Below are 72089 nucleotides of genomic sequence, written 5' to 3' on the forward strand. Positions count from 1 at the left end.
AGGTTCACTTGGAAGTATACTTTTAATGCATAGAGACAAATTATATGCTTCGTCTGATTTTCTTCATCTTACGAATGATATATATTTTTCACATTTCATCTGATATAGTATATCTTTGTAGATATTTAACTTTGCTTAAAAGAAAATCTTCTGTTTGTTATCATTAAAACTTGAGGGATCCAAGATCATTTTTTGACTTAAAAACTTTCATTACAACTATTACTATTACTATGTTAGTATGTTGTGGACTTGTGGTTACTATGCTAGTGAGTTGTGGAGATCTTATAGTTCTTAAGGTTCCTCTGTTTTAAAGATGTGATAATAACCGTGGTATGTTTTTGTTTTCAATTTTGTCCAATATACCATGATTCTAAAATATGTATAATTGTGGATTGTTATTTTATCTTGATAACTTGTTGTAAGGCTATCTTAAATAGTCTAGTTTTCTTTCTAGATTAAATAAGAGTGCTCCACAATTCATCAATGACAATATACTATCAATCTCTAAACTTACAATATACTATCAATCTCTAAACTTTTCCAATTTTAACATCAGGTATCAAAGCTCCATCATAGAGCCTTATCCAAATCTAAAACTACAATTATCATTGTGAGAGAACAAAAACATGACATATGAGAATAACTTTGTGTAACTTGCCATTCCTAGGCTTGATGGGCACTATGATCACTAGAGCATGCTTATGGAGAATTTCTTGTGTTCCAAGGAGTATTGGCACATGGTGGAAATAGGGATTCCTGTAGCAGTAGAAGGAGAAGAATCTAGTGATTCACAAAAGAAGACACTAGAAAAGCTGAAGTTGAAAGACTTGAAGGCTAAGAACTATTTGTTTCAAGCCACTGATTGTTTAGTCTTGGAAACAATTTTGAAAAAGGACACTACAAAGGACACATGTGATTCTTTTAAATATATAGAAACATCAAGCAAAAACCTATGTGAAGCATGCTTAATTGTAGGCACTATGTAAGGAGTATGAAGTACTACAAATGAAGGTTGGAGAAATTGTCAATGACTATTTTGGAAGGACACTTACTATAGCAAATAAAATTAGGCTTCATGGAGAAAAAATGGAGGATGTGGTTATCATTGAGAAAATGTTGAGGTCTATGACTTCAAAATATGATTATATTGTTTGCTCGATTGAGTAGTCAAATGACTTGGATACTCTATCTATTGATGAACTTTAGAGTAGTCTCCTTGTGCAAGAATAAAGAATTAGTCAGCATGTTATGGAGGAACAAGCTCTACAAGTAACTTACAAAGTTCAACAAGGAGGAAGAGGTGGTGGTTGTGGCTCGTATTGTGGAAGAGGACAAGGAAGATTTGGGTTTCACAAAGCTACCCTAGAATGTTACAACTGTCACGAGTTAGGACATTTTCAATGGGAATGTCCTAAGAAAATTATGGAATTAAAGGATGATTTTGTGGAAACAAAGGAAGAAGTGTTGCTAATGGAACAAGTGGGTTTTGAGAAAGTTGAGACGAAGTATGTTTGGTTTCTTGATTCTAGGTCAAGCAATCATATGTGTGGTAGAAAGAAAGCATTTATTGAGATAGAAATCATATGTGTGGCCCGAGTCTCAATGTACAAGGCAAAGACTTAGAGTTTTCTTTGTACCAGAGCTAAAGAATAATTTGTTAAGCCTTGGTCAATTATAAGAGGAAGAACTTAGAGTGCTCATACAAAATGGAAAATGTAAGATTTTCCATCCTGATAATGAGCTATTTTTTGAAACTGAAATGACATACAATAGGATGTTTGCCTTGGTTGCTCAGTATATTCCAAAGGAGCGAAATTGTCTCTCCATGACAACCATAGATCAAGCAAATTGTTGGCATAATTGATATGGGCACTTAAGTTGGAATAGACCGTAAGTACTACAACAAAAGAATTTTTTTGAAAGGATGTCAAACATCAAAACCTATGACAAAGTGTGTGAAGTTTGTCTTGTGGGTAAGCAACATCGACACTCTTTTCCAAGAGAGACTATATCAAGAGCTTTTAGCATATTACAATTAATACATGTTGGCATATGTGGCCCAATAAGCCCAATCTCAAACAGTAAAAAAAGATACCTTCTAACCTTTATTGATGATTTTAGTAGAAGAATTAGGGTTTATTTTCTTATGGAAAAATCATAAGCATTTGATATGTTCAAAATGTATAAAGCTAGAATATAGAAGGAAGTAGGGACATTTATAAAAGTCTAGAGAACAAATCGAGTTGAGTTTACATCACATGAATTCACAAGTTTCTACAATAAAGATGGCATTCATAGACAATTACAAATGCCTACACTCCTTAACAAAACAACGTTGCCGAAAGAAAGAATAAAACTATCATGAACATGGTTAGGTGCATGTTGTTAGAGAAGCAAATTCCAAAGAGATCTTGGCCAGAAGCATTGAATTTGGTAATGCATGTGTTGAATCAAAGTCCAACCTTTGCGGTGAAAAACAAAACACCTGAAGAAGCTTGGAATGGGCAAAAGCCATCGGTGAAACACTTTAGAGTCTTTGGATCCTTATGTCATGTGCATGTACCTGATAGGAAAATAGTCAAGCTTGATGATAAAAACCTCAATGCATATTGTTGGGGATAAATGAAGAATCCAAAGCTTATAGTTGTTTAATCCCATTTCATAGAAAATTATTAGAAGTTAAGATGTGGTTTTTGAGGAAGATCAATAGTGGGATTGGGATGATAGTCATGAGCAGGCTATATTAACTAATCTTCAAAATGAAATAAATGAAGAAACAATTATAGTAGATGAAAGGGATAAAGAAGAATCCACCACCAATGAAGATACAAGACATAATGAATATTATAATAATGACTCGTTAGAAGTAAGGGATACTACAAATGAATGTAGTGTAATTCAAGAGAGTAAAACTCTAAGAGCACCAATTTAGATGATAAATTATGTATCCAGTGAAGGTCTCTTAGATGGAGAAAGAATGAACCTAGCTTATCTAATTTTGACTTGTAATGGTGATCCCATTACTTATGATGATGTTGTCAAGAGTGAGAAATGGAGACAAGCAATGGATCATGAGATAGAAGCCATAATAAATAATGATATGTGGGAACAAACTGATTTGCCAACGAGAGGAAAAACTATTGGAGTAAAGTGGATTTTCAAGACAAAAACTAAATGAACAAAGGGAGGTGGACAAGTGTAAGGCTTGACTTGTTGCTAAGGGATATAGTCAACAATATGTAGTATATTTTTCTAAAATTTTTCCACCAATGGCTCAATTGGGTACAATATGGGTGATTATTTCCCTTTCTGCACAAATGGGTTGGAAGATCTACCAACTTGACATCAAATAATCTTTTCTACAAGGAGATATTAAGGAAGAAGTTTTTGTTAACTAGCCACTTGGTTATGAACAGAAATGGAATCAATCCAAGGTGTATCATCTCAAAAGGGTACAATATGGGCTCAAACAGGCTTCGCAAGCATGGCATAGTCAAATAGAGTCATATTTCATCAAAAAAAAAAGTTTCAATAAATGTCCTCATGAGCATACATTATTTATGAAGACAATCAGTGGAGGTAAAATTCTAATTGTATGTCTTTATGTTCATGATTTTATATTCATTAGGAATGACAAGATGTTGTTTGAGCAATTTAAAAGGTCTATGATGATTGAGTTTAATATGATTGCTCTTAGAAAAATGAGATTCTTCATTGGCATTGAAGTAATGCAAACTGACAATGGAATTTTTATTAGCCAAAGAAAGTATCTAGGAGAAATGTTAGAGAGATTTAACATGGCTCAATGCAATTCACACTACAAGAAAAAGTATCATTAATGACTATTAATTAGTGGCAATAAGATAATTGCCTGCATAACATTATTAGCTAAAAATTTTAGTGACCAATAAAAATTAGCCGGTAAAACTTTATTTATAGTGACAACTTTTAAAAATTATCGTTAATATTAATTTTCATTTAGATTTTTTTTTTTACAAAACCTCACTCCCGGTGCCTCACTTTTCAGTTTTCACCGTCTCGTCTCATGTCACTTTCACTCTCACTCTCACTCTGGCTTCTCACTATCTCATCTCACTCTCACTCTCATTCTCGCACGATTTCAACCTCTAGTCATGGCTTCTTCTATCTTTTGCGCATAGCTTCAATGGCTGCGTCAACTCATTCTCCTTTTGGATCCTCATGTGGTAATATCTCTTGTGATTTTGTCTTCAATTTCAATTTTAAGGTTTGTTTTGCATGATTCGTTTCTTTTTTTCCATTTCAAACTCTTTCTCTATCTCCATTTCTCTGTTACGGAATGATTGTTTCGATTTTAAAATTTTCATGCAAATGCCTCAAAGTTATGCAGAGATAATAATGAATGATAAGGATAATAATAATTAAGCTTTCATCTGAAATGGTTAGAGTAAAAAATACCAATAATAATTATATGGATAGAAAGGAAGAAGATGAATGGAATATAGACAAAGGGAAGACAGAGAGGAAGATAGGAAAGAAAAAGGGTCAGTAAACTCGTTTTGTAGGCACTGTACTGTAGCTGCTGCTAGCTAACATTTCTTTATTAATGTTTGCATTTTAATGGTCACTAATGCATGTCCTATTTTGTAGTAACAAATAAAGGAGATGCCAAAAATTTCTTCCAAATGATTGTTGTTTTTTATTTATGTCTTCCTATGTCTTGGTATGGATCAACAAAATCACGTGATATTCGTTGAAGATTAATCTTTTTTATATACATAAGCAATAATAAGAAATTTAAGTATTTATCAATTCTGTTAGTTATTTACAAATTATGTTACCCGTTGTCAATTTATATGTATATATAAGTGGAATTGAGATATTGGAATCATTTGATGATTGATTTTTATAATAACAGGACACTTTTGTGCATCAAAGTACTAGATTATGAGTTACTTTTCTAATATTTTTCTGATATTTTCAAAGTGAATTTGCTTATAATAACAGGACACTTTGGTGCTTTGATAATTAGCAGTGTGGATGTCTGTTTGAAGCCTTCTTTCCCACTGGCCTCTTGACATTGGCTGAGAAACTGAAACCCCTGTGTAGTTATCATCTTCTCCTCTTGGTCTGTGAAGTTACCCTTTTTTTATTCCTGGCCTAAGGTAATTAGTCCATCTAAGTCTACAACTCTTACTGCACCTTGACAACCCTGAAAATCAAACCCAAAAGAGAGTACCATTTTTCAGATCACATCTGAAAAAATAAAATGAATCAATGATGAGATGTAATTAACCATATGCACATTCAACTTACACAATTAAAAGCTGTCATTAGAAGCTAATTCAAACTGGTCATAAAATTTGAATTGGGTAGAATTGGATGAATTAGATATAAAATCTACATATTTTAATCAATTAAACTAGTTAGTTGAGTCTTCAAAATTCTAAAAACAATATGATAAAATTAACTCTTTTTTTTTATTATAAGATTCTGATTATTTCAAGCAGCTCCTTTATTCACTGTATAAATATCTCTGTTCTGATTTAATAAATTTGGGTTTTATCTTTTCATTCTCTAAAGTATACATAGGCAGAATTTGTGTCCAGTAGACAATAGTTAAATTATTTTTATGTTCTGATTTAATATTATGCAATATACTATTTATTCCCTGCTCGCCATATTTTAAATTATTTTTATGTTCTCAACCTTTTTGTTTGGATTTGCAGAATCACAATCAACTAAAATTCCAATTGCGATAGTAATTTGATTTATTATAATATGTAGAGGTTAACAAAAAAAATATGGTTCAAGATGACAATGATTTGTAGAATCACAATCAACCATAATGGACACTAGGCAATGAACGTAACAGAGCTATATGTATTTATTAGCCCATCCAGTAGGGCTGACAATGATTGCTTGAATCAAAAGATGTTTCTGTGAGTGCAATCGTGTATATTTTTCATCATAACAGAACTTGGATTTTCAAGTGTAAGGTAGAAAGTAACGTAAGTCCCCAACTTAACAGTAGAAAAATTCCTGTTTGAGCTAAAATCATAAAAAGAAATCATTTGCGCACCTTTTCCTATCTTGGTGTCAATATTTGGTTTAATGTAGAACAATTAAATTTAAAAAAATAATAAAAAAAAATGAAAAAAATCAAATACCTTAAGGTCGATTACTTGAACCGGCACTTTTAGAAGGTAAAATAGAGCTAGAAAATCGCCTGCACTCATGTCCATGTCAAACACAATAGGTTTCCCCAGTGTTTTATTTTGAAAATTTGGCTTGTAAGTCCATGTTGAATATGGCCACTATGCACCCCACCTTTTTCTAGATTGAATTTAGGAACTTTTCGGTTGTCAAAGAAAGGGTTAGAGCCATCAGATACGCCATAAGGTTTGTTTGAAGTAATTACAGTTATGTTCATATACTCCATTTCAGCAAATTCATTTTCTCTTTTAAAGTATAACGTGGTATTGAGCCTAATCCATTTCTTATACACATGTTATTCCTTTGTTGTAATACTGCATTTGATTTGATTTGATAGTACATTAAATGTTATATTGTTAACAGGAAATTGATGAACCTGCATTGAAGGAGGACATTTGTTTATTTTGTGCTTTGCAGGATTCAATTGCAATTGATGAAGACCTTTTAGACATTTTAGCAAATAGCTCTAAATCATAAGAGACCTTTGTTGTAATTTCTTTGGATCATGACATCATTGACTATTCATTTTGTCTTTTCAATGGTTTCCTTGGTATCTCAAGGACATGATAAACTCATAAATTTTGCATTACTCTAATAAATGGGTATTTGGTGTTATTGCAAATATGGAGTACTCATATAAAAAATTTATTATTCTCATTATTTTTATGAGAAATGATGGATGAGAATATTAGTAAAGAAAGTAATTTTTTTTTAAAAAAAATTCAATGGATGAAAAATTGAATTTGATTCCCTCATCAATTTCAATGCATGGACTAAAAATAATTTTATTTAATTGAATTTAACTAATTGAATATTAATATGCTATCAAAATAAATTATTTTATCTAATGAGATTCAATTGTATTTCTATACAATTTTTTTTACATATATGAAAATCTATTATTCAATGAAATTACTTTTAGTGGTCATTAAAATTGTCACTAGGATTGTCATTAAAATTTTTTATTTTTTCCAACCATTTAAAAAGTCTTTACTAGCACTCACTTTAAATGCCACTAATAGTTTTACCGACTCTACATACAACGGCCATAATCTAATTGCCAGTAAAAATATTAATGGTCATTTGTATGGTCGCTAAATAACATAAAAATTGCCACAAAAAAGCATTTTTGGTGTTGTGTCAGTACATAATCTTGTAATGCTTAGTTTTAAGCTTACTCGTGATGTAAAAGGAATGGGCGTTGACAATAATGTTTATAAGCAAATGATTAGGAGTCTACTGTGGTTAACTTCTAACTATCCTGATCTTATGTTCGTTGTAAGCTTGATTAATAGATACATGGAGCATCTTGCTGAGTCTCATTTGTTGGCAGATAAAAGGATTTTAAGGTGCGTGAAAGGCACAATTGGTTTTGGGATATTCTACAAGAAGGGAGGAAATGAAGAACTCATTGGATGCATAAATAGCGACTATGTTGGGGATCTAAATGATAGAAAAAAAAAATACTTTAGGCTACATTTTCATAATAAGCTCAGGAGCAGATTCATGGTCCTCGAAGAAGCAACTGATGGTGTCTCTTTCAACTATGCTAAAACAAAGTTTATTGTTGTAGCTTCAAGTGCATGTCAAGCGGTGTGGTTAAAAAGAATTTTGAAAAGTTTAAATTTGAGGCAAAATGATCCAACAATTGTTTTTTTACGATAATATTTCAGCCATTAAACTTTTAAAGAATCTAGTAATGCATGGTTATAAAAAACACATAGATGTTTATTTTTATTTTCTTCGATATCTTGTTAAGGATGGAATAGTGGAGTTGTTGCAATGCTCTACTCACGAGCAAATTGAGGACACTATGACAAAGTTGTTGAAACTTGAAGTGTTCTTGAAGTTGCAAGAGTTAATGGGTGTTTGCAAATATCCTTGAACAAACTGATCATCAATATTTTTTCAATTTAAGGGAGGATGTTGAAGTTGTAGAGGTCCATAATTGTTAAGGTTCCTCTACTTTAGGGTCGTAATAATAACTGTGATATTTTTCCATTTTCAATTTAGTTAAATATACCATGATTCAAGGATATATATAATCGTAGGTTATTATTTTACCATCCTAATTGGTTGTAAGGCTATCTTAAATAGTTCGGTTTTCTTTCTCAATTGAATAAGAGTACTCCATAGTTCATGAGTGTCAATATACTATCAATCTCTAAAAATTTCCAATTCTAACAGCTAGTGTGTTCAATTTAATAAATTTGAGTTGTAGATTAAAATGATCAATAAAGATCTCACCACGTGTCTTACATTGTTTCCCCTTCTCTTCATGGTTCCTCCACTCTCTCATTTTCAATTTCATCAAACCTATGCTTTTACTTAATGAAGAATGAACAAAAAGAAATATCCAATAACTTCATAAGACTTGGTAGTTGAATTCATAACCGAAGCATAAAATTCCTCGTACCAATTAGGTCTTGGTGGGTGACACACGAAAATAAAAATAAAAAAGAGTTAATTTCCCCTCCAAAGCATAATTTCTTTGCTGGAATTTGATATCAAAACGCAAGCTTTTGCCTAGTCTATTATCTGGGCCAGTGGCAAAGAAGTAATTACTTGTGAGTGGCTTCATTGATGAAGCAAACTCAAGTTTTGAGTGATAAGAGACCTGTTTATGATCTCTAAGGTGGAATATAGAGATCAGTGAAAAGAGAAGGAAAAATAATATAAGACACGTGGCAGGATCTTTATCATTCATTCTAATCTATGACTCAAATTTATTAAATCAGACATTTTTAATGGATAATCCATCACCGTTATGAACTTGTGGTTAGAATGTTAACAAATAAATCGTCAAACACTAAAATTTGGCCTTCGCTTGTAAAAAAATATATATTTAAATTTGACTTATTTATTTAATCAAATGTAATTGAAAGTTTGAATTTGTCTTTTTTTTTAAAAAAAATTGATCAGTTAGTTTATTTAGCTCATCTTTAACTTCACTACAAACCAAAAGTTTATTATATATAATAACTAAAATTTATAATCTTGTAAACAAACAAAAAAAAAATTATAATAAATTATATATAAAAATTAATGCTATATTTATATATATATTATTTGAAATTTGTATAAATAAATATTTTTAAATGAATAAATCATATTTTATATTTATTATAAACAATTTGTATTGTGATTAAGATTATTTAATTATTGACAATTTATTCTAAAAATATAAATATTTAATTTATAAATAAATATGGTAAATATAAACTAAAATAAATTAAAAGAATCTCTAAAATATTCTCTCATTTAAGAAAAATGTCTAAAAATATTCTCATTAAAGAGAAACTCTGAACACAATCTCGTGCTTGATAACTATTCATGTTTAATATATTATTTTTTATTATAAACTTTTTCTTAAATTATTTTTAACTTTATCAATAAAGCATTTCACAAATATCTCATCACTAAATAATTATTTATGTAATAGAAAAATGTGCTTAACACATTATAGGTAAAATTAAATTATTTTAGACTTATATTTTTATAATTTAGTAAATAAAAATATCATTACTTATTGACTATTATAAGAAAGAAGCTTCAAAATTAATTTTAAGTTTTTTTTTTTAAGAAGTAACATTTTTTTTTTTATTTTAGAGAGACAAAATTGAATTTACTAAAATATCAAACTTGACATAAGATATGTCAAAGTTTAGTCCAAGGGTAGATACATGACATCAATATAATTAAGGAAACTTTTGTTTCATGAACTAAAAGTAGATTCTCAAGAATGATACGAATTTTGAAAAAATATTCCTAAATGTTAATCGTTCTCGAAAATGTTGTCCTATCCCGTTTGTACATTTCTATTCTCATATCGAGATCGTGGTAAGGTAATACTTCATGAGAATATTGGAAACTAGCTACATTCTAATATACTTTGTAATTTCTTTTTTTAATTACTTTTAATTTAAATTATTTCAAATTTTAAAAAAAAATATTACAAAAAATATTAGAACATAACCATACATGTTTTTTTTTTTAAAATATACCTAGGAATAACATCTCAATTCAAACATTCTCAAAATTGTGACTTTCAAGAATAGAATGTAATACCTTGAAACAAATGTGTCTTAATAGAGTTTTGTTCTTGTAATAGAAGGGTGAGAATGTGATATTCTCATGAAAATATTGTAAGTTATTTTTTATAATCCTTATAGCCTCCATTTTTATTTAAATTATTTTAAATTTTAAAAATATTCCTAGAAATAGTAAAATGAACTAAATATCTTTCCTTATATTTTTAAGAATAACATTATGGGTTATATTATTTCTAGGAAAAATTCTTGGTATAATACAATATTATTATATGAAACAATCTCGTCCTAAGTTTATGCATAATAGATCCACGACATTACCTAAAAAAACAAAAGTTAATTAAGATAAATATATATATATATATATATATATATATATATATATATATATATATATATATATATGTGTGTGTGTGTGTGTGTATGTATATATATAAGGAAGGATTTGTACATTATTTCAATAATAAGTCTATCTAAACTTACTTCATTCAATAACTCGTGCTTTATATTAAATCTAAGCAATTTAACCGTTAAATTAAAGTTTTTAATACATAAATAAAGTCTACAAATTTTTAAAAAATTTGATACTTCATTTCATTAATTTAAATTGATGGATAATCAGAAAATCATTTTATACATTGATTTGAATTAATGAAATAAAGTATCAAATAGTTTTCAAATTTTTTAAAAAATTTGCAGATTTGATCTATGCATTAAAAAATTTAAATTCAACGGTTAGATTGTTAAAATTTGATGTAAAACATGAATTATTGAATGAAATAAGTTTAGGAGCCTTTAATATAGTACCTTTAAAGCTTGGAACCAACTCATTTACATATTTAAACCTAAATTTAAATTTAAGTTTTTTTATTTAATTAAACAAACAAGTTTAAATGAGTAATTGAGACTAAACTCAAATAATTCATGAATAACTTGTCTCACTTACAACCTATTTATGATCAAGCTCACATGCACTCTAATCGTAAACAATAATTTTTATTTATTAGTTGTACCCATCATTAATTTAATAATTTTTAATGCCTAAAAATTTAAATTTCGATAACTAACATTAAGTTAATTGAAGTATAATTGAGTTCTATTTTTTGTAAGGAAGTTAATTATTTGAATTTAAGTATTATGATTTTTTTTAAAAAATGATAATAAAGAAGATTTTACAATAAAAGACTAAAATTTCTGTTAGAATTTAGCATCAATAGATTTAATAGATCTATTATATCTTCCACATATAGCGATAGACACTTGTTTCTTAAAATGTCAGAAAAAAATCAGCTTAATCTCTTAAAATTACAGTTAAAACTATATTAGTCTTAAAGTTAGTGAATCTCTTTAAAAAAGGTCAATATAATCGATAATATTTACACTCGTATTTTAAGGTTTCATCTTAAACTAATCTAATTTAATTAAGAGATAAGCAAAATCTAATTAGGATTGTTTCCGTCAAATATCTATAGTTATATAATTTTAAAAGAAGTAGTGTGTAATTTTCATAGTATCAATGAATAATATGTCTCAAGTTAAATTTATATGGAGAATAAATTTAAAATCTTGTTATTAATTTTTTAAAATAATTATTACATTTATTTATTTTTTTTAATTTTTCTATTCATGCGACTAATGGCTGTATGGTTATAGCTGGCAGATATAACTGACTTGAATCATGATGCTAACTATGATGATTTGCAATGGCCAAATAAGAAAACAAGGCGTTTTCATTGTGTCCCAAGGCAGCTATGATGAAGGGATAATAGTTTGTAAATGAAAAGAGTTTTTTTTTTTCTTTCTTAATGCAAATATCACTTTAATTTATTAGCTGAAAATAATAGCATACACATAAGATGCATTAGTGCAGAAAATATTTTTAAAATTAATTATTTTTTACTTTTAAAATCGATTAATTTTAAAGAATCGATTTTATAAGACTGAATTTTTAAAATTAGGTAACACTTGATTTTAAAATTTTAAAAACTTTGAAAATTGGTTATTACATAACTAATTTTAAAATTGACAAGAAAAAGTTTGAGGTTTGCATAAAAGGTGATCATTAATAGCTTGAATGTAGATAAAATCATTCTCTTATTATGTTGGAACAGTACCTTCAATGTCAATACAATAAAATTTTAGCTCACGGGAGTTATTGTGATTTAAAAAATCAAGAGAGAATTGAGTCAAGTTTGGTAATAAAAACACCAATTTTCTCCACACAAAGACGATTGTTAAAAGAATGAAAAATAAGGTGATAAGAATGGATCTTAATGGTATCTAGGGTACTATTGAGGATACTATTAAAAAGAAATCAATGATTTCCTCAAGAAACTCTTCTAGACACCTTCTATTTGTGATCCTACTTCTTTGGCTTTGAATAATATCCTTTGCTTTGAAGATGATTGTTTTCAACATCTCATCCAACCTATAACTATGGAGGAAGTAATAAAAGTAGTAAAAGTGGCAATTTTCTCTATGGACCCATATAAAGCTCCCGACCCAGATGACTTCAAACCAATTTTCTCTCATTCCTATTGGGATTCCCACGAAATATTAGATATGGTGGCCACTACTTTTAATTCTAGCTCTATTAATATTTATTTAACTAATACTTTTATTTTTCCTATTCCCAATATGGACAATGTAACATTGATATATAGCAATATCAAATCACTATCAAAAGTAAATTAAATTTTTCCTAAAAATTTATAATATAAAAAATAATTACACATTAAATTTGTATTTTATCATGTAATTAGGAAGGAGATTTTTAATATTTGAATAGTATTCAAACAAACAAAGAATTAGGAATCGAAAATTCAATCGGAGAAGTATTGATTCAAAGTTTCAATCCATACAATAAAATTTTCATAGTTCAACAACAAATTCAAATTACCAATCAACGGAATTCAACACAAACTTAATAAATAAATTAAAAAGTAGATCTAAATTTAGATCTATGAATTCCATCAAAACATGAAACGCAATCGCGATCTCACAATTTTAATAAAATTCAAGAATAGTAAACGATTGAATTAGGTGATTTAGTTTATTTTATGATTAAACCTAAATCTAAATTTAGATATAAAATTAATCTTCAATCTCTATTATAGATCCTAAACAAAATTCACAATCATGAAAAATGAAAGAAAAACCTAAAACAGAGAAGAAGAGAAATAGAGAATTTGTTTGGTAAAAAAATTGGGAACTTGAATTTTACTGTAGTTCTTGAAACTTAGAATTGATTAATGAACTAGTCACGCATCATAATCATGTTGTAGCAATCCAATTCGTGTAATCAAGAGAGAAAATCTGTGTGTGTGAGAGAGAGAGAGTGTGTGAATTTTGAGAGATTTCTAGGAGAAGTAACTCAATTTCTGAAGAAAAAAATGAGATATATCATATCAAGTATACATGTGTTACACTTATTTATAGACTACACTAATGAGCCTAATCTGAGTAATTAAAGGCTCAGTCCACTAAAGCAATCAAATTACATCACTAAACAAATCCTAACATTACAATTTAAAAAGAAAAAGAAAATATTGTACAGGATCACAACTTTACAATGCAATTTTGGGTCACTTAACTTCTTAATTAGTCTTTTCTTCCAACATAAAAGTTATAGAACTCTCGTATTTTTCCAGGGAGCTCTAGATATGGCTTGCACAAAAACCAATGTCAAAACAAGAAAAAAAAATGCGAAAATTAACTAAAATTTATGACCAAGACCATATGATTCACTAGAATAGATTAAAGCTAATATATTATAATATGATACTAATAAAAATTAAATTGTAATATTCTAAAACTTTGATACAATATTATAGATTTTCTTATCATTAAATAATATTTTTTAAATTTTTAGTTACCACATTTAAAATAAATATATAAAGATAGATGTTTTATTTTAATTATTATGATATATATATATATAAACTTAAAATTGTTAAAAAAATTTAAATTTTAATATAAGTAATTATATTAAATTTTTATACATATAAATATATTATGAATGGATAAAAAATTTAAAAAAAATCTGCAGCAGAAAAATCTCTACTACACAATTCTATCATCTTATCCTAATCTCTATCTCTAAGTAACTAAACATGTAATGGGTAATTCAAATGTAACTATTAGGGTTTATAATAACATTGATGTAACTTTTACTAAGTATTACACTGTTCAATAATTTTATATTAATTGTGAATTTTTTAAATCCAACCGTTAGATTAAAAGTTCATATCACTTTATATGTGTATATCAAAATTTGTTAAAATTGAACAACAACTTGAAGGTAATCAAAGTGTTCATATTTAGTATATTTTGAAATGAATATATTATGTTAATTTCGATTTATAAGAATAAAGTATCAAATCATCTTGGATTAATATAAAATTTTGTATATATAATTTAAGAGATATGAACTTTCAATCTAACAGTTGTATTTATAAAATTCACATTCAATATAAAGTTATTAAGCAATATAATACTTAATAAAAATTATTGATATTTTTTATGTCGACTTTGAAGGAAAGATGAGGTAGGAGAAAAAAACAACGACAAAAAAAAGAGTAAAGAAAAAATAGAAAGAAAGAGATGAAGAGAAAAGAGAAATATGAGAGAGAGAGAGAGAGAAGAGAAATAAGAAAAAGAAAAGAGATAAAAAAAACTACATAGAGAAGAAAGAAAAGAAATAGGAAGAGAGAGAGAAAGAGAAAGAAGGGGTAGAGAAAATAGAGTATGAGAGATAGAAGAGAGAGAGGAGTAAAAGAAAACATAAGAGATATGAGAGAGATAAATTATATATGAGATAAAAAAAAAGTATGAAGAATTTTTATTTTTATTTTTTAAAAGAATTTAAAATTATACTATTTTAAGGAATTTAACAATTGCTTAAATTTTAAATTCTTTATAAATTCTCCATTCAAATAAATATTTCACCCAAAGATTTAAAATTCTTAAAAAAAATTATTCAATTTTAATTTTTATCCAAAACACACTCAAAATACTTTCGATCTATCTTCCATTATAACAAATTTAAATTGTTTTCTTTCCATTAAATGGTTGTATAATTTTAATTGACATAATAATAAAATCTACTAAAATAAGACCTCAAATTTAAAAAATTATTAAACGTTACTTTAATATTAAAATATGTAACATTACGTTAAAATTACTAGAGTTGAACTATTTTTGAAAGGAAAACCAAGTTTTTTTTCCTTCAAATCTGTCATCTTTCGTCGACTTTAAAATTTCAATTTAAAATGGAATAAGGTTTGATTATTTTTTAAAATACAAAAGCTCCTAAAAGAATAACTATCACATGACTTCACTGGAAAATGAGAGAAAAACTGCAATCTCTCATCACAATCTTATCATCATAATAACCTTATGATAATTTCCTAGAATTGTGCAATCTCCCCCTCAGTTATTATTATGCCAAAATTATCTACTTACTTGTATAAATATTTATATTGTGTACATTGAAAATCAAGTTAAAATTATATTCACAAAACACATTCTGATTTCTATATCATTCTACAATAATATTGTATCAGAAATTTAAGATATTACAATAAAAAAATTTAAATTATATTATTTTATTAATTGGTTGTATAATTTTAATTTACATAATAATAAAGTCTACTAAAATAAGACCTCAAATTAAACAAAAAATATTATTTATTTTTTTTTGTTCGCTCCTGGAATATTCAGGGCAGATAAATGTGATTAATTTCTACACTATATTGGAGGCACCTTAAAAGGTGTGATAGCTAGCTCCAATATTTAACGCGGTTGCATACAAAGGCAGAATTCTAACTCCTGACCTTGTTTAAGCGTAGATCAATCCTTACTGCTGAATCACACGCTTAAAATTTAAAAGCAAAAATATATTAAAGAAGATTACGTTACGTTAATATTAAAATACGTAACATTACGTTAAAATTATTAGAGTTGAACTATTTTTGGAAGGTAAAACAAGTTTTTTTTTCCTTCTAATTTGTCATCTTTCGTTGACTTTAAGATTTCAATTTAAGATTCTCTTAAAGAGTTACAGTATTATTATTATTAATTAAACACGTTGTACTATTTTATTTTTAAGATATTTAAATTATGTGGACCGATTCTTCACGCAAAATAAGAATCATTATGATGATAAACCCAACAAGCACATAGATAAACAACATTCTAAGAGGAAAGTTTCGGAAGCTAAATATTTGTTTTTCCACATTCTCTGTTCTACTTCTTTCAGTCTTCTTGTTCACAGATCATGGAAGATTACATCTTCAAAGCCTTGACAATCTCTTTTGCTTTTATAGTTCTCTATGTGACCACAAAACTTTTGCAAAACTTTTGGTGGAGACCCAAAAGAATAGAGAAACTTCTTAGGCAGCAAGGGATCAGAGGCACTTCCTACAAGTTTTTCAAAGGTGACATGCCAGAGATGATGAAGTCTATCATAGAGACATCATCTAAACCTATGTCCCTCAACCACCACATAGTTCCTCATGTCATCCCATTTCTTCATCAAATGTTTCAGAAATATGGTGAGTCACTTCACAAATAAACAATTACAAATTATGTGAAGATATTTTTTTTAATCATGTTATTTGTGTCAAGTATGTTTCAGAAATATGGTGAGTGACTTTGTTGATGATGATTTTTGCATGTCAAGTTTTTAGTGAAGTCTCTTTTCTTAATCAAGTTTTTTTATTTATCCAAATTTAAGACCTTACTAAAAACAAAATTGAATCTAATTTCACTCAAACTCAACAACTTGTTAAGATATGGGACATATTTAATAATAGTATGATTATTTTAAAATACATATTTATGATTTTTTTGCTAGACATGTTATGGGTATAATTTATTCACCATTCTACTCAAACTCAAATCCTAAACTTTATTAAAGGGATTTGAACATGTTTCACTCAGACCAAGTCGTTAACTATTTATTTTAATATTATATACAGTTGAGATTTATTCTTTTCAAGCCCTTATCTTCCACCTGATAGAGTTATTGCGAATAAATATGTAGTTAGAAATCAAACACAAATAAAATACATGTAGTGGTATTTTGATGTGATAACTTGCTTTTGTGGATGATTTTTCATAGGAAAAATTTCACTCTTTTGGTTTGGAAGAACTCCATCTGTGCTAATAGGAGATGCAGAGCTTGTGAGGTTTATTTTGACAAATAAGAATGGTCACTTCATCAAGCCACCACAAAACCCCTTAGTCAAACATCTTCAGTTGGGCCTCTCATCGTTAGAAGGTGAAATCTGGAGCAAACGAAGAAGGTTAATAGCTTCTGCATTCCTTGTTGAGAAGCTAAAGGTAAAATAATTAATCACTTAATAATAATTTATTTATAGAGTTAATCACCTATAAATTATCAGTATAAAGTTTTTTTACACTAGCAACCAATCATATATTTTAATAGAGTCATGTTATTTACTTTTATTAGTGACATGACTCTATTAAAAGATATGATTGGTTGTTAGTGTAAAAAAACTATACTCTAGCAGTGTATAGATAATTAACTCTTATTTATATTATGTAAATCAAGGTATTCTTTAGTTGAAAAACTAATTTTTGAAATACTAAAATTTATTTAAAGAATTAACCTCTTTTAATAAATATTTTTTTTCATACACAACGATCAATGATCGGATACCTCAACCGATAAGTTATCTATCAATTATGTTACACCCTGTTCGTATTTAATATTAATTTCTTCTTTTAAAAACTAGGGAATGGTTCCAGCAATTTCAAGGAGTTGTTGCATGCTGATAGAGAGGTGGCAGGAACTAGCAAAAGATGAAAGATCATGTGAGTTTGATGTTTTACCTGAATTGAGTGTTTTGAGTGGTGATGTTATTGCTAGAACAGCCTTCGGAAGCAGCTACCAAGAGGGAAAAAAGGTTTTTGAACTGCAGCATGAACAAATATCATTGGTTCGAGAGGCATACTGGGGTACCTATATTCCTGGTTTCAGGTGCAATGATATAATTATATTATTAATTCAGTAATTATACAAAACATAACATTTAATTGCTAACATCCTTTCTCGTATGAAAAATGGGAACATCAACGTTAATAAGTTCAACTAATGTAACCTAAAAAATTTTAGTTTAAGTTTTGGGTTTAAAAAAAAAAAATTAAAGTATAGTTTTAATGTAGTTTCGAGAGGGATTAATTTCTAACGAAATCAATAGATACCAATAGCATGTAAAATATATATATATATATATATATATATATATATATATATATATATATATATATATATATATATATATATATATATATATATATATATATATGATAAATGGAAGGTTTGAAAACAGTTTTTTTTCCTTGTCATATTTAAAGATATTTTAGTACTTAAAATTTCAATAAGGACAATAGCATTCCAGAAATAAGTATCATTCATGATATAATATTATACTACATATTTATATATATATTTTTTAATAATATGTGGAGGATCTATAAATCTATAATAAACATAAAATTGGGGAATGCAAGAGTAATTAATTAGTATCGTATTAATTTTCATCGAAAATTTTGCTGCCAAGCATTTTTTTTTTTGGGTCTAAAATTTTAAGATTTAATATTTTCCATTTTACAATTTTTGAGAACACATTTTTTAAAAATATTATTGTTTGATATTTAACATTGATTATATATATGCCGGTAGATGGAGAGAGAACTTAATTTAAATACTGAGTTTGCAATTTTTTACATGAATATTTAATAAGAATTTACTTTATAATATAACCAAATTATATTAATGATAAAATACCGTGGTAAAGTGATCAAATCTTAAATATTGGATGTCAATAAAACTATTTTATATTAAAAATATATGTAAATCAATAATATATATATATATATATATATATATATATATATATATATCCCTTAAATCTTATATGTATTTTTAAGATTAAAAAATGTGTATGCATAACTTTTTAAGTAATCATATAACTGCTAAAAAATTTGATTTTGGTCATTCATGGTTTGATTACTCCAATTTAAATATAGATCATTAAATCTTATTTGAATCAACAAAATTAAAAAGAAAATGCATATTACTTTTTTTAAAAAAAGTAGTCATGTAACCATAAAATAATTTTTAGACTTAATTATATTTTTTGTCACTCATATTTTATAATTTTATAAATTTTATCTCCTAATTTTTCAAAATTTAACAAATTTTATCTTCTGTTAATTTATTATTTGATGTCATTAAATAATATACATTGACATAATATGTTAACTATGAAAAAGGATACATTGATTGTTTATGTCACATTGTCAAATTACATTAACATTAACAACCAATATATCACATTAGTAGTTAACGTGACATATCAGCTAGCTATCAACTAACAGTGTCAAACAATTCACTATTAAAACAACAAAATATACGAAGTTTTGAAATAAAGACAAAATGTATAAATTCAAAATTAAGTGACAAAATTCACAAAATTGTAAAACATATATAAGTGACAAAAAATTACAACTAAACCTTAGTTTTAATCTTGAACATTTATGAACGTATGAATGGTCTTGTAACCCAAATATAAAGTTTTCGCGTTCTGTAAAATGAGAACAATATTTTCTAAGTTCTTCTTCCAAGTTGTATTGTGTACCCAGGTTCATACCGACTAAGAAGAACAAGAGGAGATACCAAATGTACAACCAAATTAATGCTATATTGAAAGAAATGATTAAGAGGAGAGAGCAAAGAATGAAAACAGGTGAATTGGAAAGTCATGATCTATTAAGCTTGCTATTAGAGTGCAAAGGGGAAAGTGAAAGTTCTCTAACAGTTGATGATGTGATTGAGGAATGCAAGTTGTTATACTTTGCTGGCCAAGAGACCACAACCAACCTTCTTACATGGACCATGATTGTTTTATCTATGCATTCAAATTGGCAGGAAAAGGCCAGAGCTGAAGTATTCCAAATTTGTGGCAAAAATGTACCTGGACTTGAAACCATAAATCGCCTTAAAATAGTAAGTATATAACATCTTAGAGAGCTTAAAATAATTCACTAATATAATTTTTTAATTACATGCTAAGTTTCATACAAATTTTGCATAAAAATTTACAAGAAATATGGTTTTTATAAATTTTACTATAAATTTTTTTATACAAGAAATTCTGCAGGAAAATTTATTGAAAAAAAAAATCATAGAAACTTATATTACTTGTTTTTTTTAAGAAAAAAAATTACTGAGTGCATTAATACATTATCACGTTTTGTTGGGAGTTATCCAAAATGTTTAAACTAGCTATTACTTAAATATGTTTTAGCAGCGCATGATAAATTTTGGTTTAAATTTTTAAAAGAAATTATTGATTTTAGTTCTCGTAAATTTATTTTTGCGAAAGGCATGGTTTATGTTATTATTTAGTGATGAGGTGACATGTTTTAGACATGTCAATGTCATGTTAAGTTGTTAACTATACCACTAAAATAATGTGACATAATATGTTTAGATGCGTGTAACGTCATAAGTAAATAATTCTTAGTTTTTTTTTCTAAAAAAAGAACAATTAAGATTAAAACTAATGAATAAAAATTATAAAGACTAAAAAAATAAAATAAAAAATATTTGTAAATGTTGACTAATATATTAAATTAACTAGTCTTGTTTGTTTTATCTATATCTCTCCTTAATTAAATGATAACGAAGAAGAAGAAGTTAATATTATAAGCACCACTTGAGAGAAGAAAAGTATTCTCTTTTTATGTGGTTTCATTTTCTTATCTTTTTAAACATTTTCAAAAAAAAAAAATAACTAAGATAAAATGATAAATAATTGTTTTTTGATGTTATTGAGAGGAGAGAATATGAGATAAGCAAAAGGCAGCCTACATATTTCGTTTTCCATTATCACCTCTAATTACATCATATATGAAATATTATTTTAGACCAAAAACCTTATGATAAATATTTGACTGTGATTTGTAGGTGACAATGGTACTTCATGAAGTCCTAAGGTTGTACCCACCTATATCATATATTCAGAGATACACACTATGTGAAACAAGGATAGGAAGCATAACCATTCCTGCTGGAGTTCAACTTGAACTACCATTTATGCTTCTTCATCACGATCCAAGGTATTGGGACAACCCACAAGAGTTCAATCCTGAGAGGTTTTCTCAAGGTGTTTCCAAAGCTTCACATGATCAAGTTGCTTTCTATCCATTTAGTTGGGGTCCAAGAATCTGCCTTGGCCAAAACTTTTCCCTCATAGAAGCAAAGATAGCTCTCGCTATGATTCTTCAACATTTCTCATTTCAACTTTCACCCTCTTATGCCCATGCTCCTCGAAATAGTCTTACTCTTAAGCCACAACATGGGGCTCCAATTATTATCCACTCTATCTAATTCATCTAATAAGTATGAAATGTTGTGTGTCATGTTAAGTGTGATAAAAATGTTCGATTAATTATGAGAACCCTTTATTACATAAAGTTGGATATGATGGGAAAATAATTTTCCACAAATTGTCCATCCATACTGGAGTATTATTATCCATTCTCTCTCTCATATGCGTGACTTTTCAATTTTTATTTGCTTGTGACTATTTTAATGCAATTGCACTGGTTTGAAAATGTGTAGAGACAATGACGTTGGAAGCCTAAATTAAGTTAATTCTCTCTCATATTATGTTGAACTTTTATTTTATTTATATTTTGATGTGACACTTCCTTTTTTTATTTTTTTCTTTCAAGTTTAAGTTTAACTCACTATTCTTAATTCTTTTAGGATTTAACTTCTTAGTATGATGTCATTATCCCCGTTATCTTCGAGAGGACTTGCCCTCAAAACATAAGTCTTCTCTCCTACTTTAACACTCGCAAAATAAAGTAAATTGTAAGTATTACAAGTGTTGCTTTCTTGATAAATAAAGAGACCTAACCTATTTATCTTCTTAATTTATGTATCGGATTGATCTATCCTTAAGGATTTTTATTTTCATAAGGTCCTCTTGAACCTATTTTATTCTACCTAAACTCAAAATATATTTTTCAATTTTTCTTAAGAAGGTTTGTTACTAACTCTTAAAAAGACTTGTCTTGAGTTTCCACTACAAAAAAAATAACCTATGCCTACAGACGCTTTTACCTATAGACCTGAATTAGTGTAGGTAAAACTATAAAAAAAAATTTACCTACAAATGTTTAATGTAGGTATAACTCAAAAATCTATACTCACTTTTATTTGGTGTAAGCAAAACTCAATATAACTTAAAATTCTTCTACCAACAAATTGTCAATGTAGGTAAAAGCCTTCAAAGACTTATACATACTACTACTTTAAGTAGGTAAAATATTTACAAAATTTATACCTACAGTTAATTAATATAAATAAAAATCCATGTAAAACAAATAAATAATTATATATAAGACTAATTAATTTCATAGAAAATCAATATCAATACAGAATATATAATTAAAAATTAGAATTAAATAACCAATCTTTAAAAAATAATTAATTAATAAATTAAATAAAAATGTATCAATTAATAAATCAATAATTAAAACATTGAAAAGTTTATATATATACTGCTTTGTGTGAGCCCAAAACATTATTTGTAGAAATGAATTTAAAAAAAGAAGAATATAAAAAATATTTGTTTGTATATATTTTAATCAATAATTGATATTTATTTTATTAAAAAATAAAAATATAATTTAAAAAAAAATTCTTGGTGTTTTGAAAAGTTAAAATTACTCAAACCGGTCCATACACATTGGGCCAAGAGAAGGAGGGTGTTCAAACCCGATCCCGATATGGTTCGTTAATCCAAGACCAAGTGTTCCTGCTTCGTTCGGTAACAGTCTCTCTCGTCCCGATCCTTCGAAAACCCTACTCTCTCTCTTCCTCCAGAAGCTGCTCAATTCCGCGCTCTGATTCGCACAACCATGTGGTTTTCCTTCTGGAGATCCAGAGATCGTTTTTCCTTGGATCAACTCAGGTTTGCATTCCAAATCCGCCCAATTGCATGTTCTCGTAAATGCACCTAATTCAACAAAAATTAAATTAAAATAAAATCCGCATTTCTCGTTCGGGCGATTCATGATTCAATTCTGCCTTTCTTTCTTTGCCTGAGACCTGTATTTTGTAAAATTTGTTTGCGCTTGAATTGAAGTGAAGAGTTTCGGCTTTTGAACTTTCTGCTTGTCCTAACTTACATTGATGGTTGATATTAGCTGCTCTCAATCTCTCATCTGATACTTATAACTTTGTGTTATTTAAATTAATAAAACTTTATGTGCAGCTGAGGACAACTTAGTATTCCTATTGAAGTGGTTTAAGCGTTTCCCTCAATATAAAGGAAGTGATTTTTTTATCAGTGGTGAGAGCTATGCAGGTAAACAATGCGCTCATTATCTATTGTAACAGTAGTTTTAAAGTCATTGTTTGCTAGTAGTGGTTATGTCTTGGCACTTCATACTGAGGAGAAAAAAAGAATGTTGATATGAAGACGTGTAGGTGTTTGAGTTCTTTGATTCTGGTCTGTTTATTTTATTTAGATTTTATAATGCTATAATTCATAGTGGTCAATCATTAATCCTGTGTATCAGGGCATTATGTTCCTCAACTTAGCCAAGTTATTGTAAAGTACAACTCGGATACTAAGGAAAATGCTATAAATCTGAAAGGTTTCATGGTATGGGCTCCAATCTTTCATAAAAATAATTCCTTGGTTTATGCTTATTCTCATGATTAATTTAATCTATACATCTCTGCTGCAGGTAGGAAATGCTCTAACAGATGATTTCCATGATCAACTGGGGATGTTCGAGTTTATGTGGTCAAGTGGTTTGATTTCAGATCAAACATACAAGCTTTTGAACCTACTTTGTGATTTTCAGTCAGTTGAGCACCCCTCAGATTCATGTGAAAAAATTTGGGACATTGCTTATAATGAAATTGGAAATATAGACCCATACAGTCTCTATACACCTCCGTGCAATGCTAATGTTAGCCAGTTAAGTTAGCTGGTGAGAAGAAAGCATGTGAGTGAACATATTTTAAATTTCATAGTATATTATACAGATCATTTTGAAGTGTTTGTAGTACTGATCATTATTGATGTGTTATGTCATGCTTCAGAGAATTGGTAGACTCAGAGGAGATTATGATCCATGCACCGAATACCACTCCATTGAATACTTCAATAGGCCTGAGGTCCAAACAATTCTTCATGTTGATCCAGATCATAAGCCTGCTACAATTGGTAATGATCATTGATCACTAAAAATACTTGAAAATTTCTATTTGCTTCCACAATATATGTTAATCTGATTCTAAAAAGGTTATGTTAGCTTTAAAAATAGAAGGTAAAACAATTAGGTGAAAGCTTCAAATACTGTATTACTATTATGTGAACTGCAAACAGTTTTCTCAATGATAAAAAATTATTAAACTTTTATTAAACTTTTTATAATAATTATCTTAAAGATTGTATAAACTGTGATTTCTAATTGATTTTAAACTTTTTATGCCAGAGTATCTTCGTTAAAATAATAATTAATAAAGCTTGACAAATTGGACTTTTGTTGTTACATTGTCCTATGTCCACTATTAATTTCATCTATTGCATTAATGATAGTGTTATAGAGAGTGTTGGTGATCAAGTGACAAATCTGAAAGAAGGGGATGTGGTAATTCCCACGTACATAGGCGAGTGTCAAGAATGTGAGAATTGTGTTTTAGAAGAAACCAATTTGTGTGTGACATACCCGGTTAGATGGACCGGTCTACTGCCAGATAACACTTCAAGGATGTCCGTCCGAGGACAGAGGCTATATCATGTTTTAAGTTGTTCTACATGGTCAGAGTACATGGTTAGTGATGCCAACTATGTTCTCAAGGTTGAGCCAACCATTGATCCAATCCATGCCAGTTTCATCTCATGTGGCTTTTCAACTGGTTTTGGAGCCGCTTGGAAGGAAGCCAAGGTTGAAAGTGGATCCATTGTAGCCGTTTTTGGTCTCGGGGCTGTTGGATTAGGGGTATATATATGCTTAAAATAATCTTATATGTTTGTGTCAATTTTTTTTAACTTCGATTCATGATGATAATGACCTGGTGACTTGTGTTGCTTGCAGGCTGTAATTGGAGCCAAAATGCATGGAGCAACCAGGATAATTGGAATTGATACAAATGAGAAGAAGAGAGAAAAAGGAGAAGCTTTTGGAATGACTGACTTTATAAATCCTAGTGATTCTGATAAATCTACTTCAGAATTGGTCAAGGAACTGAGTGGTGGAATGGGTGTGGACTATTCATTTGAGTGTACGGGAGTTCCAACCTTAATCACTGAATCTTTGGAAGCAACAAAAGTTGTAAGTTCACCTCACCAAAGCAATTTGGTTGGTTCAATAATTTTTTATCATTGAGATACATATGATTCATTATTCCACTATCACTAATCTATGCACGTTATTATACTAATGGTGATTCCGTACCCCCTCTGCCACCTTCTCTTCCATATTCCAGCATCCTCATCAATTCCCGGTTGCCAAGTGTCTATTCTGTTACTTATTAATTCTGATAATAAACAGAATACAACAAAATTCTGTTTGATATTTTCTGCAATTGAGGTTGATATTCAAAGTGAATAGACTTGAGCAAGAAATCTGTTGGACAATTGGTAGTCCTGTTAGTGTAACAGCCATTTTGTGAAATTATTAATTTTTACGTTGGTCATCTGTTTTTAATCGGTAATTCAATTTGGTTGTGAAGGAGATATCAGATAATTCTGCCTTTGTTTTCTACATGTCCAAAGGTTTTTACTCTACTTTTCTATACATTTAGGATGAAATAGTTTCATTTCCACTCTATGTTGAAGCAATACACTTTGCCTTTCATGAGGAGAGCATGGTTCGTACTGCTGTCCGTACTGTGACCCTTAATGTTTATCATGGTAAGATACTAAGATTTACTGTTTTATGTGGCCTTTCTCCCTCCAAGTTTCTTTCCTGAACTCAGTTATGTTACGATGCAAAATACTAAATTTTCTGACAATTGTCTGTGCAATTTTCAGTTGGGGATGAATGTGTTAATAGATATATAGCCAGCGCACCTCACACTAATTACTTCTCAAACCTGGTTTCATTCTTTAGGAATCAATGTATGGATTTAAATAGACTGGTCTCTAAGACACTGAAGTAAGACATCATTGCTTCTTTTCTCTTTAGTATATTAACTTCAGATTTCCTTTTTTCCTGATAGAGAAATTATTGTTACTGAGACAGAAATCCAGGTCCAGATTCAACCTCTGCAATTATTGCTGCTGTAGATGAAATTGAGGATAACCTGTATTACTTTAGTGACGTTATCTCTGCTGGAATTCCTGATGTTGGGAGGCTAATAACAGACAGCATTCTGATGCTTCTGATTTTTCCAATTCTTCTTCCTTCCCTGAGATTACTGGATGTTAATGTATGAAACTTCATTTTCTGGTTTCTATGTTCACTGTGATCTAATTTGCATCTGTTCAAGGATCTCTAAAAGATCTTTCTTGGATGGATTTTGATTTAATATTATACAGTGTATTCTTATTAATGTTTAGTAGCACATTAATCCAGGACATGCAAAGTGGTGTTGTCACTTCTCTCTACTTACTTTGTTGCATCTTAAGGATAGTCAAAATCAAAGATTTGGCAAATACCATAGTCATGACACTTTTTTATCCCTTAGAGGCCCTTACAACATTTTCTAGGGGTAAAGTCAATGGCTATATATCTGATCGCAGTTTTACATCTGTAAGACAAGAACCAGATAATGATAATATTGCCAAGTGCAATGCAGAATGCTTGACAGTGAATGTGCCAAACCCTTCTAGTTCTCCAAGTTTTCACTCAGTATGTGAATAAGTAAAAATTTTCATGTTATTTTAATATAGATCAAAAAACAACTTTTGTCAAGTCATTTACTTATCTTTTCCTTTGTTTTTTATGTTTTGTATATATAGTTTTTATTATTTAATGAAATTTAAGCAAGAACAAAATATTAAATTAGATATATCAATATATCAGTTAATGAAATTTGACTTTTTTTTTATACTTTAATGTCATTTTTTGTATACAAGATAATAATAAAATTTGAACTACACTTTGTATAGAGTACACATATTCTCTATAAGATATATATATATATATATATATATATATATATATATGTACAATAATAATAAATAAAATAAAAAATACTTTTACCTATAGTCAGAGCATGTAAGAATAAGTTAATGACTTTTACTTACGGTCATAACATGTAAGTACAACTTAATGGTATTTACCTATAGTAGGGAGTGTAAATATAAGTCAATGACTTTTACCCACGCATACAAATTGTAGGTAGCTTTTATAGTGACAGTCAAATGTAGTTGTAGGTAAAATTATGTCTATAGGTAAAACTTATAGTGATATGCTATTAGTTGTAGCTATATGCCCCCTCAAAGTTGACAACTTCAATGTGTGTAGGTCAAAGTCCATGATACTTTTACCTATGGAATTTAGATTTTTAGTGACATTTTTTGTGTGTAGGCATAAGTCATTTTTCTTGTAGTGTTCCCATGTGACCACCTAAACTCCTAGAAACTAAACTATTCACAACTAAAATTCCTTGTCTTCGTAGGAACAAAGTTTTGTCCCCAAGATTAGAAGGCTTGAAAAAGAACATTAAACTCTTGATTATAGGTGAGGTAATTGAGAATGGCACCAAATTATTTTCAAAGAAGTAATAGGGTGCCACTCTCAATTAAGAAAATATTTACAAGAAAAAATATTTAGAAAGAAGGGAAAGTAAGTTATTAGAAGTGACTCAAAGCTCAATAAGAGCTTGAGCCTTCTTCCTTCAACTCTAACTCACTTTTCTTAATTTTTTTAGGATTTAGTCTCTTAATATGATATCATCATTTGTGATATAATTTTGAGTTGCAAGTTTACACGCAGATCATTTAAACATATCCTTGGTATGTTTATGTTTTAAAGCATATCCTTAAGCATAAATAGTATTGTACAAATGCTTCACCATTTTCTTTAAGTATTACATTGAGTTAAATTGAATATTGTTAGAATCCCTTGAGCTCTTGATTATATGACCTACTAAATCGCTTGAAATTATTTATACAATAAGGCAGCAACTATTTCTCAAAGGATTTTGGAGGAGATTATGTTCATGTTTACTTTAAAAGAAATTTTTTTTATTCTTGAAGTTAAACTCAAAGGGGATATTTAAATATAATCATAATATTTTGTGTGAAAATAATATATTAGTTGTGTCTATGATTTTTTACTTCTATATGGGTATTATTAGATAAATAGTTAAAAGTACTAACTTATGTTATTGTTATCCCAAATTGTTTCTTTTTAACTAATATCGGTAAGGTTAATCTATGGATTCTTCGGATTCTTGTCGAGGATCACCTAGGCATATATTTTGAGAACATAATAAGATTATTTGTAAAAGGTAATTAATGATAAATGAGTTAATTAGCCATCGATACCCAAACCCAATAATAGTATAATATAAATAATGATATTTTAAAATGAAAAGATACTTTTATATCACATTTATTACATCACTCTAATTAAGACGGATACTTCATGAATATTGGAATGACTTTTATAAGAAAAAGATTTATGGAGAAGATGATGCCTACAAGAAAGACTATGAATGACATGCAACCCAAACAAATGTATTGGCCGAGTTGTGGAAGATCAAAGTGATCTCTCATATGCTATTAAGATACTACATAAGGAGATGAATGCAATTAAACAAGAAAAAGCGTGATGCTTTAGAGCTTTCGACAAGGGAGAATATTGCAGACTTTAGGAGTTTGAATAGAGCATGGATACCCACTAATCAACTCAATATTGAAGCATCCTTGTATCAGGTACCGACAACACCTCAGATACCGATTCATCATGCAGTATTCCTACTACTATTAGAAAAATGTCATTTTTTGCAAATTTTTCTGAAAAAAATATTTGCAAAATTTTTTTTATAAATTTTCCTAAAAAAAATAATTGCAGAAATTTTTTTGCGAATTTTCATAAAAAAAATATTCACATAAATTTTTTGCGGATTTATTTGCGAAAAATAATTTGTAGATATTTTTTATAAATTTTGCTACAATTTTAATGATCATAGAAAAAAATTTCCACGGTAAAAATTTGCAAAAAATATTGTAAGAATTTTATTTTATTTCTTGCAGATTTTCTTGCAAAAATAAATTTGCAAGTAATGTTTACTAAATGGTAGAGAAAATTTGTAGGTAACTTTTCCTGCAGATTTTCCTGCAAATTTTAATCCGCAGGAAAAATAAAAAAAAATATTTAAATTTATAAGTTTAATATTTTTAAAAAAACTTCAAGTCTCACATCGATTGAAAATAAAACAATTAAAGAGTATATAAGTTGGGGAAACACTTACCTTACAAGTTAATTTGTATGGTTGAGTGTTAGGCTTATAATCTACAATCTTAGAATTTAAAAGATTATGTATCACATGTTAGAGGCATGGAAACAAATGCTTCAGATGAATTCATTGTGAACATTTGTGTAACGACCCTCCTGGCCGTCACACAACAAACACCACCACACAGAATAGAACATACATATATAAAAAATAGAATCTATACATATATGTCTAGCTTGGGGTTCAAAGTCAAAGTACAAAATATAGCCAAATTGCTACACTAAGTAGCCTACAACAACAAAGTATCATCTCTATTTGTCAGCTGTAGACCTACCTCAACACACCAACATATCTCTGCTTTGCTCTCATACATAGTATGATCATTCCAATCCAAACCACATGGAAACAACAAGGGTAAGCTAGTGAAAAGAATCAGCATATATATATAATTACAGAAATTATAATCAGCTACAGCTATCAGCACACCATTAAGTTCAGCAAGATCAACATACAACACATCACATATTCAGCTCACATCATTCAGAAAAAACAACATTAAACAAATAATGCATCGTCACGCATATCAGCTTGGAGATCTCCTACAACAGCTTAGCCTTACGACCTATAACAATTTATATCAGCATTCAACACAGCACAATATAGCAGCAATGACAGCATACAACATACGGCACAACTCAACTTTTACAACAATATAGCTTAAACATCATAATTCAGCATGAACATCTCACAGCACAATACAATCATCACTCAACCCAACAACATTCATCATTAACAACTTAAATCAACATATACCAACATATAAAAGAACAACACATCCGCGCCCGGCGCAAGAGTACTCGCGCCTGGCGTGGACCAACCAGAGAGCTCCAAGGCTCAAACGCGCCCGGCGCAATACTAATTTGCCCGGCGTGCTAGAAGGCAGAGACTCTCAAGAGTCTCTCACGCCCGGCGTACCAAACCTACGCTCGACACAGGGAAGGCAGAGACTTCCCCAAGGTCTCACGCCTGGCGTAATACCAATTATGCCCAGCGCCACCCCTGGCAGAGACTCCCAGGGAGTCTCCATGCCTGGCGAGATAAAGTCACAGCCGGCGCCATGCCAGAAACCCAAAATGTTAAGTCACTAACTGATATCGTGCCCAACGCGGTCCAACCATGCCCGGCGTGAGCCATCCAGGGGCTTCCATTCTCAAGCTCGCTTGGCGCACATAGCCTTGCGCCCGGTGGGCTTGCCCAATAAAGCCCTCTGATGGTCACGCGCCCGGCACCAAGAACTGCGCCCGGCACCCTACCAAGCAGCAACTCTCTAAGTTCGAAAATCTTCACCAAAACCTGCAAAAACAAGCAATCCAAGCACATGCAATCCGCCCAAAACTCCACATTTTCACCAAACAGCTCAAAAATCCCTTCTTTTTCAACATGCAACCATAAATCATCAAAAACCTCAAATTTTCACCAAAACCCCGAAAAGCCGAAAACACATTTTCTTCAAACACAGCCATCAATCTTCAAGAAATCAACCAACATGTGAGTTTCTAACTCACTCCCAAACAACCAGCACGAAAATCTAGCTTCCCTTACCTCGAAGGAGAAGTTTCAAGCTAGCTTCCGGGAAGGCGGAGGAGAAGAAGAAGAAGAAGAAGAAAAAGCTTGAAGGGAGAAAAGAATGTTCGCGCTCTCAGCTAGCAATCACCCTCTACTCAGCACCACCACCTAGAGGTTCCAGAGAAAAAAATGAGAGCCAAGGCAAAGATAGGGAGAAGAGATATGAGAAAAGAGAAAAGGGAAAGAGAAGAGTGTTGAGTGGGAAAGAAAGAGTAGCGGGAGGGGTCTCACAATTTGAAAGTTGAAGAATTATTGATAGAATTTATAGTAATTTCTTTAATTTTTTTGTAAAAAATATTCCTGTAGAATTTCTTGCGAAAAAATTCACAGGAAATTTTCTTGCGAATTTTAAAATTTGCAAAAATATATTATCTACAAAGGTATTACCTACAGGTAAAATTTCATAAAAAAATTTGTAAGAACAATATTTCCTGCGAATTTTTCATAAAAATTCACAAGAAAAATTGCATGTATTAAGAGAAATTCTAGTAGTACGTCTTGTTTTGACTTTTCCTGTATCGAAAACAACTACTGAATGAACTTTTTCATACGTGAAAATTATAAATAAATAAATAAGTTGCATAGTACGGTGGAAGATAACTTTTTTACTGATTACATAAAGGTTTATATTAAATAAAATAGGCTAAAAACCTATTTTGGTCCCTTACAATAATTGTTTGTTTCAATTTAGTCCCACTTTTATTTTTGGTTTCAATTTGGTCTCAAATAAATTAATTGGTTTCAATTTAGTCCCTAATAAATTAATTGGTTTCAATTTGAGACTTCCGTCCAAATTATTTAAACGGAGTTAACTGTTGGCCACGTGGATGCCACGTAAATGCATAGGTGGATGCCACGTGGATGCCAATTTTTTTTAAAACACCTGGAACCAGAACGGCCCGTTCTGGTTTCAGAACGGGCCATTCTGGATGCACTCTTGGTGTGTTAATTTTGCATCTGAAATGGGTCGTTCCAGATGCAAAATTAACGCACCAAAAGTACATCAGAAAGGGTCGTTCTAGATTCAGAACGGCCGCTCTGGATTCAGAACGACCCGTTCCAAAACAGAGAATAGAATATTCTTTATTAATTTTATTAAAAAATATAATAATTTTAAAAAATATTTTTTTATGGTAAAAATTTTAAAATTACTTATTTTTATAAAATACAATTGTCTTGTAAATAGAGTAATAACTTTTTCTTTTTTTCTTTCTGTCTGAAGAAATATTTAAGTGTCACTTTATAATTTTTTGTAACTTATTTAAAATTAGAGGAATAAAATGATAAAAATTAATAGGATAAATATAATAAAATTATTAATTTATTTTCTTTTAGTGTCCTCTAAATTTTTACATTCATTTAAAACAAAAATATTTTATATGTTAATTTGAATTAATTTAATGAAGTATCATATGATTTTTAATTTTTTAAAAATTTTTATAAATTTGATCTTTGTACGGTCCGGGACGGAATCTGACTAGGAGCCTCCACGAGGGACATGTCGGCCATGGCTAAGCCCGGCCATGGCTAAGCCGACCCCCTGTCTAACAAAGCCCTTCCGCCTTATAGGCTCAGCGTTGGAGGGCTAGTGTACGGTCCAGGTCGGATTCCGACCTGCCTCCTACATATACTAGGCCAACTATAGCCCTAGCCGACCACCCCTAAGAGTGGTTCGATTATTATCCAACTTGGTTTCTCTGCTTAACCTGGTTGGTCTATTTCTGACCCCTTCCGCCTACCAGAACTGACTCGGCCAATACCCGACTGTACCCTCAGTACAGGTATGGTCGGTCAGCGACCGAGACAACCTTCGCATACAGGGACTACCCGATAGCAAGGGCAAGGTCCCACTGTCCCTCACCAAATCTTAGCCAGATCAAAACGGTTAAGAAAATCCCTACATTCTCGGGGCCCATGAAGCCCGTAAACAAGAAACTATAAAGGAAAAAACCCTAGAGTTGAGAAGGCAGATTACACTTTTGAATGCTCTAGCTTTGAGGCTTAACCTAGGAAGAGACCCTAGTGCACCCCTTGGCCAGAACATTTTGGCGCCCACCGTGGGGCTACGGTGAAACTTTTTCTACGCCCCAAGCAACACAGAAGAACCCGCACTTTACCATGGAGAGAGGTGGCAGCTCAAACAGTGACCCACAACACCCTACCATGGAGGAGATGATGGCGCTAATCAATGGCTTGAGAGAGGAGAACGCACGATCCAGGGAAAGGGAGGAGGCTATTCAGAGAGAAAACGAGGAGATCAGGAGGCGAGCAGATGAGATGCAGGCTATGATAACATCCAATACGCGAACGACGGAGGAAGATGTCATGATGGAGGTCCCTAGGGATTTCTAACCTTTCTCGGAGGCCATAGATGCCAAGATCATCCCGAGAGATCATCGTATCCCCCAGGTGGAACCCTTTGACGGAACCCAGGACCCTAGTCAGCACTTGACGGGCTTCCGAGCACAAATGCTGATTTGCGGCGGGAGCATGGAAGTTCGCTATAAGCTGTTCATGAGCACGCTCAAAAAAGCTGCCTTTGATTGGTTTAGTGGTCTCCCTGACCGATCCATCACCGAATTTGATGTCTTCAGTCGGCTCTTCATGGCACAGTTTACCGCTAACAAGAAGAAGCCACGATCACATCGGACTTGTTCGATCTCAAGCAGCAGCGGGAGGAGTCGTTGAAGGACTTTATGCAAAGGTTCAATGAGGTCGCCTTGAGGATAGCATCCTTGGATGAAAGGATGGCAGTCATCGCGTTCCAGAAGGGCTTAAGGTCTGGGGCTTTCGACATCGCGCTAGAAAGAGCGAATTGTCAAACGATGTCGGAGGTGAGAGCTTTCGCCCTGAGTCACATCAAGACGGAGGAAGGACAAATTAACAAAAGGGCTGCTGAAAGCCGAAAGGAGGCTGGGGGTAGCAATAAGGAGAGCAATAAACATCTTCGAACGCGTTCAGATTGGAATAAGCGACGTGATCACTATAATATGAAGGAGGGCAATTACCGGCAGGCCGATCGGGGCGGTGGGCCAAGAGGCGAGTGGACACGAGCCAATAACGAAGATAAATTTACTTCGCTCAACGTCCCTAGGAGGCAGATACTCCATGATGTCAACAGCGCAACATTGTTCGAGTTCCCAGCAGCGACGGAGTGCCAGTTGGGTCCCTTCAAGACTGACTAGTGTGAGTTTCACAGGACTCACGGGCATTCTACGGAAAATTATTTCGTCCTTGGAAGAGAGATCAAATGCTTGATCAAGGAGGGACGTCTGAAAAAGTTTGTGGCAAGAAAACCGGAAGAAGGCTCATCGGATAGGCGACACAAGCGTGTACAGGACGAAACAAGGAGGGATAAGCATAGAGAGAGAACCCCCCAAGGACACTCCAGCAAAGTCATCGGAGGTCCATCAGCAAGCAATTCATGGGGATTTCAACACAGTGGTAGGAGGATTTGCAGGAGGAGGAGTGTAACAACCCAGCAACCCGCATATGGATATTGTCCGTTTTGGCCACAGCCCTCACGGTTTTGCTTCTGGCAATGGCACGCATGCCACCCCAAAACGCGTCCACACAAGGAAGGTATCCACACCCATATATATGGCATGCTTCGTTCTCCTTCCTAACCGATGTGGGACTTCACAATCCACCCCCCTCAAGGGAGTCCAGCGCCCTCGCTGGCACACCGGCCCGGGTCCCAGCTCTGATACCAAATGTAACACCCCAGCAACCCGCATGTGGATATTGTCCGCTTTGGCCGCAACCCTCACGGTTTTGCTTCTGGCAATGGCACGCATGCCACCCCAAAACGCGTCCACATAAGGAAGGTATCCACACCCATATATATGGCATGCTTCGTTCTCCTTCCTAACCGGTGTGCCAGTGAGGGCGCTGGACTCCCTTGAGGGGGGTGGATTGTGAAGTCCCACATCGGTTAGGAAGGAGAACGAAGCATGCCATATATATGGGTGTGGATACCTTCCTTATGTGGACGCGTTTTGGGGTGGCATGCGTGCCATTGCCAGAAGCAAAACCGTGAGGGCTGCGGCCAAAGCGGACAATATCCACATGCGAGTTGCTGGGCTGTTACATTTGGTATCAGAGCCGGGACCCGGGCCGGTGTGCCAGTGAGGACGCTGGACTCCCTTGAGGGGGGTGGATTGTGAAGTCCCACATCGGTTAGGAAGGAGAACGAAGCATGCCATATATATGGGTGTGGATACCTTCCTTGTGTGGACGCGTTTTGGGGTGGCATGCGTGCCATTGCCAGAAGCAAAACCGTGAGGGCTGCGGCCAAAGCGGACAATATCCACATGCGGGTTGCTGGGATGTTACAAGGAGTCACATCGGCTTCTTGGAAAAGGTACACCCGGTCTGTCCTGTCCGTGTCAGAAATCTGCCGACCACCCCAACCCATGATTTCCTTCTCGGATGCCGACTATGAAGGGGTAGCTCATCACGAGGATGATCCTATCGTCATTTCGACGATAGTGATGGGCTATAATGTAAAGCGCGTTCTGGTCGACCAGGGGAGCTCGGCCGACATCCTCTTTTGGGAAGCTTTCGTGGGAATGAAGATCCCCAATGACCGACTAGTACCCTACACGGGAACCCTAGTAGGTTTTGCGGGAGACCAGGTTATGGCTAGAGGGTACGCCGATTTGGAAACAACCTTCGGACAGGGTTCACAGATGAAAATGATAACTATCCGATACTTAGTGGTGAATGCTCAGTCGTCCTACAATATACTCATCGGCCGGCCTACACTAAACAAACTGGGAGCCATAGTGTCAACATCACATCTGAAGGTGAAATATCCATTGCCGAATGGGGATGTCGGAGTCCTCAAAGTAGATCAAGAGGTCGCCCGAAAGTGTTACGAGGACAGTCTGAAGGAAAGAAGGCGTTTATATACCGCTCCAGCTGAGAAACACATCCATTCCGTTGAACTGGATCCTAGAATGGGTCAGTTCGATCACCGACCCGCCCCCGTGGAAGACGTCAAGGAAGTGGAGGTAATGGAAGGGAGAAATGTAAAGATAGGTACTTCTTTAACCCCCGAGGACGAAAAGAGGTTGGTAAGGGTTCTAAAAGAAAATGCGTCGGCGTTTGCATGGCATTCCAGCGACATGCCTGGCATTGATCCAGATTTCTTGTGCCACAAACTTGCTATAGACCCTAGTGCGAAGGCGGTGATCCAGAAGAGAAGGAAGTTCGGCGAAGAAAAGTGAAGGGCCATTGCGAAAGAGACGCAAAAGTTGGTAAAGGTGGGACATGTCCGAGAAATCCAGTATCCAACCTGGTTGGCAAACGTAGTCATGGTGCGCAAGAGTAACGGGAAATGGAGGATGTGTACGAATTTCACTAACCTGAATAAGGCCTGCCCAAAGGACTCGTACCCGCTACCAAACATAGACTGCCTGGTGGATGGAGCGTTGGGGTACGAGTTACTGAGCTTTATGGATGCTTACTCGGGATACAATCAGATTCGAATGCATCCAGCATATGAGGACAAGACAACCTTCATAGCAGATCAAGCCAACTTCTGCTACAGGTTTATGTCGTTCGGTCTAAAGAATGCGGGGGCGACTTATCAGCGACTGATGGACAAGGTTCTTGTGAATCAACTAGGTCAAAATGTGGAAGCCTATGTGGACGACATGGTGGTGAAGTCGGTGAGCGTCAACTGGCATTTTGACGACTTGCAGGAGTTGTTCGACACTATCGGCAAGTACCAGCTCAAGTTGAATCCCGAAAAATGCTCTTTCGGGGTCCAAGCGGGAAAATTCCTCGGTTTCCTACTCACTCATCGTGGCATTGAAGCAAACCCTGACAAGTGCTCGGCCATCATCAACATGAGGAGTCCATCCACGGTGAAGAAAGTCCAGCAACTTACGGGAAGAATGGCTTCTCTATCCCGATTCCTGTCAAGGGCAGCTGATAAGGCGTTACTGCTTTTTCGATGTTTAAAGAAGAATGATCGTTTCACTTGGACGACCGAGTGCGAAGAAGCTTTCACGGAACTAAAAAGGTCACTGGCATTGCTGTCGATTATGACAAAACCACGTCCGAACATCCCCTTGTTGATCTACATATCGGCATCCGACCGAGCAGTTAGTGCGGCCCTTGTACAAGAGCAGGAGGCTTCTCAAGTTCCTATTTACTTTGTGAGTAGGGTCTTACAGGGAGCGGAGACGAGGTATCAGAAGATTGAAAAATTGGCTCTTGTAATATTAGTCACCGCAAGGAAATTGAGACACTACTTCCAGAGCTATGATGTAGTAGTCCGAACTGACCACCCGATCCGGTAAGTCTTACAGAAGCCTGACCTGGCAGGAAGAATGATGAAATGGTCGATTGAGCTATCGGAATTCTCCATCAAGTATGAACCGAGAGGAGCAATCAAGGCTCAAGCTTTGGCCGACTTCCTGATGGAACTGACTCCTCCTATTGAGGCGGGGAGTGTCGGAGACACCCAATGGATTCTATCAGTAGACAGTGCTTCAAATCTCGGAGGAAGTGGAGCGGGAATTGTCTTGGAAGGTCCGGGGGGCATATTGTTGGAACAGTCACTAGGCTTCGAGTTCAGGGTGAGCAATAATCAGGCAGAATACGAAGCACTGTTGGCAGGAATGGTTTTGGCAAAGGAGATGGGGGCGACGAGCTTGTCAGCTAGAAGCGATTCCCAGTTGGTCACCGGACAAGTGGCTAGAACCTTCCAGGCGAAGGATCCTCAATTAGCCAAGTACTTGGAAAAGGTCAAACTCCTATCATAAAATTTCCGAGAGTTCACACTCAACCACGTACCACGAGAGCAAAATTCGCGGGCCGATCTGCTCTCCAAGCTTGCAAGCACAAAGAAGCCAGGAGCCACTCGATCGGTTATCCAAGAAACCTTAGCGCAGCCAAGTATTAATGAACCAAAGGGGAGTGTTCTTTTCATCCAAGAAGAGCTCGATTCATGGATGAGACCATACATTGCATACTTGACTCGGGGGGAGTTGCCAGAGGATAAGAAGGAGGCATCACTGATACAGAGAGAGTCACCCAGGTTCGTAGTCATCAACGAAAGATTGTATCGAAGGGGTTTCATCTCTCCCCTTTTGAGATGTTTGACCACATCGCAAGCACAGAGAGTGATGGATGAAGTACATGGCGGCATGTGTGGAAGTCATATCGGAGGACGAGCACTAGTATACAAAGTTGCGAGGGCAGGGTATTTTTGGTCAACTTTGAGGAACGACTGCGTCAATTAGGTTCAAAAATGTGATGGATGTCAAAGACACACAACGTCGCACCACTCTCCAGCCGAACGACTCCATTCAATCTTGTCCCCTTGGCCATTCAACAAGTGGGGTATTGATATTCTCGGCCCATTCCCGATCGCGGTGAGACAGTTGAAGTTCTTGATAGTGGTCGTAGACTACTTCAGCAAGTGGATTGAGGCGGAGCCCGTAGCAACCATTTCGGTGGAGAAGGTAAGGACATTTTTATGGAAGAATGTGGTATGCAGATATGGTGTTCCCCAAGTACTCGTATCGGATAACGGGACGCAATTCGTGAGTAGGCGAGTTCGTGATTTCTGTAGGGAGATCGGCATCCGAATGACGTTCACTTTCGTTGAACACCCCCAATCTAATGGCCAAGCGGAGTCGGCCAACAAGGTTATACTCTCCGAATTGAAGAAGCGCGTCCAAGACTCAGGCACTTCGTGGGTGGAGGAGCTTACCCGAGTGTTATAGTCATACCACACAACCGTTCATTCGTCGACCCAAGACACCCCTTTCAACCTAGTGTACGGAACGGAGGCGATGATCCCGATCGAGATCGCAGAACCCTCAATGCATACTACAGGCTTCTCCGAGGAGAAATCCGAACAGGGAAGACGATTTAATTTGGACTTGATCGCAGAAACGAGAGAGAGAGCAAGGATAAATCAAGTAGCAGCGCAGCGAAGGGCAGCTTTCAAGTATAACACGAAAGTCGTCCCAAGAGACTTCGTGGTAGGAGACCTCGTCTTGAAGCGTGCTCAGCTAACTCAGATGAGGAACAAATTATCACCTAAATGGGTCGGCCCTTATAAAGTTGATGATGTGGTCGGCAAAGGAGCTTACCAATTAAGGACCCTAGACGGAGGGAACATACCGAGAACTTGGAACGCTACAAACTTGCGTTTCTATTATAGCTAGTCTTTCCATTTGTATTAGGTGCACTCTTTTCCTAACTCAGTATTTTTTCCCCGTAAAAATGAGAGGGGTTTTTGCTGAGAAGGTTTTTAACGAGGCACCACAAACTAATAATTTCTCAATTTTAATAAATATCATCCCCTATTATTTCTTCTATGATTTCTAACGTGTTATTTTAAAGGCACCAAAACTCGTGATTGATCGGTCAAAATTTGACTGGGCGAGTATAAATAACTCGAAGACAAACTCGTGATTGATCGGTCAAAATCCGACTGGGCGAGTATAAATAACTCGAAGACAAACTCGTGATTGATCGGTAAAAATCCGACTGGGCAAGTATAAATAACTCGAAGACAAACTCGTGATTGATCGGTCAAAATCTGACTGGGCGAGTATAAATAACTCGAAGACAAACTCGTGATTGCTCGGTAAAAATCCAACTAGGCGAGTATAAATAACTCGAAGACAAACTCGTAACTCGAAGACAAACTCGTGATTGCTCGGTAAAAATCCGACTAGGCGAGTATAAATAACTCGAAGACAAACTCGTGATTGATCGGTAAAAATCTGACTAGGCGAGTATAAATAACTCGAAGACAAACTCGTGATTGATCGGTCAAAATCTGACTGGGCGAGTATAAATAACTCAAAGACAAACTCGTGATTGATCGATCAAAATCCGATTGGGCGAGTATAAATAACTCGAAGAAAAACTCGTGATTGCTTGGTAAAAATCCGACTGGGCGAGTATAAATAACTCGAAGACAAACTCGTGATTGCTCGATAAAAATCCGAATGGGCGAGTATAAATAACTCGAAGACAAACTCGTGATTGCTCGGTAGAAATCCGACTGGGCGAGTATAAATAACTCGAAGACAAACTCGTGATTGATCGGTCAAAATCCGACGGGGCGAGTATAAATAACTCACTAGACGCATTGGCTTGATGAATTTCTCTCATACATTTTTCAAGTCGGTATTATGGCGGACCAAGGTGACCGAGTCGGAAGTCCACCGACTACTCTAATTGAAGCTTTTTAACTTGGTGAATTTTTAGATTTTTTCAAGTCAGGATTTCGGCGACTCCAGTGGGTATTCCGGCAACCCAAGGTGACCTAGTCGGAATTTGAGCGACTACTCTATTTGAAGCTTTTTAACTTGGTGAATTTTCTCACATGTCCTTAGTCGCAATTCTGGAAATCACCATAGTGGCTCGGAAATTGACTGACCGGTTTTACCAAAATATAATTTTTTAACAGAATATTTTCCACTTATTTTTTTACGAGTCGGAATATAGGTGATTGGCTTTGCCAAATTTAATTTTAACTCAAAATTTCCATTCATCACATTAAGTCGGCGTATGACCGATTTGAAAAAAATTTTCTGCACGAAGTTTTGACTCGGCATGTAGGCAATCGCTTGATTCAAACGTGACTTTTAGCTTGGAATTTTCTATTTCTTCCTTCCTACTCGGCATTAGGGTGATTGTTTTTTTTTAACTTAGAAAAGTTTACATATATTTATTATCTTTCATACTCAGCATTAGGGCGAGACCTAATTCAAAAACCAAATTTGAACTTAGAATCTTGTTGGTTTCTTGGAGATCGCAATCGGAATTTGGCCGATTCCTTATGGTTCAAAACCTTCAAATTTGAACTCAGAATCTTTTTGGTTCCTTGGAAATTACGATTGAAATTTGGCTGATTCCTTATGATTCAAAAACTTCAATTTTAAATTGGAATCTTTTTGGTTTTTTGAGACGATAATCGAAATTTGGCCGATCCCTCATGGTTCAAAACCTTCGAATCAACTTAGAATAATTTATTCTTCTTCTTACTCGGAATTTGGACGATTACTTTAACTTAGAAAATTTTTCACTCTATGTTTGAGTCGGAATTTGGGCGATTGGTTTGGTCAAATCTTACTTTTTAACTTAGAAAATTTTCCACTCTATGTTTGAGTCGGAATTTGGGCGATTGGTTTGGTCAAATTTTACTTTTTAACTTAGAAAATTTTCCACTCTATGTTTGAGTCAGAATTTAGGCGATTGGATTGGTCAATTTCTTACTTTTTAACTTAGAAAATTTTCCACTCTATGTTCGAGTCGGAATTTGGCCGATTGGTTTGGTCAAATCTTACTTTTTAACTTAGAAAATTTTCCACTCAATGTTTGAGTCAGAATTTAGGCGATTGGATTGATCAAATCTTACTTTTTATCTCAGCAAAATTTTCCACTCCATGTTTGAGTCGGAATTTAGGCGATTGGGTTGGTCAATTTCTTACTTTTTAACTTAGAATATTTTCCACTCTATGTTTGAGTTGGAATTTAGGCGATTGGATTGGTCAATTTCTTACTTTTTAACTTAGAAAATTTTCCACTCTGTTCGAGTTCAAAAACCCACTTTTAAATTAGAATATTTTCATTGGTTCTCGAAATCGGAAGTTGGGCGATAATAACAATCCAGAATAAAGAAAAAGAAAACATACTTCATAAACATCCCAAAATAGTACGACAAAGTTTGTAAGGCACCACAACAGAAATCATAAAGCATAAAGGAAGGCAAAGGTTTCTAAGAACAGGTTCAATCATCTTCAGGGGGATCTACAAGCTCGCCATCCACAATCTCCTTGAAGTAGCCAAGGCCTCCAAGGTCGATGTCAGCATGAAGAAACTTTACTTGGCTAGTGGCAGCGTCAAAGCCTTGCACGAACTTCTTCAGCGAGTCCATTTTTGCGGCATGAAGGTCGACCTGCAGCTTTTCAACTTTTGCCTTCTCTAAAGTTAGCTCGTTCTCGAAGACTTGAGCCGCATCGGCACTCTTATCTCGGGCCAGTCGGATCTCTTCCAACTTCTTATCCAAGGTCAATTTCTTGGCAACCCAAGTATTCCTTTCGTCATCAAAGACACGTAGGCCCTCGAGCAATCTATCTCGCTCGGACGTCACCCACTAGAGATCTGCCTTGCCTTTCTTCACGCTCTTCTCAAGGGAACAGATCTGCTTCCCTTGTAGCTTGATCTCTCGTGCCATTCCACGAATCTTATCTTCATTGACGAGAGACAAAGCAGAAAGCCGGTTGGTCAGAGACTCAACCCCCTTCGCAATTGAAAAGGCGCTCATTTTCTCTAGATCGCCTTTGTCTCCGTCAAGCAAATCCGTGTGATGGATGTGCGAGGAATGGTTGAACTTCTCATCCCAAAAGGACAAGGTTTTCCCCTGCTCGGTCCCATGGTCGATGGGCTCCCAATTCTCCCCAATGCACATACTTATGGTTCGTTCGGCTAATTGAACCCCAGCGTCTTTCTCGATCTCATCTCCCCCGATCTCAGTCTCCAGATTCACGAGGGTAATAGGCGCCTCGGTCTCCCGGCGATGCTTATGTGAGGTCTCGCCAACCACTCCCTTTTGGCGCAAGCCTTCAGCATCTCTCGCCTTTTCGCCGACCACGCCTACACCGACATCCTTTGAAGCCTCTTGCAACTTCCACAACTTTCTCAATTCCCGATTGCTCATGCTAGCCATATTCTCTACATCAACACACAATAAACATTAGTCAAAAAACACATGGAAATTACAGGAAGAAAACAATTCATGAGGCGATCGGCGAGGGACCGATTACCTATGTAGATTTTCAGTTCACTAGGCTTATTTTCTAAATTTAAGAGTTTGGCAGTGTTGAAAATGGTTTTCAGATCCTCAAGTTTCCTAACATCGGCTCGGTCGTCCTCCGACATTGTCTCGGCATCTAGCCCTCCAAAAGACACAGGTTTCTCATTCCAGTATAACGGATATCCCTCGAGTAGGCTCTCGTTCCCCAGCGTACACCGAATCCAGAAGTACGATTTTTTGAAATCCTTATAGGACGATTGGAACAACGATAGTATTCCCCGACCTACAACACCACTAACCGACACCTAGCTGCTACATTTGGTCACTCGAATCTCAAAGAAATAAAAAAATTTATCAGAAGTCGGCCTTATGCCGAGTCCCTCGCATAAAATCTCGAATCCTTGAACGAAAGCCCAACTATTGGGATGAAATTGGGTGGCGGCTACGTTCAACGATTTGAGCACTCCTTTCTCACACTCGGTCAAGGGCCACCTCACTTTGATCTTGGAAATTAGGGTTGTATAACAGAAAGTAAAGCGCTCAACTGAGGAGGACCTGAGGCACACAGGCTCTTTGTCTACACATGGTTCACAAACAACCATGTCATCACCCTCACAGCATACCACATGCTCTCTACGAAAGTTGTCCATGGCGGCCCATGAGTTTATTGAAGAATCACTTTTTAACACATCATCCCTAACCCATTTGTATGATTCCCCATAATTTATGGTAGCCATTTGATTAAATAAGACTAACTTAACCTACAACTCGAGGGTGTGCAAGAAAAAACTACTAGAAATTAGAATAGATACGCGTACCTAAGGGTTCACACTCCAACTTCACCCACCCTAAACACAGTTCAGAACCACCGCGAACCACCGTGGATTACGACGGAGAGGGAAACCACCAGAGGTAAAGAGGCGCGAAAAAGAGTAAGAAAGAAATGTAAAGTTAGGCAGACAACCCATATTTATAGGGATGAGGGGCCGCATGTGAAGAGTCAAAACCCAAGGGTCACTAAGCGCGTGGAAGCCGCAACCCCTGGCCATAAGGGGCCCCACCATTCCAGCTTTATTAATGGACGCTGCCACGTGGCAGCATCATCATTTATCACCCTGCAACCGCTGCTGCGCAATAAATATGTGTCTCTTCATGGGTAAGTTGAAAAGACGTCCCCTACCAGAGCCCAAGGAGCAACGAATTGAGATAACGAGTCCGTGAACTCTCTCGGCCCGTTCCTTGCCTTAGTCATAAAAGTGTGCTTAATAAGAATCCGACTGTATGTATCGGCTGAGGATAAGCCTTCTCGCCTTGCACGCTCAAGGCTGGAGGGCTAGTGTACGGTCCGGGATGGAATCCGACTAGGAGCCTCCACGAGGGACATGTCGGCCATGGCTAAGCCGACCCCCTGTCTACCAAAGCCCTTCCGCCTAATAGGCTCAGCACTGGAGGGCTAGTGTACGGTCCAGGTCGGATTCCGACCTGCCTCCTACATATACCAGGCCAACTGTAGCTCTAGCCGACCACCCCTAAGAGTGGTTCGGTTATTATCCGACTTGGTTTCTCTGCTTAACCTGGTCGGTCTATTTCCGACCCCTTCCGCCTACCAAACCGACTCGGCCAATACCCGACTGTACCCTCAGTACATGTATAGTCAGTCAGCGATCGACACAACCTTTGCATACAGGGACTACCCGATAGCAAGGGCAAGGTCCCACTGTCCCTCACCAAATCTTAGCCAGATCAAAACGGTTAAGGAAATCCCTACATTCTCGGGGCCCATGAAGCCCGTAAACTAGGAAAAAACCCTAGAGTTGAGAAGGCAGAGTACACTTTTGAATGCTCTAGCTTTGAGGCTTAACCTAGGAAGAGACCCTAGTGCACCCCTTGGCCGGAACAGATCTATACATGAAAAACTTTTTAATTTAACAATTAAATTCTTAAAATTTTGATATTTATTATATTAGATATAACAACATAATTAAAATAGTTAATAATATATATTTTATAAAATTATTAATATTTTATATATAAAAAAAAAGAATGAAAAAAATTTTAGTGAGGGCAAGTGCCCCTACTATGATTAACTTAGATCTGTCCCTGTATATGGTTGTGTGGTGAAATGTTAGTCCTGTGTATCCTCTTCCTTTACTTCAGGTTCTACCTCTTTAAGAACAGATTTTTGTTGTTGGGGTACATCGTTAATGACTTCAAGGAAAAATACCATGTCATTTCATCCTTTACTGTATAGTGTCAATTTGGTAGTAAGTGGTTCACTCCAGTTTAAAATGAAATAAAATATGCTACCATTGTCTTTAGTGATACATTGCATTGTCCTTAATAATACACCGTATAGCCTAACTGTTTAGCAATTGAAGTTATCAATTTCCATTGACAATATTACCAAATTCAGTGTTTGAAATGTTTTGTACCTTGGGTCTTTTTCCTTCCATGATTCACAACCATGAACTATAATCATTGATCGTTTATGTTTAGCAGTCTAGAACCAGAACGTCCCGTTCTGAAACCAGAACGCCCTGTTTTGGTTGCACTTTTAGTGTGTTAATTTTGCACCTGGAACGGGCCATTCCGGATGTAAAATTAACACATCAAAAGTGCAACCAGAACAGCCCGTTCTGGTTTCAGAACGGGCCGTTCTAGTTCCAGGTGTTTTAAAAAAAATGGCATTCACGTGGTATCCACCTATGCATCTACGTGGCATCCACGTAGCCAACAGTTAACTCCGTTTAAATAATTTGGACGGAAGTCCCAAATTGAAATCAATTAATTTATTAGGGACCAAATTGAAATCAATTTTTATTTGGGACCAAATTGAAACCAAAAATTAAAGTGAGACTAAATTGAAACAAATAATTATTATAAGGGACCAAAATAGATTTTTAGCCAATAAAATATTATTAAAAATTTTACCGATGATTTTGACTTTGAAAAAAAACAAGCACAACTTCAAAAGTGATAGTATGTGTTTATTCTTGTTATATATTTTTATATTCTAAAATTAGTTGTTAAATCTTGCATGTTGATTTTCATTGATATTGTTGAAACATTACATTTTTATTAGGTTAAAATATTTTTGAGTTTTTTTAATTTCATTTATTTTACCTTTTAGCTCCTATAGTTTAAAATAGACATTTTTAGTCTTTATATTTATTTTTTAAAATCTTTTTAAGCTCTATAATAATTTAGATCTTTTAATTCTTTATACTTGTAATTTTTTTTAATTCTTTTAATCCTTGTCGTTAATTCTTTTTGTAATGTTGCCTATTTTATTTAATGTGATAGAAGTATTAATTTAATATTATGTTATTATGTATCTTATGTCAAATTTATTTTGTTGCGGTCGTTTCAAACTAGACATCTCGATATTTTATGTCTCTTTTATACCTTTACATACGATGCTCTTATTGAGACATTTTTTTTACTCTTACAAAATTGAGATATCTATCACACTAACGCAAAACAAAACATTAAAAAAAAAATAATTAATGATTTGAACTAATTTTTTTTTTTAAAAATTATTAGTACAGAGACAAAAAAAGATATATATATATATATATATATATGAAATATAAGAACTTAAAATATCTATTTTAAACTATAAAAATTGAGTGAAAGATAGAGTAAGTGAATATATATATATATTAAAAAAGTATTTTAACTTTTTTATTATAAAGAGATGACAAACGTTGATGTTGGTATGATATTTTACAAGTTTTATCCCTATTTAAAGGATAAGAGATGCTATATATTTTTTCTAATTTTTTAGGGGTACTTTGATGTTGGTATGATATTTTACAAGTTTTATCTCCATTTAAAGGATAATAGATAGGGATGGCAAATATACCCGTTCCCGCGGGTAATACCTGAACCCGTCCCGACTTTGACGGGGAATACCCGGTTTGACCGAGTACGGGTACAGGTACGGGTAAAACCCGATATATTAAATCGGGTACGGGTACGGGTACGGGTATGTACTTACCCGCCCCGTGCCCGTACCCATACCCGTCCTCATTCCAATTTTTAATTTAATATCTACTTTCAATTTAATTATATTAAAGAATTTTAATATTTTTTTATGTGTGATTATTTATTATAATATGAGATAGAGAAATAACCTAATTATAATTATAATATAATTAAAAAATAATTTAAAAATATTATATTTTTTTAAAATAAAAATAAAAATAAAAATTTTGACGGGTACGGGTACGGGTACGGGTATACCCGATACTCGACGGGGACGGGAATGAGGATGAAAATCACATGCTCGACGGGTACGGGTACGTGGACGGGATGGGTTTGGCTCGCGGGGACGGGTATCATGAAACCCGTACCCGCCCGCCCCGTTGCCATCCCTAATAAGAGATGCTATTTTTTAGGGGTACTTTTTTTTTCCTAGTAATCATTGGGAGTTGTTGTGCTAGCTGCATTTATCAATTAGTATCTCTTAATTATGCTCAATAGAATTATATATAGAGAGAGAGAAAGATTATAATAATATTAGTTACACTCAATAACTTTATATTAAATGTGAAATCATATTGAATTAATATAAAAATAAAATAAATATATAACGTCAATTTTGTTCTATAAAAATGAAGTGTCAAATTATCTTGGATTAATATAAAATTTTGTATATATAATTTAAGAGTAAAGAACTTTCAATCTAACGATTGGATTTACAAAATTCACATTTAATATAAAATTATTGAACGATGTAATACTTAATAAAAGTTACACTAGTGTTATTATAACCTTCCTTTTATATATATATATATATATATATATATATTGGTGATAAGAAAATATTAGTTATATGTTAAATTTCTTTCGCATGTCAATGATGTCGTGCATATGAAAAATTAATATTCTTTTCTAAGTCATAGTTTTTTATATCCCCACCCACCCTAAATAATTAAAATTCCTGTCTCCGCCCAATATATGATCTATTTGTTCTTATATCTTATAAAATTAGGAACTACTTCTTCGTGTATGTTTGGTTTATCGTTGAAAATCAATAAAATTATGTTGAACCAAAAAGATAAGAATTCTTACTTCTTAATTTAATGCATAGAAATATGTAAATTTTCGTTTGTATAGATGCAATCGAATTTTCAAGAAATTGTAGATAAAAAAGATGAACATTCGTAGGCATTTCAAATGCGTGTTTATAAAATGTTAATCCATTGATGATTTAAATCCGCTGATATCTTTGACAATTACCCACACTTTACAAACTAATTGTCTCTTTGACGAAAAATACTCTTCCATAATAAATAAATAAATAATTATATACAAAATCTGTGTCCAAAATTAATTTAGACTCGCACCTTAATCACGATCAAGGGTTTAAAATTAATTCTTTCAAAGGGATTCAGTTTATTTTGTCATATTGGAATAGGGCATTATTATTTACTTGAAAAGAAAAACAACAAATACAAAACCAAAAAATGAAAAAGTCGATCTGCGTAATAATGCAAGCAAAGAAGGTCCTAATTAAAGTGTGTCGTAATTCACTACTAATAATGACAACAATAATTGGAATGGTGCATCAAATTACAACAAAAGCTTTAGTCATAGTAGCTCACAACATAGAGAAATAATGAGGAAATAAAAGATTCACTAAAATAATGACACAGAAAATAAATGTGTAAAATCAGAAGAATAGGGAGACAAAGAGAGTGGAGAGGCCAAAAATGAAATTCATAGAAGAAGCTTGAAAGCTTAAAGCTCCATTTTTGTTGTCAGAAGGGTTGGCAGAAGCTGCCTCAGAAGGACCTGGACCACCTGCATCATTTTGTATTATACAATAAACAATTTTATAGATGGGTTCAATTTCTATAACTATTTGAAAGATCTTCAATTACAACAAATACTACTAATCTACTATCCTATAATAATTTAAAATTTAGTTTTCAAGGAAAAAAATGTTAGTTTTTTTTTTTTTAAGATAGGAAAGATTACAAAGATAGTCACAATGAGATTGAACATAGGTCTTCATATTTCTAACTACTTCAATCCCTCCTCACCTAACTATTAGACTAACGGTTAAAAAAAATAACATTAATTTGACATATATAAATTGATTTAAAAAATAAATAAATATGATTTATATTTATAATGTGTATTATTGAAGTAAAATTTTACTTTTTATTATTAAAAAAAGTTTAATATATCATGTGATCTATGAAATTTTCAATTAGGTTTCTAAGCTAAAATATGCATAATTAAGTCTTTAATCTTTTTACATTTTTATAATTTAGCCTTTGTAGTTAAAAATTTATTCACGAAATTTCATATAATATTCTTAATATTTACATATTTGCAAAACTAAATTATTATTATTATTATTATTGTTATTATTATTATTATGATCATCATCATTATAATATGTATCAAGAATTTTTTTGTAAATTTTATAAATTATAAACATATTTCTAATTTTAGGGATTAAATAAAAAATATATAAAAAAAAAAAGATAAAGGATTTAATTTAAAAAATTTAGTTTGAGAATTTAATTAAAAAATCTTTTAAAAAAATTATGATGAAACGATGTATTAAAAAAAAAATATACTAAAAACACTTAAGTAACTGCATATTTGTGTTTATGTAGTGAAAATTAATGTGGGTGAGAGTTGATTTTTATCATATAACAATATGTGGATATGATTTGACTTAAATCTAATTTTGGCTACATTTTATTTGTAAGATCTAATTAACCTATTTCACATATTCATATGATACATTTCCTCTACACGTACATAAGTATTGAAATAATAAGATGCAAAATTTCCAATGACGTACCAGGACTAGGAGCATTTGTATTTGAAGGACTAGAGGCTCCTGGTGCGATACCTTCATTATATTTTTGACAAATAAAATTTAGTATGACATAAAGTAGTTTGAAAGGAATTAATATTCGATAAAATTGAATATTTTACAATCTTGTAAATTTTATCTTCAAAAAATTGTTTACTAATTTTGCATAACTTGTAAAATAATAATTTTTGTCCTTGTGTATAAAATTGTCACAACTATGAGGGAGCATAATTCACATAAGACTTTTTTGAGGGAAAAATTTATAAAATTGTAAAACTTTATAGACAAAAAGTGTAATTAAGCTCTGTACAGTTTTTTTAAAATTATAATGAACAATGATTTGTGGGAGAGAGGAGGGGAGGAACTAGATGTTAAAGAAAATTATTGAAATGGATTTAAAATGTTTTTTTTTTTCATATTAGAATGAAATATGAAATATAAAATGAATGGGATGCAAAATAATAAAGTGGTGGATCACTTACTTGATGAAGCAGGACCTTCACTCAGTGATGGAGGCAAGGACACAGGGACTCCCACAGCTGTCCAATAACAAGAAATTAAAAATAGTTTCCAATATGCATATTCAAGGAATTTACTTTGTTCATTACTACCATTAATTAAATAGTTTTTAATTAATATTATCATTAATTATAGTAATAACAATAAAGATCAAACTTAACTCAATTAACATCTATTTTAATCCTTTAATTGCTTAGATTGAATCTCATAATTATTATTAATTAATTTAATTATGTTATTAATTAGGAGTATATTAATCTTTGTTTAAAATTTTGTTAAATTATCTTTAATAAAGTTTCAAGACCACTTCTTCATATATAAAACCGAACGAGATATCTTATTGAAAAGGACTCAATTTAGTACCACTCAAATCAATATATATTAATTAATTAATTAACTAGTTTGAAAACAAATGAATTTTTTTTTGTATTTTGTTTAATGAAAACAAATGAAGTTTTAGAATCATTAATGTCCACTTATTGATGAAGGTTGGAGTAACATGCATAAATAAATATCATTATTGTAATTTTTTATTTTTTTTTCTTACATATTTTTCATAAATTGTGCGTAATTTCTTGATGCATGAATTTTATTCAATTCAAGTAATTCATTCATATATCCAAATGTAATATAAAAAAATTAAACTCATAATTTTTTAAATCATGCTATGTCTTTTTGTTTAACTAAGAAGAATTACTTGTACATTAACAAAAGAAATGTCTACTCACCAAATGTATAAACAACCAACATAATTTAATTCAATTGGATGAAAATAACAATATCACTTTAAAAATTAAGAAATTAAATTGAATTATTTAATAATTGAGTGACTAATTTAAACTAATTATATAAAAAAAATCAAAATAGTAATTTAAAAATAAAAGATAAAAAATTATATAAATATAATACGTTGGGGAAAAAAAAACAATTGACATTAACAAAGAACAAATAAAGTAATTGGAGTTGTTGTCACAGTTATCATGGATCCCACAGTACTAAATGACAACAGTGTTGTTATAGTTAGGTGGTGACTATGGTAGTTCCACAGTACATTTATTGTCAATATGGGTATCATACACAAACAACCTACTCCTACTTCTGAGCTGGACATTAACACCTAGTAGAAATGAATGTTAAATTCATTATGTAAATTAAGTAGCATTAATTAAGATTTGAAAATATAATATAGTTGGTATTCCAGTATTTTTTTGGTTCATCCCTGTAGTATTTATCGCCGATAGTAGTGATTAGTCTCCTCGCTGGGTTGGAGGCACCTCAAAAGGTGGGATAGCTGGCCCCAAAATTTAACGTGACTGCATACACAAGGCAGGATTTGAATCTCTGACCTTGCTTAAACATAAATCAGTTCCTGACCTTGTTTTTTTTTTGTGTTGTTTTTTTTTTTTGTGTTGTTTGTTCCTGACCTTGCTTATTCCAGTATTTGTATTAAAACAACAATAAAAATATAATTAAATTTATTTTGATTTAAATAAATAATTAAAAAGGAAAAACTAAGCGGTCCCTGCACTAGTCCACTTCATTAGTCTCATGGGTGAAGATCAGCTTGCAAACTTTAGCTCAAAAATAGTTTCATTTCCTTTAGGATAAATATTTGACATGAAACAAAATTCATGCTGCTAAAATAAAAGGTACTCTAATACTAGTTCTTTCAATCTCATAAAAAAACTAATCAATCTGAAATTATTTTACATAAAAAAAATAATAATATAAATATAATAATTTTATAAAACTAATCTTATGATTAGAATGTAACACAAAATTTACTTTGTATATAATATTATTAAAAATATAAATAAAATAATAATAATTAATACTGTATTAAAAAATTAAGGACTTTTTTTAATACATTAATTATAAAATGAAAAGAGTATTTAAATTTATGAACCATTTAAAAATTATGTAGTAATATCACATGTTCAATTTGAACTTCCTCGTATTCCTAGCCACACAGGGTCACACCGCTGGAGAGACGGTGCACATTAATGCACAAAATGTTTATTACTAAATAATATTTTATGCAACACCACACCTAACTTATCGGATCTACAGATATACTACTATCAAGTTTCTTAACTTATCCAAGACTTCAATCTTTCATAGATTTAAATCTACTAAAAAAAAAACACAATACAAAATTAATGAGCTATATACATCATATAAAAAGATTCAAATCTACTCCTTTCAGCATCACCAATCTTTAGTTAAAGGCTATAAATTTGAGTGTCAACATTTGGTTCAAGCAAAATCTATCTTCACCTTAAGCAAAGAGTATAGTATTGAGGATTGATTATTTCCCATGATATCCACAAGTTCAAAATATGTTTCAACTTATAATTAACAACAAATTCATGAAACTAAGCCAAGAAACATGAAGATGTTGAAGTTTACCTGAGCAAGTGCTAACAGGGGGAGTGGAGACTCCACAAACAGAAGGGAGTTTGAGGGCTTTGTTCAAATCAATCTTGATGCCAATAGACTCAGGTTTGCCAAGCAGCTCACACAAGCAAATGGGGTTGCTATCAATCAACCCTGCCAACTCAGGACAGCACCCTTTGTCAGGCTTGGCCTGCTTGCTTCCATCTTCCACATAGGTCAAGCAATCTGACATATTTGTTAGTGCCATCAAGCATCCATTGCTCTCCGGTGTCGGAGCCGCAGCAGTTTCCGGCGCCGGAGATGGAGCAGATGTGGCACAACATGCCAATGTGAGGACTAGGGTAACAACAATCATCACTCTGGTGGTGGTAGTGGATGCAGCCATTAGGATCTTGGTGGTGGTGGTGTTGTGATCTTATCTATTTTGGTGTTCTAAAATTTGTGTTTTAAGATGGTGGTGAGGGGAGGGAGTGTAAGTGTGAAATTGAGTGGGTTAATTAATTTGGGCATGTGAAGATAGGTAAGTTATAGTTATAGAATTATAGAGGGTCTTCATTTTGGAAATGTAGCCCCTAACTTTTGGTGGCTGAATTTAATGAATATAACAACTAACCAACTCTATTTGTGCACCGTCTCTATCTCTTTCTTAGTAATGCAACTCCTATTCTCTGAAAATTAAAGTAGTCCATTACTTGTTCCCAAAACCGGCTAAAGTTATAAGCTATTTCCACAACTGAGTAATGAGAATGGTTTGAACATAGCCGCTATTATTGTCTATATGTTTTAGAAATCTTACCAACAAAAGTCCTTAAGAGTTAAGATATGTTTTTGGAGTATTAGATCATTTTAATTATTTTTTCACAAGTACTAAATATCAGTACTTTCATATTCTATATAACAAATATTTTATTTTTAATTAATTATATGTTGCTTGTTTTCTTAATACCATCATTAGTATTTGTCTCTGTATCATTGTTTTTTATAACTTTTTTTTAAAATTAATTATAATTTATAATTATTTTAACTAGCTTATCATTAAGTTATTCAAAGTTTATTTCATTAGTTATGAGGTCACACGTCTTACATTAGTTAAGCTCAATTCTCTTAAGTTTTATAATAGAAAATATTACACGGAAGAAAGTATCTATGAAATGAATACTTTCCCTTTTAGAACATTAATTATATTTAAAAAGTTAAAATTGTAATGTTCCCACTCATTTTTATACTGAATTGCTTCCAATAATCCTCTCTCAAAATGAACTCTGAATAAAGCGGCCATTCCTTCAAATTAAAAATATTATTCATAATATAACTTTATTTTATCACTAATAAGTATGATATACTCATATATTTTTTATTATAAAAATTAATTTTCCACGCACTAAAATTAATTCTCTACATTAAATTTTATTAATTTCATAATATTTTTTTAAGTATCATTATTATAAATGTTAAAAAAAATAATATAATTGAAAAGTCGTATATTAAAAATTAATATTTTTAAAAAATATATAATTAAATAAAGTTAAAGTAGTTAAAATTTGTCTATATTTATAATAAAAATACGTATTTTTTTTCTTATAATTAAGAATAAAAATATATTTTTAAAATAATTTGTAAATGTGTTGGATATAATTGATGAAATACTACCGTTTACACTACTAAACAAAAGTCCATTGTTCCTTCTCAAAGTGAATAGTTATGTCAAATTTGGACACGAGAAAGCATACATGGTGTTCACAACTAATTTATTGCCCCTAAATTCAGTGCTCCCCTCCAAAGACTTTCACATATTCACAATTTAGTGTTGGAGAACCTAAAAAACAACTTTAACATGACGAATGATGATCATATGCATCCATCAAACCATAACATGTGATGTGTATATATGTATGTGGTCCATGTAGAATGTTGTCCACTACTTTGGTAAGGGAAGGGTTGTGTTTAATTTGGGTTGCGTTTGAGTTTTCATCTCTTCTCTCTTCTTGGAAGGTGCAAGTAGATGCCTTGGGAGAGGAAGAAAGCATTTATGATGCTAACCCTTTGTGTGAATTCATTTTTGTCCATTTTTTCATGGACATCACATGTTCACTTATTTATATTGTAGTGGTTTGCATTTCTGTCATGCATTTTTTTATTTATTTTTAGATTTTTTTATAGTTATTTTAGCACTATTTTTTATTTTTTTATTGTCATTTTTTTAAATTAATGACTTATTAATTTTTTATTTTATTTTTATCCATGATAATTAATGTGTGTTTACTGAGCAATGTGTTTATTCATTTTTAATGTACATATTTCTTCTACAACTATTTAAAGAATATAATAGGAAAATAAGTAATAAAAATTTTGAAAAACTAAAATATCAATTATTCTTGTGCATAAACTTTAAACATCAAAAAAAAAAAATGAAAGGAGTATTTTGTTACTCTTTTTTTTTTCCTTTTTACTATTCATTGCTTATTTGATTTCTGCCATCAAATACAACCATTGAGTGAGGATGAAACAATAGTGTTTCCAGTCACTTGAGTTGGCACATGATTAACTATTCAGTCTATTCTGATATAAATTATGTTTTTAATCAAATCCATTCTTAATTAATATCTCAATAAATTTTTAATCAATCTTAATTCTTCAATCTTCGTTAGTCATTGTTTTTAGTCTCTCCTAAAAAGTGTCATTGAGATAATTACATAACTTATTATGTGAACTATTAATTTAATCTAGTAGTCATGTAAAAAATTATTGTTGGTTCGAGTAGTTAGAAAATTTGTCGCATCTTTGAAGCATAAAAAGATGTCATGAAACATAAATATTTTACCGTGTGACATTTTTGGACAGACTATAGGTGATGGATTCCTCCTTCCATGAATAACGTATTGTAAGGAGAGGAAGTCCTTGCCCTTGATCTTGTTCACCAAAGGGAAAACACAAGGAAGATTTTAGGGTGGAGAAGGGGGAGGTTTGCGTGAAAAAGGAAGTGTTGAGCGGAAGCTTTATGGAATGGTGGTGTATGGTTGCTCACAAGGTTGGCTCACTCCAATGATAGGTGGAGGCCACTCTAGGGTTCCTATTCTCCAAGGGTGGAGATAGGAGGAGGCTAGCCGAAACTAGCTAGTGACTAAGGATGGATTTTGAGGCTCAAAAGGCTCACTCAATATCATATAATCCAAAGTATTTACAAGGTGTGGGGTGTTGGGTATTTATAGGAGGGGAGGCATCTAGGGTTGCATTTGGAGTAGGCAAATGAATTCCAAATGAAATGCAAATGAACCCTAGATGCAACTTGGTGGCCAAGGATGGAATCTTTGGGTTTAGATTGGCTATATCTAGGTGCATGATAAGACCATGCAACCTTTGCCCTCCACTTGGGCCCTAAGCCTTTCTAACACCAAAAATAGACCCAAAAAGCACCAAAAATGCGTCACCCTCTAATTAACACCCTAGCCCAAAAATAAAAACCCTAATCATCTAGAGCACCCCATAATACAAGGGTAAAATGGGAAATACAAAATAAAATAAACTCTAAGTCCTAAACACCCCAAAATACAAGGGTAAAATTGGAAATACAAGTAAAATAAATTCTATGACTAAAATACCCCAAAGTACAAGGGAAAAATAGGAATAAAAATAAATGCTATGCTAATAAGAACTTAGGAGCTAAGGTCCAAAAGTGGCCTCACTCCTCCTATGGTTTTTCAATACTAACCCATTCCTTTTGCTTCCTTCAATACATCACCTCTTGGACTTCTTCTTGGACTTCTTGGCCTTAGTGTTATTCCATCATTCCCTCCCTCTTGAAAAGGATTTGACCTCAAATCAAGAGGTTCCTCATGGTGGGCATCATGACAAACAAAAACATAAAAATAAGCATTAGAGGTAATAGTATATGATAGAAATGGAAAGTCTATCCTAAGAGGAGTTCTACTAAAAATGCTAAAAAGATTGTCTAAATTAAAAGGACTAGACTCTCTAATGTTAAGGATAGGATCCTCCCCATGGTGAAGTCTAGGTGTATAACTGAAACCTAAAAATTTAAAAAGACTAAAACTATAGCACATTAAAGTACTAGTCCTAAGAACTAAAATATCTTGTTGGAGGTACCCAATGTAGTGACCGAGGTATGTATTGGAGAATAAAGAAAACTTAACTAAAAAATTACCTAAACAACTTTGTATTGCATTATTTGTTAGGTACATATGAGAAAAAAGTGTTAAGAGGAGTCTAGGAAACTCATATAATCTAAGTTTGTCTTGTAGGGAAGTATCCAAGTTAAGTTCAAATAAGTTTGAACTTCCCTCAAGATCAAAAATAGAAAATGGGACATCATGAGATGTATCCAACAAATCATACAAATCTAAAGTTGGGTGCTCTATGAAGGGAACTAAAGTGGAAAGAGTTTTAAAGAAGGAAAGCTTATCTTCCTTGGGCACCACCAAGGAAGTAGCACAAGAAGTGGGACTAAGTGAAGTCCACTTCTTCTTCACTAAATCTTGAAGTTGAGATTCTTTTTCTTTAAAAAGGATTTGTTTTTGAATCTCCACTTCATGACTAGTGGAAACGTGAGAGAAAGGGTTAAGGTCTTGATGAATAAAGAGAGTCTTTTTTAAGTCATTTTCAAAGGGAAAGTGACTCTCTTTAAGAATAAGCCTTTTGGAAGAAACATTATCCTCCTTACTCTTCTCTAAGAGTGTTGGTTGTTGTTTTTCTTTTTCTAACCACTCTTTAACCTTCTCTATACTTCTCTTTATTCTTTCTTTCTTTTCTATGTTCTTTTCTTTTTCTTTCGTTCTAAGTTCCTCCTCTCTTGTTGTATTTTCTTGCTCATGCATACTCCTAGGAACTCTAACTTCTTTGCCTTTTTGAGATCTAGTTGGAACAATCCTAGGTTGGGATTCACTAGTTTCTCTCCCCTCAACTAATTTTTCAAGTAGTTGTTTTATTTCCTCATGATTCCTTGCATTTTCTCTTTCCTTTTTTCTAATTTCTTCCTCTCTTTTTATGTTTTCCTCTTCTTTATTTCTTAGGTACTCTTTCAATTCCCTAAGTTCATCCCTAACACTAGACCTAGTACTACAAGAATTATGACCTTGGACACTAAAATGATCACTCATCTTTGATCAAGAAAAGGTTTTCACAAATTCTTGTTTTCAAAAAGGTTTGAAAAAGGTTTTCACAAAGAGTGAGTGATAAAAAAGGTTTTCACAAAAGGTTTTCAAAGTGCAAGATAGGTAGGAAAAGGCCTAAGTGTACAAAGTGAACTTTCAAAGGGAGGTGGACTACTAAGAATCACTTAAAAACCAAGCCTTTTCAAGTAAAAATCACTAAGCCTTTTCCACTTTTCTCACAAAACAAGTTGGCACAACAATAAGGTGTGTGTGTGCACGGACCCTTAGTAGGCAATTGTAAGCCTTCTAAACAAAAATTGAGGCAAAAAAAAGACCTAAGCAATTATACTACTAAAAGCTTTAAAACATGCATAAGGAAAGCACTTAAAACATATACTAGTCGAATGCCTAGGTGAAGGTTTTCAAATCACCTTCAACTACACGAAACTACCACCAAAATGAAGAGGTTTAAAATGGCCAATTACAAACCAAAATAAAGAAACAAGGCCCAATTACAAGTGGCCAAAAATTGAGCAAAATGAGAAAGTAAGAAAGAAAAGAAATTAAAGGTCTTCAACTCCTCCAATTTGGCTCCCCTTCACAAGGAACAAACAAAGTTAGTCCTCTCCTTTGGTGTTTGCACTCTTTGAGATATGATATCCTTCTCCAAAGCACTTGGGACCTCACGGATTTAGTCTCCACTCAATCCCCCAAAGAAGTTTTGCTAAGGGTTTCTTGGAGGTAGTACTTCACCACACCCAAAGATAACAAACCAACCAAGAACAAGAAGGAGGCCAAAGGAATAAAACTGAAAATGCTCAATTAAAAGGCTGAACTCAAAGAGAGATTAATGAGACAAACATAAGAATTCCAAAGAAGACAAGCAAAAAAATTAAGACACATTAAAAAGGCTAGCACACAAAGGAAAAGTCCTAGAATGGCACTAGAATGGAGTTAAAACTTTAATGGTTTTCACTTGTGAATTTTTAAGTCCTTTTTGGTAGAGGTCCAGCCACGGTTTTGTGTCTCAAAATGGTCCAATAAGGTCCAAAAATTCAGTCCAAGTCTAACTCCAATGTGTAAGGGTAATTAGGTCAATGTCCACAAGTCTAGCAACAAGTCCTTTTTGTTTTTCTTTCTTTTTCTTTTAGCCTTTTTGGTCACGTTTTTTTTTAATATTTTTGTCCATATTTTGTTTCTATTTTTCTTTTAAATGTTGCTTGGTTTTTACACTTGTGGGTGATTAAAAATTCAGCACATATATGGAGTCAAAAATAGAGAGACAAGTGGCAACACATGAGTGGGTATAGAAGCATTTTGTGAGTGGAGTGTGTCTTGTACTATTTTCTTTTTGGTGCAGATTTTTTTTCAAAGATTCCAGCACTCACACACAAAACTTATCACTCACACATGTGCATAAAATGACAAAAGAATAATCATGTAATGATGTTCATGGAAAGGTGGCCAATCATGTATGTGTAAGAAGGAAATAACACATAGCTTTCAACACAAATTTGGAGCATGCCAAGGACTAGTTAACATGCATGAATGACCTCTAAATGGTGCAGCAAAATTTAGGCCACCTCATGGAAAAACACATACATTTCATATTTTCATGGTTTCATACATCAAATGGGTGCATCATACATATATTTTTTTGTCTTTTTGAGAAAGGTGAGATAAACACAAGTTTTGACAAAACTTTAAAGGTAAAAAGATCAAAAAGAGATGGAAGACATGTTCTTGATGTTCATAATATATTTTTCCAGCAACAAGAGTAAAAACAAAAATGGCACACAAGAACCTAAAACTCAAGAAAAACCCTAAAACACAAAAGGAGGCTCATGAATAAGCAATGAACCATGGAGTAACATAAAAAGACATTTTTAACAAGGTTTTCATGGATGACAAAGAACTCAAAGATGACGCAAATCAAGACTCAAAAAAAGAAAAGACTCAAAGAAATGGAAAGGAAGCTAGTTACCCTTGAAGATAACCTAAGCTCTTGATACCAAATGATGGACTCCTTCCACCAAGGGGATGAACAAACGTCAATGGTGAAGAGGAGCTTCTTACCAAGGCCAAGATAGTGACCTTAGGGGGTGGATGTCCTTCAAGGGTGAGGAAAAAAGGAAGGTGGGCGTAGATGGTGATGGCTTGGGCGAATATGAGAAATAAAGGGAGGATGGTGTTTTGGGTGTTCTAGTTGGCTCTCTTCACTAAGTGGAGGTGAAGGCCATTCAAGGTATCCCTAAACTCACTCTAAGGAGGAGATAAGAGAGGTAGGCCGAATAGACCTAGTGACTAAGGAGAGGATTTGAGGCAAAAATGCTCACTCAAATTCATATATTCCAAAGTATTTACAAGGTGTGGGGTGTTGGGTATTTATAGGAGGGGAGGCATCTAGGGTTGCATTTGGAGTAGGCAAATGAATTCCAAATGAAATGCAAATGAACCCTAGATGCAACTTGGTGGCCAAGGATGAAATCTTTGGGTTTAGATTGGCTATATCTAGGTGCATGATAAGACCATGCAACCTTTGCCCTCCACTTGGGCCCTAAGCCTTTCTAACACCAAAAATAGACCCAAAAAGCACCAAAAATGCGTCACCCTCTAATTAACACCCTAGCCCAAAAATAAAAACCCTAATCATCTAGAGCACCCCATAATACAAGGGTAAAATGGGAAATACAAAATAAAATAAACTCTAAGTCCTAAACACCCCAAAATACAAGGGTAAAATTGGAAATACAAGTAAAATAAATTCTATGACTAAAATACCCCAAAGTACAAGGGAAAAATAGGAATAAAAATAAATGTTATGCTAATAAGAACTTAGGAGCTAAGGTCCAAAAGTGGCCTCACTCCTCCTATGGTTTTTCAATACTAACCCATTCCTTTTGCTTCCTTCAATACATCACCTCTTGGACTTCTTCTTGGACTTCTTGGCCTTAGTGTTATTCCATCAATAGGTGTTGGAATTTTTATTCTAATTTTCATATTCTTCTTTATGCAAAAGCCAAGAAATTAAAAGTTCTGCAACATGTTTGATTATAAGAATAAGGTAAATAACGATTCACCAAAGGATTTAATTAGGATCTACATGTTTGATTATTAAAGTGTGATAAATGATTGGATCGTTGTTGGTTCCTTTGTATACCGTATGGAGGCCGACTTGGCCGAACACCCTTGTTAGTAACCAACTCGGTCGAATATCTGAGTCCGGAACCGACAAAACCGAATACCCGAGCCCACCGACCACTCATGGAACGAAACGTGCAATGTGCTCGGCCAAGACACGGGATTATGCCAAGATGACTACGAAGAGCTTAATTAACGTAATGATTCGGATTAACCCCCTAATTTTCTGGGGCCCAATCCCTAATCACGGCCCAATAAGAATCACTATAAATAGGACCCCAACGAGGTATGTAATTAACTTTTCAACTACCGCATTTATTACGCCGAACACTTACTTGAGCGTTGGAGTGTCTTTGCAGGCACCCCCCCTCATTTCAGACTACTCGGAGAAGGACGAGAAGACCTAGACCCCGGACCCGACCCGCTACAACAAGGATAATTGGAGTGTATATCCTAACACAGGAACATTTGGCGCCCACCGTGGGGCCGAAGAGACGTTTTCAGCCCCTTTGAACTCTACAACTGACCAAGACATGGTAGTAATGCGCAAAGGACAATCAACAACGACCCAACCGATCCCTAACCCCGAGAACAATCCCGCCATGAACAACCAAGAACGTTATCCGTACGGAATGCCTCAGACGCAACCGGAACCTGTGATACAAGAGGTCCAACCAAATACTGACCGAGCTCAGCCCGACCTCCAAGATGACTTGCACGCATTGCGCGAGGAAATGGCAGCCATCCGAAGATAGAGAGAAGTTGATGCCCGAGAGCTGGCCGAGTTGCGTCGGCAAAATGCCGAGCTCCGGAGCCTGAACCAAACTTACGTGCCGTCAACTCCCACTCTCCAAGAGGAATCGGCATACCATGCCCCAACTGACCATGTGACCCGAACACCAGTTACCTCTTTGATAGGTAACAAAGCCGACACCATCGTTCACTCCCTAAGACACCCTTTCTCACGAAGGATAATGGAAGCAACCTTCTTGGATCATTGGAAGAGACTTCCAATCGAGAAGTACGACGGATCTACCGATACTGGTGAACACCTGAACGTCTTCCTAACACAGGCGACCCTCTCCACTCAAGACGACTCGGCTTTGTGCCGAATATTCCCCAGGTCGCTGAAAGGAAGGGCCCTGAGTTGGTTTACGAGATTGCCGAGCTCTTCCATTGACTCGTTCAACGAGTTGTCATCTCAATTCACTCTTCAATTCGCGACGAGCAAGCCGTACAAGACGACCTCGTTAGCCTTAGCGGGGGTCCGTCAAGAAAAGAAGGAAAGTCTGAGAAGCTTCATGGACCGATTCAACAAGATTGCCATGGAGATAGGTGATCTTAACCCTGCCGTAGCGTTGGACCGGCTGAGCACTGCCCTCAGGCCGGGGCCATTCGTGAATAGCTTGTGCAAGAAGCCACCCGTTGATATGAATGATCTCCGACGCCGAGCTGAAAAGTATATGCAAATGGAAGAGCTGGCAGAAACCCGAAATCAAGCTAGGGCCGAAGAGACCTACAGCCGAAAGGAATCTGGCCGAGAGCTGATGAAAAAGTCGAACGCCGAGCTTTCAAATGCTCGCCCCCAAGAGGACCATGCTACACAGTGTATACTCCCCTCAATGCGAGTAGGGCTAAGGTGATGGAGCAGGCCCTCGCATCAGAGATTCTGGTGATGCCGAAACGGGCGAACACACCCCCTAGAGCCTACAAAGCCAAGACGTGCCGATTCCACCGAAACAGGGGGCACTCGACGGAAGAATGCTCAGCCTAAAAGACAAGCTTGAGGACCTTATCAAGCAAGGTCACCTCAGGAGCTTCGTCACCCCCCAAGACCACCAGTCAAGGGGGAGAGACCATCACTCTCGGGAGGCACCACTACCGAGAGACCGACGCCATCGATCCCGGTCAGCTGAAAGGAGAGACCACTCACGACATTCCCAAGAAGACAATGACCGGCCGAGGAAGATAATAAACACAATAGCCAGAGGCTTTGCTGGGGGAGGTTCCACATCGTTCGCAAGGAAAAGGCACCTCCGAGCAGTGCGATCAGTAAATAGTGTGAATCAGCCGAGGATGCCGAGGATGCCGCCGATAACCTTCTCCGATCGAGACTTCCGGGGCGTCGATCCCGTTCAGGACAACCCCATGGTGATTTCGGTCAAAATGCACAACTACATTGTAAAGAAAACCTTGGTCGATCAGGGGAGCTCGGCCGACATTTTGTATTGGAATACCTTTGTACAGCTGGGGATCCTGGAGGAGAGCCTAGAACCGTATCACGAGCCATTAGTAGGATTCTCAGGCGAAAGAGTGATGACGAAAGGATGCATTGACCTATACACTCGTTTCGGCTTCGGCCAGAAGTCTTCGCGAGAGATCAAGATTCGTTACATCGTGGTGCATGCGAACACGTCGTACAACATCCTACTGGGCCGACCCTCCATTAATGTGCTAGGAGCTATCGTCTCGACCCCTCACTTGTGCATGAAGTTCCCGTCAAGAGAGGGACAGGTGATAACCGTACACGCCGACCAAAAGACGGCAAGAGAATGTTACCTCTCTAGCCTAAAGGTACAGCCAATTGCCGACCCCCCGAAGACGAAAGGTGTGAACGCAGTAAGGCAGCAAGTGACATATAGCATTGACCTCGACCCTCGGATAGGTGAGGAAGAGAGGATCGAGCCTGCAGAGGATCTTATTCCTTTTCAACTAGGCCGAGCCCCTGAACAAGTAACACACGTGGGATCTCAGTTAGGTGAGGTCGACTCAAACCGGATCAAATGAGTAATTCGAGACAATAAAGACCTCTTCGCATGGACGGCGTCGGACATGCCGGGAATAGACCCCAAATTCCTGTGCCACCGACTGGCCGTATGCCGAGACGCCCGGCCAGTTGTGCAAAAGAGGAGGAAGATGGGAGACGAGAAGAGAAAGGCCGCCAATGCCGAGGTGCAGAAACTATTGCAAGCAAAATTCATCAAAGAGGTCACCTACACCACCTGGCTGGCCAATGTGGTGTTGGTCAAAAAGGCGAATGGGAAGTGGAGAATGTGTACCGACTACACCGACCTTAATAAAGCCTGCCCCAAAGACGCCTATCCACTCCCTTGCATCGACCGACTCGTAGACGGCGCGTCCGGACACTCTATCTTCAGCTTCTTAGATGCCTATTCTGGTTACAATCAGATAAAGATGCACCCGGCCGACAAAGAGAAGACGACATTTATAACCGAGGACGCCAACTTCTGCTATAAAGTGATGCCATTTGGGTTGAAGAACGTCGGGGCGACCTACCAGAGGTTAATGAACAAGGTGTTTCAGGGCCAAATCGGCCGAAACATCGAGATTTTTGTGGACGACATGGTGGTCAAGTCCAATTCCTTGGCCGACCATATAGCGGACCTGGCCGAAATCTTTGGTGAATTATGAAAGTACAACATGAGGCTCAACCCCGAGAAGTGTACCTTCGGAGTTAAAGGAGGCAAATTTATTGGGTTTATGCTATCGGCTAGGGGAATAGAGGCGAACCGAGATAAATGCCGAGCTGTCTTAGACATGCGGAGTCCAAGCAATCTCAAGGAAATGCAACGGCTATCCGGAACATTAGTCGCATTGTCCCGATTCCTCCCCCGTCTAGCCGACAAGATCAACCCGATGACTAAGCTTCTACGGAAGGCTTCGGCCTTCTCGTGGAACGAGACGTGTGAGGGAGCCTTTACAGAGCTGAAAGCAACCTTGGCGTCGCCGCCGATCTTGAAGAAACCCGACCCCTCGCGCCCGCTTGAAGTATACTTGGTCGTCTCGGAGGAAGCGATCAGCTCGGTCCTGGTACAAGAAAGAGAAGGCAGCCAAGTCCCTATATACTTTGTAAGCCGACTACTTCAGGACCCCGAAACCCGGGTACCAACTAATAGAAAAGGTGACGCTAGGCTTGGTACACACTTCTCGACCCCTAAGGCATTATTTCCAGAGCCACCGAGTAGTTGTACATACCGACTGCCCGATTTCCAAGGTTTTGGGTAAACCCGAACTGGCCGGGAGAATGATGGCTTGGTCAGTTGAGCTCTCACAATTTGACATTGCTTTCAAGCCGAGGCGACCGATCAAAGCTCAATGCCTAGCCGACTTCGTGAATGAGCTCCACCCGCACGGCCACTTTGAGGAACATTGGTGGACCCTCCATGTGCACGGTTCCTCAAACTACTAGGGGAGCGGGGCAGGAGTGATCTTAGAGGGACCGAAGGGGATAACCTTGGAACAATCCTTGCGTTTCCGTTTCAAAGCTTCGAACAATCAAGCTGAATATGAAGCTCTACTGGTTGGGTTAAGGTTGGCCGAGGACATGGGTGCATCAAGGATCAAATGCCGAACTGATTCCAAGGTGGTGGCCGAGCAGGTGGGTGGTAACTTCCAAGTGAAAGACCACAACATGCTGAAGTACTACCATGCCTATCAAAAGTTGAAGGTGAACTTTCAGGAGGTGTTGGTCGAGCACATCCCGCGCGAGGACAACACCCGAGCCGATCAGTTGGCTAGGTTGGCCGCAACCAAGAAGCCAGGCCAATTAAAAACCATCATCCAGCAAGAGATCAACCACCCTAGTGTCGAGGCAGAAATGGTAGGAAGTGTCAATGCTGACCACGCCGATACCAACGATCTCCCAGACTGGCGAGCCGAGATCAAAGCATTCCTCACCAACGAAATCACATCGGACGACCCGACCGAGGCCAAACAGTTGAGAACTCAAGCCAGCAGATATGTCGTCATCGCCGGTCAGTTGTACAAACGTGGCTTCTCAACCCCGCTACTCAAGTGCCTAAACCCCTCCGAGGCTGATTATGTAATGAGAGAAGTACACGAGGGCATTTGTGGAATGCACTCAGGAGCGAGGACGACCGTTTCCAAACTTTTGCGCGCCGAGTACTACTGGCTGACCATGAACACCGATTGCGGAGACTTTGTGAAGAAGTGTCAAAAATGTCAGAAACACGGCAACTTAATTCACCAAGTCGCCGACCAGCTGCATTGCATTCCCCCAGCATGGTCGTTCGCCACATGGGGGGTCGACATCCTTGGACCTTTCCCGGTGGCCAAGGGACAATGCAAGTTCCTCATCATCGCCGTGGACTTGTTCACCAAATGGATCGAGGCCGAGCCCCTGGCAAACATCTCTGCTCATCAAGTACAAAAATTCCTTTGGAAGAATGTCATCACCCGGTTCGGCATCCCTTCAACCCTGGTGACCGACAACGACCTTCAATTCACTGACCGAAAACTCAACGAGTTCCTAACCGGCCTAGGAATATGACACAAGGTCACATCGGTCGAGCACCCACAAACGAACGGCCAAGCCGAATCTGCCAACAAAGTCATCCTGATAGAGTTGAAGAAATGGCTAGGAGAAGCAAAGGGAGCATGGGCCGAGCAGTTGCCCGAGGTACTTTGGGCCTACCGATGCACGCCTCAGTCAACCACACAAGAGACCCCCTTTTGATTACTATATGGATCCGACGCAATGCTCCCAGTGGAAATTGGAGAACCATCATTTCATCGAGCCCACTTCGACGAGTCGAACAACGAAGCCGAACTCCGAGCAAACCTGGATGTTGTAGAAGAAATCTGAGACCGAGCCCTAGTAGTGGCCGAGGCCACCAAGCAGCGCTACAAGAGAAGATTCGACAGTAAGGTGAAGCCTAGAGAATTTCGCGAAGGAGATCTTGTTTGGAGAGTCACAGGCGAAGCAAGAAAAGATTCGAGACAAGGGAAACTTGCCCCAAATTGGGACAGACCCTTCTGAGTGCGACACAATCTAAACAACAGAGCATACAAGCTGGAGTACCTATCAGGAGAACCAATTCCGAGAACTTGGAACTCCTCGCATTTGAAAGTGTATTACAGCTGATGTAATAGTGCACTCTTTTCCTTGACCGATTCTTTTTTCCCTAAGGAGGGTTTTGGGTCGGCAAGGTTTTTAACGAGGCACTTCATTAATAAAACTTTCAAATTTCATCATACCCTTTGCTGTTTTATTGTATGTCTAGGCCGCGATCACGCAAGTCCACTCGTATAATAAGCTGACGCCGAGAAATCCTCGGCCGACCACTCAAAGTGCTCTCGAGCCCTGCAGGTTTCCCTCCCGAGTACCCTCCTCGGCTAAGGATGTACCTAGGCCAAGCACTACGATGCACGCGGATACCGACCAACTCTCGGACAACCACTCACGGTACACTCGAGCCCTACAGGTTTCCCTCCCGAGTACCCTCTTCGGCTAAGGATGTACCTAGGCCAAGCACTATAACGCACGTGGATACCGAGTCATCCACGGCCGACCACTCAAGCTAGAGCACCCGCGCCCCACAGGTGTTCCTCCCAAGTACCCTCCTTGGTTGAGGATATACCTAGACCGAGAGCCTTGACGACCAAATACGCGTATCAAATCGTATTATCCAACTCCGAAGTCGAACGCTCTCGCGCGATTCAAGGTTCCTCGAACATTAAACCACGACTCGACTCCGAACCCCAATGCGCTTAGGCCAAACACACTCAGGTTGAACACTCACACCAACACCGCGTTTCAATAATTAAAAACCTACCCTGAGGCCGAACACGCTTAGACCGAACACGCTTAGGCCGAACACGCCCAGCCCAAACACTCACACCACCGCGTTTCAAATCGCAACCTACCCTGAGGCCGAACACGCTTAGGCCGAACACGCTCAGGCCAAACACGCCCAGGCCAAACACTCACACCACCGCGTTTCAAATCGCAACCTACCCTGAGGCCGAACACGCTTAGGCCGAACACGCTCAGGCCAAACACGCCCAGGCCAAACACTCACACCACCGCGTTTCAAATCGCAACCTACCCTGAGGCCGAACACGCTTAGGCCGAACACGCTCAGGCCAAACACTCTCGCACCTTCCGCACCGCATATCAAATTTCCAAATCCAACACGTTCAAACCAAACACCTTCGAGCCGAGCACTCTCGCAATTGCACACCACGATTAAAATTTACTTTGTCTCCTCGGCTAAGCATGCAAGTCGGTATATTTTTTACATAAACGGCAAAAATGATAGCAAAAGAAAAATTCCATTAAAGTATTGCCGATCAACCCGGCTACTTTCACAAAAAATTCTAATGGTTCACCGGCACCAATGCCCAAGTTACAAAAGGCGCTGACGGCCCGGTTACAAAAGAAGCAAAAAGATAATCCTAGCCTAACTAACAGAGTTGACCTCCTATACTGTTGCCGAGCCCTCTAGATTCCCATCGCCGACCACATCAATGATGGGCTTCTCCTCCTCTTCGGTGACAGGTGGCACCGGGGCCTGGCTTGAAATGTCTCGGCGAGGGGCATCTTCATCTGGCTGAGCACCCTGGGGGAACTCGGCGTTGCTGATGAACTTGCCACCATAGAAGTCCCGACTAACGTCATATTCAAAGTCAGCCGGGACCTCGTAGTAATAGAAGGCTTGTCGAACAGCATGCTGAAACCCAGCGTCGTGCTGCTCGAGAATCTTCTCGGTGGCCTCAGCTTCAAACTTTGCAGCAGCTTCCTTCAGCCGGGCAATCTCATTCGCGGAGGTGGCGGCCTCGGCCTTCAATCTCTGAATGGCCAACTTTAGGTCGTCGACCTCCCTTCTATGGGCGTCGGTGGCCCTCTTCAACTCCTCAGCCGACTCGGTTACCTTGGCGTTTGTTGCTAACGCCTCCTTCACCGTGCTCTCGGCCTCCTTGAGTCGGCCATGGAGCCTCTCCTCCGAGACGACGTGCCTCATCATCACATGTTTGGCAACGAGAGAAGTTCGAGCATCAAGCTCACATAAGAGCTTATACTCGGCCCCAGCCGACATGCCCTCCAAGTATTGCAGCCCTCCCCCGGTAGTGAGGTCCAGGCTGACTAAGTTCTCGGTCTGCACATTTGGGGCGAGGAAGTTTGAACCAGCAACAACAGCTAGAATAGCAAAAACACCGCAACCCGATTGCTCCAAGGATAGTTGTTTCGGGCGCTTGCTAGAAGAGCTCGGACGCTCCGGCTCTATGTTATGCTCGGCCGCTCGCACCCGGTAAGTACTTCCCTTCTTTTTGGCGTCGGCCAGAGGGATGATCACATTGGGAGGCTTGTTCCGCTGCAACTTCAAGGCCGACCTTGTCGGTGGCACCTTCCCACTGGCTTTTGCATCTTTCGCCCTCTTGGCGAGCATGGCAGTCACATCTAAGTTGCCTCCGGCCATTAAACCTGCAACAAAACAAATCTTAACATCAATTTAAAACTGATTAAACAACCGAAGCCTAACACACATACCTAGCAAAGCCATCTCAAAGTGAGATGTTTCAAAAATGTCCAAGAGGCCTCGGACAGGCAAACCCTTCGGCAACTTGTCTAGGAGATCCACAATCTCTTTGTCCTCGGCAGGGAGCTTTGATGAGGATATCGCCTTGAAATGCGTCGGCCGCCTCGTCCAATAGAAAGGGAATAGAGGAGAGTCTTCTCGGTCAAAAAAACAGGGCCTCATTTCCGGCCCCCAACGAACCTTGAAGAACCCACTTTTAAACCCCTTGTAAGAGGAGGTGAAGGCTCGGAGAAACCCACGTTTCGGCACTCGGGCTAGCGAGACCCACTTCACCGGCTTGCTCGGACGACATATATAATAATACAAAAAAGCTAGTGGTCGGGGTGTAAGGCCTAGGCACAAGCATAAATTCCAGAACGCTTACATAGCTGCCCAGGCGTTCGGATGTAGCTGGGTCGGCGCCATTTTCAGTACCCGGAGAACTCCCATCTAAAAGTCATCAAACGAGAGCTTTATCCCAAGGTCCTTGAACCAGCACATGTAGGCATAAAAGTAGTCGTCTTCATCGGGCTCCGACTCCATGAATACAAAATCGGTGTTCGGCCCATCATCCTCGCACGCCTCGGCAAGCAATGGAAAGTCATCTTCGCCACTCCCGAAACACTTCTCCAAAGACACGAAGGTGTCTAATAACCCTTGGTCCGAGAGAGACAAGAAGTATATGCCGACCTCCCCGTCCACCCATTCATATCCGGGCATCTCCACGGTGCCGTATTCAATCTTCGCCCTCGTTCGAGTGCTCGGTCCAACCACGCCTTTGCCCCGATTATCGTCGTACATCTCCAACTCATCTCCACTGCCTTCGGCATGAACAGGTTGTTGGTCGGCACGGCCTGAGCCTCTGGCATCCACCTCGGTAGCTCGAGCCAAAGTCACGGCCAAAGTAACCGGGGGCGATATTTCGACCACCTCATCCCCGCTATCCTCCTGCTCGGCACGATCGGAGGGAAATACCACTTCACACTGCAGCGAAGGCAACCTCGATATCTCACTCGCACCCGACCCATCTTTATCAGACGAGGCACCCGACACCTCCGATGACGTCCAGCTCCTTGCCGAGGAATAGCCCCTATCCATTTATTACTAGGAAATAAAAAATACAAAATTGTACCTTTGATCGGTTAGCTCGGATAAACGTGTGAACTCAGAGACCTTGGAGAATTTACAGCAAGTAAATTCTCAAACACCCCCCTATTTATAGGCAAGGTAAAAGGGGGAGGTGAAAAGACACCCCGAAGCCGCAACCGTTCGATCTGGATCATCCAACGACCCAGATTCAATAACCGTTAGACTCGTAACCGCTAGGGCCAACGTGGCAGACCACACCCACCGAGTTCTCGACTCTCGCTTTCGACGCTTGAGGTCTCGACACAAACCCCCTCCAGCCAAGGTCTCGGCACAGACTCCGCCTAGTGAGATCATAGGCCTCATCCTGTCGAGGCCTCGACATAGACCCCACATAGCGAGACCTCGGCAAAGACTTCGTCGGCACAGACCCCTCCAGCCAAGGTCTCGGCACAGAGTAAATCTTTGTATCATGTCACTGTTAAAAGTAAATGTGTTTATAATGACATGACACAATTAAAAGATTTAATTGATTGTCAGTGTAAAAAAAAATTTTACTAACAGTATATAGGTGATTAACTCTTAAAAAAAATGTTAATACTACTACTTTATCACTCGAAAAAAAATGTTCATTTTTTGTATCCTTCTAGAGTCTATCTTTTCTCTATAAAACACATCTTCACATAGGGAAAGAAGATGAAACAAACTTATGAAGAAAATTGAAGGAAATGATTACATTCTAATATTGTATATATAAAGAAGCATGGACAAGTTTTTCCTTCATTATTTTTTTTTAAGTTATTCTTTGTACTAATAAGAAATAACATTATTTTTTTTACTATAATTATGTTATGATTTTTTATTTCAACTAAAATTATTATCTAATAAAATAATTTTATTTTTTATTTTAATATTATTATTTGTCTAAGAAGCTAACTAATAACACTTCAAAAATGTTATTTTAGAGTCGGCCGAAAACCGACTCTAAGTAATAAAAACCGACATAATATTATCGGTATTTTGTGTCGGCTAAGCCGTCGATAACAATTTTATTTATTTTAATTTTTTATTATCGGTTTAGCCGACACTATGTTGACACACAAAAAAAATTTCATCTTCTTTTTCCAATTTATCTTTTATGCGTTCGTAATTTTAGCATTACCGAGGCTCGATCTTGGAACCTTAACATGTTAAGGAAACTTGATAACCAATTGCACCATCATACATTATGCATATATAAGATTCAAAAAATCATCTTTATCTCTCTCAAAGCACGTATAGTGTCGAAAAAATCAACATTATTCTTTAGAAATAGTGTCAGCTTTTCTAACGCTAAATTTAAATTGAGTTTAGTGTCAGAAAAATTGCCGCTATTCTGTAAATATAGCATCGACTTTGTCGATACTAACTTAATTTAAGTTTAATGTCGGAAAATCGACACTATTCTTTAAATATAGCGTCGGCTTTGTCGACACTAAACTTAAATTAAGTTAGTGTCGACAAAGCCGACACTATATTTAAAG

General features: G+C 35.5%; 6 protein-coding genes and 1 long non-coding RNA gene across 8 annotated transcripts; 6 read left to right on the plus strand and 1 right to left on the minus strand.

Moving 5' to 3' along the window:
* The first annotated feature begins 3786 nt into the window (after positions 1–3786).
* LOC145954251 (uncharacterized) lies at positions 3787–6817 on the plus strand. The gene is made up of 3 exons (XR_014431423.1): positions 3787–4205; positions 4987–5144; positions 6559–6817. It is a non-coding gene; the product is annotated as an uncharacterized LOC145954251 (long non-coding RNA).
* A 572-nt stretch (positions 6818–7389) lies between these two features.
* On the plus strand, positions 7390–8080 carry LOC145954910 (uncharacterized). The gene is made up of 2 exons (XM_083069597.1): positions 7390–7788; positions 7955–8080. Exons 1-2 carry the CDS (start codon positions 7390–7392, stop codon positions 8078–8080), a joined length of 525 nt encoding a protein of 174 aa, XP_082925723.1.
* An 8293-nt stretch (positions 8081–16373) lies between these two features.
* Positions 16374–21943, plus strand: LOC109788392 (cytochrome P450 CYP72A616). Its single transcript, XM_083068142.1, has 5 exons — positions 16374–16798; positions 17368–17588; positions 18005–18249; positions 19917–20280; positions 21244–21943. Exons 1-5 carry the CDS (start codon positions 16522–16524, stop codon positions 21664–21666), a joined length of 1530 nt encoding a protein of 509 aa, XP_082924268.1. The 5' UTR covers positions 16374–16521; the 3' UTR covers positions 21667–21943.
* A 1100-nt stretch (positions 21944–23043) lies between these two features.
* LOC109811764 (protein TRANSPARENT TESTA 9) lies at positions 23044–27225 on the plus strand. Of its 2 annotated transcripts, XM_083068144.1 has the most exons (10): positions 23044–23260; positions 23564–23656; positions 23871–23956; positions 24042–24305; positions 24403–24526; positions 25401–25637; positions 26110–26218; positions 26339–26462; positions 26550–26736; positions 26883–27225. In XM_083068144.1, exons 5-10 carry the CDS (start codon positions 24428–24430, stop codon positions 27168–27170), a joined length of 1044 nt encoding a protein of 347 aa, XP_082924270.1. In that variant the 5' UTR covers positions 23044–23260; positions 23564–23656; positions 23871–23956; positions 24042–24305; positions 24403–24427; the 3' UTR covers positions 27171–27225. The 2 variants fall into 2 exon arrangements, with proteins under 2 accessions (XP_082924270.1, XP_082924269.1); XM_083068143.1 differs by lacking the exons at positions 23044–23260; positions 23564–23656; positions 23871–23956 and adding an exon at positions 24902–25304 and having other exon boundaries at positions 24288–24305.
* LOC145954911 (serine carboxypeptidase-like 29) lies at positions 23208–24287 on the plus strand. The gene is made up of 4 exons (XM_083069598.1): positions 23208–23295; positions 23564–23656; positions 23871–23956; positions 24042–24287. The coding sequence occupies exons 1-4, from the start codon at positions 23208–23210 to the stop codon at positions 24285–24287; spliced, it is 513 nt and encodes a 170-aa protein (XP_082925724.1).
* Positions 27226–35654: 8429 nt separating the features above from the next.
* LOC145954912 (uncharacterized) lies at positions 35655–36572 on the plus strand. The gene has a single exon (XM_083069599.1). The coding sequence runs from the start codon at positions 35655–35657 to the stop codon at positions 36570–36572; it is 918 nt and encodes a 305-aa protein (XP_082925725.1).
* Positions 36573–48607: 12035 nt separating this feature from the next.
* On the minus strand, positions 48608–53548 carry LOC109788391 (non-specific lipid transfer protein GPI-anchored 2). The gene is made up of 4 exons (XM_020347103.3): positions 52905–53548; positions 50459–50515; positions 49962–50012; positions 48608–48943 (listed from the first exon to the last, which is right to left on the minus strand). The coding sequence occupies exons 1-4, from the start codon at positions 53275–53277 to the stop codon at positions 48813–48815; spliced, it is 612 nt and encodes a 203-aa protein (XP_020202692.1). The 5' UTR covers positions 53278–53548; the 3' UTR covers positions 48608–48812.
* Between the last annotated feature and the right edge of the window lie 18541 nt (positions 53549–72089).

Source organism: Cajanus cajan, chromosome 2 (assembly GCF_000230855.2).
Source record: "Cajanus cajan strain Asha chromosome 2, NIPB_CcT2T_4, whole genome shotgun sequence".
Lineage (NCBI taxonomy): Eukaryota > Viridiplantae > Streptophyta > Magnoliopsida > Fabales > Fabaceae > Cajanus > Cajanus cajan.

Coding starts and splice junctions, on each gene's coding strand:
- LOC145954910 (XM_083069597.1), top strand. CDS start 7,390: ATGGGCGTTGACAATAATGTTTATAAGCAAATGATTAGGAGTCTACTG. Junction 7,789..7,954: donor CTTCAAGTGCATGTCAAGCG/GTGTGGTTAAAA, acceptor TATCTTGTTAAG/GATGGAATAGTGGAGTTGTT.
- LOC109788392 (XM_083068142.1), top strand. CDS start 16,522: ATGGAAGATTACATCTTCAAAGCCTTGACAATCTCTTTTGCTTTTATA. Junction 16,799..17,367: donor TCAAATGTTTCAGAAATATG/GTGAGTCACTTC, acceptor GATTTTTCATAG/GAAAAATTTCACTCTTTTGG. Junction 18,250..19,916: donor ACCTATATTCCTGGTTTCAG/GTGCAATGATAT, acceptor TTGTGTACCCAG/GTTCATACCGACTAAGAAGA.
- LOC145954911 (XM_083069598.1), top strand. CDS start 23,208: ATGTGGTTTTCCTTCTGGAGATCCAGAGATCGTTTTTCCTTGGATCAA. Junction 23,296..23,563: donor CCGCCCAATTGCATGTTCTC/GTAAATGCACCT, acceptor CTTTATGTGCAG/CTGAGGACAACTTAGTATTC. Junction 23,957..24,041: donor TAAATCTGAAAGGTTTCATG/GTATGGGCTCCA, acceptor TCTCTGCTGCAG/GTAGGAAATGCTCTAACAGA.
- LOC109811764 (XM_083068143.1), top strand. CDS start 25,074: ATGTCCGTCCGAGGACAGAGGCTATATCATGTTTTAAGTTGTTCTACA. Junction 26,463..26,549: donor CTGGTCTCTAAGACACTGAA/GTAAGACATCAT, acceptor TTACTGAGACAG/AAATCCAGGTCCAGATTCAA. Junction 26,737..26,882: donor TGAGATTACTGGATGTTAAT/GTATGAAACTTC, acceptor ACATTAATCCAG/GACATGCAAAGTGGTGTTGT.
- LOC145954912 (XM_083069599.1), top strand. CDS start 35,655: ATGCGGGTTGCTGGGATGTTACAAGGAGTCACATCGGCTTCTTGGAAA.
- LOC109788391 (XM_020347103.3), bottom strand. CDS start 53,277: ATGGCTGCATCCACTACCACCACCAGAGTGATGATTGTTGTTACCCTA. Junction 50,013..50,458: donor TGAAGGTCCTGCTTCATCAA/GTAAGTGATCCA, acceptor AATATAATGAAG/GTATCGCACCAGGAGCCTCT. Junction 48,944..49,961: donor TACAAATGCTCCTAGTCCTG/GTACGTCATTGG, acceptor AAAATGATGCAG/GTGGTCCAGGTCCTTCTGAG.